The sequence below is a fragment of the Miscanthus floridulus genome, chromosome 8 (genome assembly GCF_019320115.1).
Source record: "Miscanthus floridulus cultivar M001 chromosome 8, ASM1932011v1, whole genome shotgun sequence".
NCBI classification, from domain to species: Eukaryota; Viridiplantae; Streptophyta; class Magnoliopsida; order Poales; family Poaceae; genus Miscanthus; species Miscanthus floridulus.
This window is the reverse complement of record NC_089587.1, coordinates 15101683-15158621: the sequence shown is the minus strand read 5'-3', so window position 1 is coordinate 15158621 and position 56939 is coordinate 15101683. Positions and strand designations below refer to the sequence as shown.

Here is a 56939-nt window from a genome sequence, read left to right as displayed (position 1 = left end):
GTTAGTAAATGTGAATGAATGTGCTAGTGCCTTGAGTATCCTTAGTGGTTATAAATACACACGGAGTGGTATGATGGGGAGGCGTTCATTCTAGGTCGCCTGCTCTGCTACTTCCCCATTCTTGCTCTCGTGTGTCCAGAGTTCCTTCTTCGTCGGCTGGAATGGATTATGGCAAACGGCCATTGGATGAGTCATTGGGTGCCGGCTAGGCACCGCCTCTTCATCCTTTCCTACGCGATTAGGGGTAAGTGCATTCGGATGATGTTCAAATTTGAGGGTTCAACCTGTATCAACTATGAGTGTCTATAGGGCTGCCTCCCACACCATGTCTGGAGGGGCCATCAGCGTTGCTTCCACCATGACCCCGCCCACAGGGGGGTTGAGCTCGTCATCATCCTCCTTGGATGATCGGTGTGAGTTCCACAAGCTTGTCCACAGGATGGACGAGGCCCGTCGGCGCTACTCCGCCACCACCCGTGAGGTGAGCTGGCTAGAGTGCTGTCTTGACACCATTAGGGTGGCCCACAAGGCCTCAAAGAGGGGGACTGCCGCCATGTAGGCGGCAACCGCTGACGTCTAGGCCCGCATAGTGGGTAAGGGTGTTTCTTCATCTTGTTGTCCCATTCATTGCTTGCCATTCTTGATCTTCCTATCTTCTTGTTAGCAGCATTGGAGGAGTAGCTAGAGGCCTCCCGTCATGAGACATAGGAGGCTTGCCTTTGGGAGGTTCTCCTGATGGAGGACCGCGAATGCACGGTGGTGGCCAGAATTCGGTAGGGAGCTAGCGTCGTCCTATAGCTTTGCACCACCAGGGCTTCTGTCAGGTGGCGCCCGGGTTCCCAGATCATGCCAGACAGGTGGAGCGAACAGAACTAGTTGGCGGCTTTGCCGCTGCCACGTCCGCCGTCGTGGCCAATGTAAACGTAAAGGACATCCTCCGCGGTGGTGGCCAGGGACCTTATGTTGTGCCTAGGGTCTTTTAGTAAATAACTATTCTTAGCTTGTATCTCGCGCTTCTTTTCCTTTTGTGTGCTCACCAACGATTCGATCATTTGAATGTTGTAGTCATGCAACCCTGCCTGGGGATTGATCCACGAGGCTTGGCCTAGTGTGACTCCATTTTTTGCGATTGAGGTGTCATAGGACAGATCTAGTGGCAGCGCGCCTTCCGTCGTCCTCTTTCCTTTAGGTCATGACGATCTCTCCTCCGGTGAACATCGGTATGTGGTATGTTGTGGCATAGCCCTGTGAGTGAACCGTGTTGACTGGCACATGCCGATCGACATGAGCCACTTGGGGTTGCACGTGTCGTTAGAGTGCCGCCTAGATGTGCGCTCGCTGAGGCGTGTTGTGATCTCTGGGCACAAGGATGTTTCATTGATTATTATGTACAAAATCTCAGTTGGCTAAGAGTGGCTTTGATGTGAACACTAAGTGTCTGCACCACCGGCCATGGCCTTCGTCATTCACGGTGCTTGACATGGCGAGGCCTAGAGCGCGTGGCTTGTTGAATTGAGGAATGCGCTGTGTCGCGTGCCCTCTAGTGCACATCGATTGCTGTTGGTATTTATTAACGTGTCACTTGTTTAAAGTAGTCACCCTATGTTGTTTACATTCCTTAGCAACTTTTACTAAGTTGCCATCCCTAGTGTTGGTGCCAGAAATGCTTGTTGGTACTACCTAGTATTACTACTAGAGTAGTTCTTTATTAATTTATGTGACTAGGAAGAATATACAGATATATACATATGAATGAAAGGAATCTACAAGCACACAGATAATATACCATTATAGCACTTTACCCAAGAGTATTCCAGGTACCGTTATTTATATTTTTACCACAAGGAAGGTCTGGCACGGACATGTATTGATAACTTATATTATTGATGGAGAAGTAAACCAGAACCAATATTCTACTCACAACAGGGGTAAGTCATAGGATAAATTATGTATATGATAAGTATGGATCAATAATAAAATCACTCAGAGTACTCCTTTCTATGGCATTAGCATGGTTAAGTAGAATATTAGAGGAATAATTCCTAAGTCATTCTTAATTACAAGTCTAAGCATACATTGATTAGTACAATTACACCTAGTAATCATGGCTAAGGTCATCTTTATATCCACACATAAGGGATATTACTAAGGAAGATTAAGAACAGAGCTTGTTTGTCCTTCGTAACTGGACCCTACTTGCACCTATATTCGAAGAGTGGACTACAAAAGACTCAACAGGAGTGTCACATCCGTGATCTACCACATGACCCAAAATATAGGGTGTATCCGTAGGTAAACAGCGTATAAGCACCATGCTTACACAATGTCGACCACTCACCCCATGTACACCAGAGCGAGCGCTATACGAACTTATGCATAAACATAATGATAAAACTAGCTATACTAAGTATATAATCAAAGTAGACGATGAACATCATAACTAAGAACATGAGTATTGTGAATACCAATGTTGTCATAATAATTGTAGCAAACATATAAAAGTAATGGAGATACAAAAGAGAGAGGGTACAAAGATTATACCAAACCATGCTCTTGACAAGATCAGGAATCCAAGCGAAGCCTACTTGCCTCCCTTTAGACCTAGCCTAACTAGCTATGCCCTAGAATATGGTGGAGCTCTAAGGATGATTAGGGTTTCTATCTTATCAAATGACTTATGCAATGCCTGGGGAAGGGGGTAGGACTGGTATATATAGGCCAAAGCATCAATCCTGAGCCCCCAGATCAAACCGACTTAAATAAACGGCATAGATATAATCTAGGAGGCGGTGGAGAACCAACATAGCAAAGGGGGGCTGATAGGTGGGCCCTAGGGGTCGGCCATCCTACAGGTGGGGCCGGCCGGCAACACCTAGCAGCGTCTCACCCTTTGCTTCGGCGTGGAGTCCTCTCGAGTCTTCTGAAACTTTTTGGGGTTGTTTTCGCTGTGGATAAGCGCGATTAAATCTGACATCTTGGTCCACCTTGACAGTTTTCTAGATAAACCCCATAGAAAATACAGATTCACCAAAACTCATAGAATTTGTTAGTTTAAACCCCTAGACCTTCGTTGGTGATTATATTTATGCCCTTATGCATGTTATATTGACGGTTTATAATGGTTGTTAACTACCATCAACAATCGCTTCATCCTCAAGCCGCATCCTCACCTTCCTCTTCACGATCTGCGGTCAAGGTTGCAAAACACGACCTCCACGTGCTCCCCTACTACATAGGGAAGTCATGTTCAGGTTCAGCCCTCGGGGGTTGGCACACGGTTATCACGATGTCGTAATTTTCCCATTCGCAAAGGTGGGCCTACTAGAGGTTGCCTCCTATAGTGATGATTCCATGAGGACTAGGCACCTTGAGCTTTAGGTAGGTGTAGTTGAGGACGGCCATGAACTTGGTGTGGCATGGTCAACCCAGGATGGCGTGATAGGCACTGGGGAAATTCGCTATTTCGAAGGTGACATTTCCCTATAGAAATTGGCTTGACCTCTGAACGTCATAGGTAAGTTGACCTACCCAAGGGAATGACCTGAATCCCAAGTATGACTCCATGAAATGGAGCACCGGATGGTCGTATCGCTGCTCATGACAACCCCATGGCGTCATATGTTTTGGTGTAGAGGAGGTTGAGGACGCTCCCACCATCCATGAGGACACAATATAGGTGGGTCTTGCCGATGATCAGGTCCATGACAAGGGGAAAGCATCCCGGTTGTGGAATGTGGTCGGGGTGATCCTTTCTATCAAAAGTGATCATGATTTTTGACCATTTCAGGTAAGCTGGGACAGCTTTGCCTAGGGCATCCGCATTGACCTCCCTAGCCATGAGCTTCTACCAACGTTTGGACTCGTATGCCCCTGGTCTATCAAAGATCATGAGGCACCCTTTTGGGTCGGGATACACATCCCCCTTCTCCTCATTGCCTGTGGGCTCGGATGGCGCCTCCATGCTGATAGCCTTGTAATCACCACTGAAGTAGCGCTTGATGAGGTCACACTTCTCAAGGGTGTGCTTGACTGGGTAGCCATGACTGTGGTATGACATCTTGACTATCTTGTCAAAGCTGATGTGGTTGAGCCTGCCAGTCTTCTGCTTATGGACCTTATCGACCACCGTGACAAACTCATTGTCATGGTGCCTCTAGTTGTCCTTCTTGCCCTTTACCCATCGACTATGGTCCTTAGCCTCATCCACAAGTTTAGCTTGAGCCTTACCCTTGTATTTGCATAAGATTGCATGGATGGCCTCCTTGCTGGAGACATGGTTTGTTGCGAGGTCGAGCAACTCCCACGCCGTCCGTGGTTTGCAACATCCGAGCTCATGGATGAGTGCTTCATTGGATGTGCCAGAGATGAAAGTTCCGATCATGTCCGTATCCACAATATCGGGAAGCTCATTGCACTACTTGGAAAAGCAACGGATGTACTCACGTAGAGTCTCTCCCACTTTTTGTTTGTAGGCTTTGAGATCCCAAGAATTTTTAGGACGCACATACGTGCCCTAAAAGTTCCTTACGAAGATGCATTTAAAGTCTGCCCATGAGTGGATGTTGTTCATGAGGAGATGCTCAAGCCATGCTCGAGCACTTTCCACAAGGTAAAGTGACAAGTATTGGATGATGAAGAGATCATCGTCCACCCCGCTTGCTCGACAAGCAAGGCAGAAGTCTTCCAACCATACGACGGGGTTGGTGTCTCTAGAGTACTTGATGATATTCGACGGTGCGTTGAAGCACGTCGGGAATGGTGTCTGATGGATCCTTTTTGTGAATGCCTATGGTCCGTAAGCATCTGGGCTTAGGCTATGTTGAGCTTCTCGAACCTTGGGATGTCGGCCATGGTTGTCCAGGTCACTGTCACCATAGTGTAGTCAATCTTTGCCTACCTAGTCTAGCCTAGGGCGCCTTGCGCTCTGGGCTAGTCAGGCATTGAGGTTTCCGACATAGAGGCTGTGCACTAAGGAGGGTTCCCGCCTACGCGCCATGCCACTGTCATATGGCCGGAGCTCGCTTAGTATGTGGTGCCCCTCGGGGGGCCTACATGCTAAGGAGATGTGTATGAAGCTAGCCTCGAGATGCCACCGCTCCATGGAGCTTTGAGCCTGCTGCACCGCCATAGTTTCTAGTAGGTCTCATAGCTGGCCCGTCAATGTCGGTGAACTCGAGGCTTCCAAAGTAGATGCGGCCACCGAGGGCCGCGCCATGAGCAAGTCCGATGTAAGTGCAGGGAGCCATCACTTCCTTCTTAGCAATGAGAGTGTGCGACTGTTGATGAGGACATCACTTCTTCAGAGGTACCCACTGATCCTCCAACCGGCATGCAAGGTCCAATGACCCAGGCTCAAAAGCGACAACTAAATTTAGAGGTGAGCTCGTTCTTAAGCGATACTTTTCATACTTTTGAGAATAGACTACTACCTAATGATGTTATCTTGCTTAAGAACATTGGAGAGGGTCATAAAGGACTTAGAGGAAGTGGTGGAGGTGATGATGACCAGCAATGACGTCCAACACAAGCCGGAGGTCCAGTCCAACAAGAATTCGAGTCTGCCTCAGCCTTTAGGACCAGTCTACCTTAAACTGGTCACCTAGGATGCATCTAGACTCCGTTTTCGACGATCCACATATGGATGGAAAGCTAATTTGATAAGGAAGCCAATCCAAGTGGTATCATGTCAAAAGCTCTTCGTAATCAACAGGAATCGTCAAAACAAGTCAGCGTCCAGAATCTGCCAGGGTGCTGCAACACCGTCTTTTGGTCCGTTGAACCGTGTATCGTGTTTGGGCCCATTAGGGGGTGCATCCAGGGTAGGCAACGACCCTAAGACCTTTATAATCATACGCTGCCACCGCCATTAGGTTTCAGGTTTTGCTTAGATTATTCTGTCAAGAACAGTTTCACCGTTCATCGGTTTGTGAGACCCCAACTTCATGAGATAATCATTCATCTGCAATTTGGTTGCGTTCTTTCTTGTTCTTGCTTGTGTTCTTCATTGCATAGGCAGGGATTAGCCTTCTTGGTGAGGTCAACCTGGTTCATGACTTGGTTGATAACCAGAGGAGCTATGGTGCTAAGATTGCAGGGTTCGATCTTTCGATCTAAAGCCGGATCGGTGTGTCATTCTCTGCCACAATGATAGTTACCATCACCTGACAAAAGATCGGGATCCCCATCTCCATTAACTGTCACCTACCTAGCGTGCCAACTATCGGTGTTTTGTAAACCAGACTAGTAAATTTATATGATTACTGCGCTGCTCTAGGAAGACGATGACAGTATCCAAAAGACACGAGGATTTATATTGGTTCAGGCTAGAGCCTTACGTCCAGTCTCAGAGATGATCGAGTGCGTGTTTCTCACTTGAATGCTCTAAAGTTCTTACAATAGGAGGTGCAAGAATGGTAGAAGAGGAAGAAGAGCTAGAGCTAAGAGATGGGCTACCCAAAGGGAGGCTTCAGGAGCCCTGCTATGAAAGAGAATGAGTGAAAATGGTAGAGGATCTGAATCTATCTGGAGAGGGTGCCCTAGCTACCCTTATATAGAGTTCAGGTCCAGGGCATATATAGAGAAGGAGGTTCTCCTGATAGAAGGGTCATGAGCCTAAGGAAGGTCTTAGCTAACTTGGCTTGCAAGCTATGTCGTCTTATGGTGCACGATCGGGGGTGGTTGTCGTCATGGTCCTATGGCCAGGTCGCGGCATGGTGTGGTGTGGTGATACCTTACCGATAGTGGCGGCACTATAGGCATGGTGGAGGTTCACTAGTCGTCCTATGCGACTTGGTCTCTTCCATGGTCTTCGTCATCATCTCCATGTTTCCTGGGGCATCGTATAGGAGTTGATAGCTGCCCCCAGGTCGTCGGTTGCCTTGTTGGTCGAGGGAGCTAAGGGCCATGATCTCGATCGTTGGGGTCGTGGCTCCCGCTAGTCTGGTTGGCCTCTAAGTCAAAGCCCTCATCGTGGATCTCATCCTATAGTGGGTGGAGTTGTACCTTCGTCTTATCGAACTGGATGGTGGGCTTCATACCGGTCGTCACCATCGTGTGGCGTTGTCTTATCTGTGTAGTGTGGCACAGGGATGGCGTCTGACCAGACCAAAGTGACCGGTGTCCCCTTGGTCCTTGCGGGGTCAATACGGCATGCTTATTCTTATTAGAGTAGGCACGCTTGGCTAGGCTCGGCCTCTCCCCATTCCTCCCAGGGGTCGTGATAGGGAAGAGGTCGTGCACCTCTTGAGCACCGTGTGTCTATGGTAGAAGGAAGGGGTTGTGGCTGACCTTGGCCTTAGCGTCTGGCCTGGTTCACTTGGCTTAGCAAGGCCTCGGTCGTTCGGGCTTTCGCTGGCTGGTGTATTGTGGGCCGTATGGCCTGCTAACTAATCGATGCATTGAGACACCCCGGGGTTATGACCTTGACACATTCCAACATACAAGTGGTGTCCATAAAAAATGTAAGATTCAAGTATCAACCATCTACCCCAATGCAATCCTTTATATCAATAAGAAGCACACCTTTTATGGAAATTGATGACAAAGGAGGAGAAGTTGGAACAAAGATATGCAAATGCATCATGGGGAGAAGTAGAAGTTGGACATGGACAAAGAGAGAGCAACATTGAGGAATGAAGAAGGATTAAAACTCTTGGACAAGACAAGCACACAAGTAGGGGGAGCAAGCTCATGAACTTGATTGGATGCATTTGATATGCGCATATTCATGTGCTTGCTTGCATTTGCATAAGTTTTAAATTTTGATATGCATGCTTGTGTGGTGTGTGCTAGTTATAGAACTTGAATGATGATTTGATAACTAGCATGCATAGGATGGTAGCTAGACTTGTGTTTTACAAGTGGTACTAGAACCTTGCTTATAATGTTCATCTCATGGGGTTTCTAGTGTATTTGTTGCCTAGCTACTCATGGTGCTAAGGATGGTGTTATAAGTGCAACTCTGATTAATATCATGCTTCAAAGGTTATTCTATACACCTTAGCATCACTTAGTAGTGGTAACACTCCCACAATTTTCATATTTATACATGTGTGCAAGCTTGAAACCAAACCATTTAAGCACACATGTAGCGGGAGTAATCACTACCAAATCAGGTTTTATGGTGCTTATCCAAATCTTGACATAGAGCTTAAATATTTGATAATTAGCATGAAATCCAAATCAAGTTAGCAATTTACACTTGTGTGAAGTGCTAGCTTGAAATGAGCTTAATTTCCATATCTTTATAGAATTGTCAACAATTACCAAAAAGGGAGAGATTGAAAGGTCCTTGTTTGGTTTTATTAATTGAGTGACAACCTAGGTAGACTAATGTGTTTAAATGTGAGATACACATGTGATTAGTCCATAGGTACACTTATGTGAGCAACTCATGCCATGACGGTGAAGATAGCTTGGATTTGTTGCAAAGCTCACACATGTGATGAAGGAGCTCATTACATATTAGACATGACATTGAGTCATGTGACTAAGGTAGAGAGATCAAGACAAGACTTGGCTTGATGGACTGGTTGCAAGTGTGAAGGGCAAATTGAGTGATGACTTGGCACCAATGGACTGAAGCAACTGTAAAAAGCAAGTGAAGTCAAGATTGATGAACCAATAAGGTCACGTGATGATATGAAGTGGATCATATCATTTGTGATTGGTTGGTGCATGTGTTGCATCAACATTGAAGGAAATGGAATGGAATGTGTAAGGCAAAGGTATAACCTATAGGGCACTTCATTTCACCGGTCTAAGTTGAGTAGAGAAGTGCTTGACCAGATTTAGGATAGATAGCCGTACTATAAAGAGGGGAAATCTTTTAGTTGCAATGGTTATCTAGTGCCACAAAGTGTGAGTCTCATTTGCATATGCATTGCGCTTAGTGACGTGGTGAGGTACAAGAGAAAAGCCTTTCAAAATGATTGAGAAATGCTAACTCACACAGTTGACTTGTTAGAACACTTGGTGGAGTTGAGCACATTTGAAAAGGCCTTAAAATGAAGTTTGGTGGGCTGTTTCTGTGTTCCTTGGAATTTCCAAGCTTTTCTCAGAATGTCTGAGAGGGTCAGAATATCCAAAGAAATTTCTGACCAGCCTTCTCTGTTTAGTTTACGATTTTCGACTTGGATATTCCGAACGTGCTTGGATATTCCGAACCTAGATGAACACGCCTGGATATTCCAAACCTGGCGGACGAACGCGCCTGGATATTCTGAACCTGGACTAACACGCCTAGATATTCTGAACCTGGACAAATGGGCCTAGATATTTTGAATCTGGACGAACACGCTTGGATATTCTGAGGCGGGATGAACGCGCTTGGATATTCCAAGGCGGGAGCTCCTCAACGGTCGGGAGGACCGTTGGCTGAGGGGACGCTCCAAAATATCCAAGCCAATATCCAAGTCATGCTTGGATATTCCAAGGTGGGAGTTGGCTAGGCTGCTGGTTAAAGGGGGCGCCTCCCCTTTGCCCATTCACTCTTTTGGCTCATTTGCAACATTTGGTGATCCTTTGAGCTAGGGTTCTTCTTCCTCCTCTCTCCTCTCTCTCTCCCATGGTTGGTGCCAAAATTCCTATGAGAGATTAAGTGCCATATGTGGGCAAGGTAGTGAGATTTAAGATCCACCTCCTCCCTTCTTCTCCCTCTCTAAGCTTAGTGCTAATTTGTGAGAGAGGTTGAGAGACCTAGTGTGTGCATTTTGGGATTTGCATTTTGTGGCACTAGGAAATCTCTGTGATAGGGGATTTCTTGTTACTCTTGGTGATTACCATCACCTAGACGACTTGGTGGATTGTGGTCTCCGTTGTGAAGCCCACGTGGTGAATGTGCGGTGCTCCAAAGAGGTGTTTGTGAGGGGTATTGTGCTTACCCTGTGGGAGATCACGAAGAGCAACTCTAGTAGAGCGAGACATGAAGGACGGTAAGTGGTCCGGCCAAGTCAAAGTGCTAGAGCTTGTCATAAGCACTCCACGTGGAAGAGTGTGACTTGCGGGTCACCACTAGCAAGAGGACCGACGGCAACCTTGGAGCTTGTCTCAACGGGGACTAGCTTGGTGGCAACTAAGTGAACCTTGGGATAAAAATCACCGTGTCAACCTTATTCATCCCGTTGGTTTGCCGTCCCCTTACACAAGCTTATATTTACTTATTCATATATTGTGTTTGTGTAGTTGCTCATGTAGTTAGTTAGCTTGTGTAGCTTGCTAGTTACCTTCTTACTTGTGTATCTTAGAAGTAGCTCCCTTATGTAGCTAGTTTACTTTGGTAGTAAATTAGTTGCTCTCTTGCGTGACTAATTGGCTTGAGTAGCCTTGTTAGTCACATTGTTTAGTTTGTGTAGCTAAGTAATTTGAGCTCTCTCATTTAGCTTGTGTAGCCTTGTTATTGAGTATTGCTAGTGAGCTTATGAGCATTGTGTTTTTGCTTACTAGATTATGTAGAAGCTCACCGGTTGCTTGAAGTACTAGTGGCATATGTTTGTATGACCTTGCTCCTAGAATTGTTTAGGTGTGCTCTAGCTAGTCTGGCACCTTAGTTGTATGATTAGGATATTTTTAAGGTGCTTGAGAACATAGATAGAGGGGTGTAGTCTTGGCTAGACCGATAGTTTTAATTTCGTATTTGTTTCGACAGCCGGCGCGATTAATTTTAGAAAAGACTATTCATCCCCCTCTAGTCCGCCATCTCGACTCTACAGTTGGGTGTGCTTGTGTGATCATATTGTATATGTCGTCATTTGTCACCACTTGGATGTTTCATTATTTGTTTTGCATCCTTGTTCTAAGTATATGCCAATTACTATGCATGATATTCTGCAAAGGAAACAATAATCATCCGAAGCATAACAGAGTGAGGGATTGACATAAAAAACATTACGGGAAAAAGTTCTGCTAAATTGAATTCTTTCATGCAACCTGATCAAAATATACCCTAAAAGTGTGTGATGGCTTTTATCTTTTCATGCATTCCATTGAAATTATCTAGTGTAATGTACTTATAACCTCTCCATGTATTGGGATTCTCTTGTTTAGTTCTAAACAAATTACCAAACCAACGTAAAACATTGGCCCTGCTAGTTTTGCTGAAATTTGGTTTTTTGCTGATGCTTATGTTGATTTGTTATGAGAGGAAAACACTGTCCGTTCGCTGAAAAGTACTCTACTGCTGAAGTAGTACTGCAGAACAGAACCATTGTTTCTATGAAAGGCAATGTAAAAGACGATGAGATGCAGTAGCTTTGCTCTTGGGAATTTCATTGAGAACTTGAATGAAATGTATAACAATACGGCTACAGGAAGACATGTGCAAATTATTATATTTACACGTGATTTCAAGGACATAGGAGAAAAATATGAGTCTTTGATATGGAAAGGTGCGAGCACATTCTAGATGGAAAAAAACACAATCTCATAAAAAGATTACGGCAATAATTTGCTACCATGGCATTGAAAAAGCTAGTTTGTGTGTTCTGATGGTTCCGTTACATTCACACCTCTAATTCCAACTATCTTCTTCGCTTTCTATGTCAACATTCCACAGGTATTATTCCACGTCGTGACATCTCTTTGACACCGTACACGTTGGTGCAATCCTAACTGCTGCCATCTTTATTCATCTTTTCTCGCTCTTCTCAACATTTTTTTTTGTGGTGAAATCTCTTCTCAACATCTTCTTGTGTGCATCTATCAAACATTTGTATTGCATCCCATCCTAAACTCGTCAGGGCAGTCTTCACATGATGAACAATGCACAATCATAACGGGCCCGTTCGGCTGGTAGAATTTTAGCTGAAACTGGCTGAAAACACTGTTCTGGCTGAATTATTATGAGAGAAAAACACTGTTCCGGTTGAAGGAAAAAAAAACCGAACAAGCTGAATATGAGATAAGCTGAACTGGTAAGTACTACTTTAAAAAAAAAACTCATAAATACTAGATGGATAACACAATCGTGAGTTTCGCCTATGCTATGCATGCAAGTTGCAGCTAGTCTCACAAAATTGTGAGGACAGCTAATCGCCCAACGACTCCATCCAACCCAGCAGCCGTTCCAACTTCTATTCATTCTATTCTAGATAGACGCAGTTTCTCCTTAGAAAATTTGTAATACACGAAAAAAAAAACGCACAGCACAATTCCGTTGACTAATTCGACTCCTCCCTGGCCTTGGTCAGTTGGTCATCTCCGCCGGCTCAACGCGGGGGGCACGACCACCGCCACGACGGCCACCACCCTCCTCTTGTATAGCCAAACCGCTCCCCCTCCTCATCCTCCTTCCTTGTAACCTTCGCAAGAGGAGCAGCAAGGTCCCAGCTTTTTTCCCGTGTTCTTCTACTTCTTTCCCCGCCTCGCCTTCGTTCCGCCCGTCACCAAATCTCCCGAGGCAGCGGAGTCCGGGGACGCCGTTCTTTTTCGTTGTGCTTCCTTGGGCTATTGCTGCCGGCGGCCGGCGATTTTGGCGAGGTCCGTTTGGGCGGCAGGTAGGTAGAGGCGGTTTTTTCTTGGCGGCTGGTGGGATGGATAGCCACGCCGCCGGGTCGAGCTCCGGCGGATCCGGGGATGGCGCCGCGCAGCCAAGGAGGAACTCCCGGAAGCCCAAGTGTGAGATCTTCTTCCTGAATATGATCTTGCTGATGTTGTCTCTATTTTTACTTTTTTAGGCTTCAATCAAGCATATATCTCTATGTTTCGTTTCTGTTTTCCTTGGGGTTTAAAACCTCTCCTTTTGGGTATTTTTAGGCTGGCTGTTTGTTAGTTTTGTGCTTGAATTTAAGTTTAATAACCTTGTGAGGTTTGATTTCAAATAAGTGCTGAAATCTGATGTTCTGTTTGTACTATATTTTTATCTCTTTGGGATAATAATATGGTAGAGAAACTTAGTAAATGTTTTTTGCTTTGTTCATACATGATATTCCTATGGATGCTGTGTAGTGTAGTGTTAGAACCAGAGCTGGGGTTTCAAAAGATCAACAAAATACTGCAATTTGTTTAACTGACGCTCCTGCTTTTCAGATATTCATTTTCCAAAAGACCAGATATTCATATTAGCTTTGCTGGTTTTCCTTCAAAAACACACTAGCTTTGCTGGAATTAAGGGATTTCTAACGTTGTCCTTCTGTTTGCAACCAGATTCCAAGTTTACGCAGCAGGAGCTTCCAGCTTGCAAGCCGATTCTTACTCCAAAATGGGTAAGCTCAATAGTACAAATTTCCCTTGGTGTCATCAGCTTTCCTACATCAAACCCCACAAATGGTTGTGCTTAACTTCTTATGTTACACAGGTTATTTCAGTATTTGTTCTTGTTGGTGTGATTTTTGTCCCAATTGGTATTGTTTCGCTGCGAGCTTCACAACAAGTATGCCCAATATCCTGTCTGCTTGGTTTGAAATATAAGCTCTGTCATTTTGTTTATGTTGGTTGTTTTCTCTGCTGCAGGTTGTCGAGATTGTTGATCGGTATGATGATGCATGTGTCCCTGCTGGTGTGACTGACAAGCTTGCTTACATCCGGAATGATAGTATACCAAAAGCCTGCACAAGGAATCTGACGGTAATGGAATTATCCGCATGTCTTCTTCTAACCTGAAATTTTGGGAATGGAAAAACTATAATAGAAACAGCATTGACTAGTGATGGTGTGTGAGATGTCAGTTACTTTACAAGTATGCATCTTGGCATAAGATCAAATGAATAATTGGCTGAAATATTTGATTACATGGTCTTCAGATTACAAAGGATATGAAACAGCCGATTTTCGTGTATTATCAGCTGGATAACTTTTACCAGAATCATAGGAGGTATGTAATCTTTAGCCAAAGCTCTCTCTCTCTCTCTCTCTCTCTCTTATTGTTTTAAACTTTGTCAGTGAGATGTTTTCTTGCTCTTAAGATGTATTTTTCCGTACTTAACTGAAACATTCATCACATTCAGGTATGTCAAGAGCCGTAATGATGTACAGCTAAGAGATAAAAGTAAGGCGAGTGAGACTGATAATTGTGATCCTGAGGCCAAAACGGTAGATGGAAAGCCAATTGTGCCCTGTGGGCTTATTGCATGGAGCCTGTTCAATGATACATATAACCTCATCCGCAACAATGAAACCTTGAGTGTGGATAAGAAAGACATCTCTTGGAAGAGTGACAGAGACCACAAATTTGGGAGTCATGTCTTCCCAATGAACTTTCAGAAAGGACCTCTTCAAGGTGGAAAAATACTTGATTCAAAAATCCCGGTATGTTCATGAATCTTGCTTTGTATCATCCATTTTTTTTGCATAATGGTGGCCACCTAATAGGGAAATTATGCTTTTAGCATACAGTAGTTATCAAGTTTAAAGATCAAATGACTCCCAATGAATTTTCTCTTAGATCAATGTTTTCAAGTCGTCCGATTAATCGTCCTAATCGGTCCCTGCTAACTGATTAGGGGTACCGTTGACTTGTACAAGTCGTCCGATTAATCGCGATTAATCGTCCTAGTCGGTCCCATGGCGACTAGGTTCGTCTGGACGACTTGAAAACATTGCTTAGATTGATTAAGATAAGTTGTTTTGATCATTTTGGATACCTTTGGCCTCCGAAGTCACTAACTCGTTTTTCTTCTGAGCAGTTGAGCGAACAAGAGGACCTTATTGTTTGGATGCGAACTGCAGCACTTCCAACATTCAGAAAGCTGTATGGTAGGATATATGTTGATCTGAAGGAAAACGATACAATTACAGTCCAATTGGAGAACAACTACAACACCTATAGCTTTAGTGGCAAGAAGAAGTTGGTGCTTTCTACAGCAACCTGGATTGGTGGAAAGAATGATTTTCTGGGCCTTGCATACCTCACTGTTGGTGGAATCTGCTTCTTTTTGGCATTTGCATTCACCTTGTTATACTTGATAAAACCAAGGTTAGTGATTTTCTGGTTCTCATAGATTGCAATTACATCAAGATGAACATGCTATAAGACATATCTGGTTACATCATTTCTTGCTGCGTTGAAGTACTAATATGATTTTCTTCTGGTCACCCACAGGAAAATGGGAGATAACAGCTACTTGTCATGGAACAGAGCCACTTTAGGTCGCTGATATGCTTTGGAAGCTAAATGTTACACAGGCAACACCAAACAGTTCAGATTATGGTCCAAATGTATCTTTGTACCAAACAGAAATTTTATTTGTGATCGTTGGTGTAGAATTTTATGGTCCAATTTTATTTGAGCTTACCCCAACTTGCTTGAGACTGAAAGAAAGGCTATGTTGTTGGTGGTGGTGGTGGTGTAGAATATATATACAAAGTAGGCATGCGTGTACAAGTGACAACTTTGGATCCACTTGTTCACAGATTGTACATTACATTGAAACAAATAGCTTTATTTTCTACAAAATTGTATAATCAGAAGTCAGAAGTGAATGTCAGTTACATGCTTTGTTTTTCCTCATAGAACAACTAAATCTAACCTGCATGACTAAGCTATGAGATGAACTTGGAGCTCTTCAGAAGTGATCAGTCCTCGAAGGCTTGTCAGCCTGCTAAGGTTCTGTTTAGATTCCAAAAATTTTCACTCCAAAATGTCACATTGAATCTTACGGCACATACATAGTACTAAATGTAGACGAAAAAAAAAACTAATTGCACAGTTCGATGAGAAATCACGAGACAGAACTTCCAAACCTAATTAGTCCATAATTAGACAATAATTACCAAATACAAACGAAAGTGCTACAGTAAATGCTACAGTAGCCAAAACCAAAAAAAACTTGCCATCTAAACGCGCCCTAACTACTAACTTGACTCTGCTTTTAACTCTTTCATTTTTCATGCCACGCGCAGCAAGTAATTGCTGAGATACTGGCCCTCAGGGTATGCAGGGTCGATGGGGTGATCACAGGCTGCCCCAGCTTGACGTAAGACCGTAACCTTACGGCCAGCCATTGATGCAGCACCCTAAAAGCAGTAGCAAGAGGAAGTTATGAGCATCTGTGGACAAACCAACACAAAATTGTCAATATGCGAAGAACATAAAAGAGCCATTGCTCTGATTTATTTTAGTCACCGGACACCTTGACTTAATACTTGGAGGGCTGTAACCTTTCTTTTATTTGGTAAGAGAACCTTTTTTTTTTTTTTACTTTCACAGATGCAAAATAGTTTGACACTTTGACATACTAGAAATAAGTAAACAGGTGGCAAGATGTATGTTGAGTAGTTATGCTATGAGTAAGTTCCAGAACATTGTGATACCTGAATGGTTTTGAGGAACATGCCACTTTGGGTCATAGCTCCAGAACAAGAGCATGTCATGAGTAACCCCCCTGGCTTCACCACTTGCATTGCAAGTGTGTTCAAGCTTCTATACATACCGGATGCACTTTGTAGCACCTGCAAGTACAAGAGGTGTCGATCAACAAAACCAATGAAAAGGGATATTAAGAGAATCAAGATAATTTGGCTTGGTAAGCTCTAAGAATGAAGGCACTGCCATAATTTCATCTGCAAGGGGTACAACATAACCCATTTATCCCATACAATACAACACCTGATTAGATAATATTAGTGTGAGTAAATATGTGCCAGCTGCCTGAAATTAGGACAAAGGATTGGCTGCAGCTCATGGCATACATGCCAAGGATGGGGGCTTGCTTAAGAATAAGAAAGAGGAATCTTATGGAAATAGCATGGAATAAGGTCTGATCCTATTCATGGGGGTAAATATCCCATTCCAAAAATCAAAACAATCGGGACTTTTCGGGGAAATAAAATAGGGACTTTTTTTTGGATTGGCACGACATAAATGCAGCAAAAAAAAAAAAAAAAAAAACTACGAAAGAGGCAAATTGGAGTAGATTCAGGTGTGAGTCATGAACTAATAATTCATAAACACTAAAAATATAGCATGCTTCAGCGTTCGCATGCACAGATAAAACATAGATTCATTTCAAGTCAAACTAGAAGTTAACAAGTAAATCTTCCAGGCCCAGAGGACGCAATTATGTATACCTTCTTTCGCGGCGCCAACTTTGGAGGGTCAAGGATTACCAAGTCCCACAGCTCATTTTCTGAGATAGCTCCTTTCATGAATGTAGTTGCATCTCCTTTTACAAATGAGATTTTCCCATGGTTTAGCTCATTGAGAACGATATTCTCATTGGCAAGGTCTAGTGCCAATCCTGATGAATCAATGCCTGAAAATGATTACACTGATTGAAATATTTTGTACCGGAAATCCAGCAGAGTATTATAGGAAGGAGACTACCAAAAAAATATATCATAGTGTGAAACTTTCAAACAGACGATGCTATCCCGCCAAAATTCAATTGTAAATAACTTGAAAAGCACTTGAAAGATGTTTATCAGCTTAAAGTATTTTACCAATGACATTATTAGCACCACCCTTAGCTGCGTTAAGAGCAAAGCCACCACTGTAGCAGCAAAGGTCAAGGACCCTTTGATCCTTTGAAAGTAATGATATGAAAGAGCGGTTTTCCCGTTGATCTGCATAAAACCCTGTCTTCTGACCCTCTAATGAGACTAAGTAGACAATGCCATTCTCCATGACCTGAAAACAAAACAATACCATGGGTGATACAACATCGCAGAAACAATATATTGTACAACCTAAAAAGTCAAACTAATTGCAAAAGGTAACAGCGCACACTTGTCCCCCCCCCCCCCCCCCCCCCCCCCCCCCCCATCCCAACACGTAGGAGAGCTGTGTATCATTATATTAAAGAAGGAAAAAGGGTAAAGAAACCTGGTTACACCCACACACCCATTGGATCACAAAATTACATACACGCCTTTTCCTTACAAATACCAACGACCTAGCCACTAGGAACGAGGGCCAACAAGAAGGAGATCCCTCGCGCTCCAGCCATTGCCCAAAGCTGGCCCTCCTCAGCAAGCAGCAAAGCAGTAGCCATATTGGCAGCAAAGCCATAAGAGACACATTGGTTGCTATGTTTCGCATCAGTCTCATTACCATCTTGCCAGCTCAATGAGTGTGGTAAGGTATTACAACTACAATGAGGGAACTAAACCTAAAACATGAATTATCAAGACCAATTGATACTGAATCATAAACTTGTCTAAGTCAACAGGTCCACCTTAACAGTTGAGCATGGTGAAGCAGGCTCCTTATGCTCTGATATATCCAATCCTTCTTCTTTCAAAATATCTGCCGATGGCCTCCACTTTATATGGCCGATGCCATTAACTTTGCTAACAAGAAATTGTATTTCTTGCCTGTATTTCTCAACCCAAGCAGCAGATGAAGCAATGACAGCAACATCAGCAAAGATGTCCACTATTAGACCAGACAATCTGCAACTCAAAATTAGTGAGAAGAAATTTCAGATGTGTTTCCAAGAAAACTGAGTCAAGATCAATATAAAGCCCTCGTATTCCTAAGAAAATATAGCAAAACTAATACTTTGATGCTGAACAGCATGGTCCTCAAGCAGGAGCACTCAAGGACACCAACAAGGCAGTAACAACATATTCTTTATCTAAAGATTTTAGCCTATGATAGTTATTGCGCTATTACTCTACAAAACTAAGAATACATTCTACAAATTATACTTCTTTGGTGACTTGAACAAGGTCCCAACTTCCCATTGTAACTAAATTTAACACACACCTGTCTCCTTCACTGTTGATGAGGCGATAAGCATTTGTGTCAGCAGAAGGGAGACCCAAACTGCGCCGCAAATCAACAGCAGATGAAATCCTTGCTTCAAGCAGCCTTTCCATATTTAGTGCGCATGTGGGATCTCTGGAAAGAAAGAAGGTAAGTAATAAGTCAGCTAGAACTGCTAAAATGTAGGTGATTGTAAAAACAGGTACCTATGTCACCTTCTTGCCTCTTCTTCTAGCTGCATCAACCGAACACAAAACATAGACACAGAGTTATAGAGACCCCATCCAATAGGTTTCTCTGTCCCATCAGCTACCAGAACAACATCACCAGATTTCGGAGGAGGTCGACCGATTATCCTATCAACAGCACCGCTGTACACCATTGGGCTTCCATCTCGGAATATTTGGGTCTTCCCCTTCTTTAAAACGACCTTTGCCAAACCTAAACAAGGAAGCGTGTTTAAAGATAGTCTTTACTTCAATTTAAGTAACAACAGACAGCTATTAACCCAATCAAAAAGATGTTTGGTTTTACAGTGCACCAATTTCTGAATGAGATGAGCTCTAGCCGGACGTTGGAGGAGGCTGACCTTTGTAAAATGATTTAGAATAACTTATTGCCAAGTTTTAGGCTGCTGGTATCATTGGTCCTTAATCTTGCGTCAAATAACAGTGATGTGAAATGTATATGCAGCCCAGGAGCACAGCAGTTTAGAGCTAAATGTCTAGAAAAAAAGGACGGATTTGAAGAAATCCCGGTCTCCGGTGATTAAGAGAAGCAATCTTAGCAACGGCAGTTCTCAGTTCTCACATGAGCGAACCTTTTATTGACAAATGCTCTCTATATATGCTGAAGCTACAAACAGGCGCCTCGCCCCTGCACACATAGACCTAGCACCTAGTGGCTGGCGTGACGCAATTTCGCTGCTGCGTTAACACTGCAAGCAACGCACTCTTCCCTTGGGGGCGTTTCAGCAAACAGGAAGACATCACCATGGCCGTTTCCCGTTGCGTTAGCGGGCACACCACGCAATCTTCTTCCTGGAACGCCGCCTTCAATATGGGCGGTCCAACTCCACTCGCCGCCGCGCGCCACTCAATGAGGTGAAGGGGGCAAAACGGAGGCGCCAGCTCTAAGCAACAACACGGGATGAAGATGGAGAGGGGAGCACTGTTCGACAGTATGCGGAGAGATGTGCAAAAGAAAGGGGTGACCTCTGCGCTCGGCGGCGAGCTCTTCCAGGGCGGACGAAGAGGAGGAAGCGGAGGCGACGGTGGAGGCGGCGGAGGCTGCGGAGGAGGCTCGCCTGGCGAGGCGGGCCCTGACGAGCGCAGGCACCGACGCCTGCGCCGTGCCGCCGCAAGCGCGAAGGCGCAGCATCGCCGCGTGCTTGAGGTTTTCGCTGCCCAGTGGCTGCAGTCTTGCAGATGGGATATCTGCCCGCCCGACTGGCCCCGCTGCGATTGGTGGGCCCTTTCCTTGGCCCCGCTGCGATTGGTGGGCACCGCGGTCTCTTGAGAATTTGGATGGTTTTCCAATTCGCAGCTCTCTTTTTTACCCTCTATTTCTTTGTAAAGTTGTAGTTATGAACAAACTTTAATCACAGTTTAATAAAGCTGAAAATATGATTTTTCAAAGTTTTATGTCCACCTTTTTTATTTTGTGAAACAACCATTATAACTCTCTTTTTTTCTTTGAATTCTCCAGGATGCTGCAAAATGGACTGAATAGAACTGAAGAAAGATCAACGAATTGGAACTGGAAATTTTTGGTAGATCGAGATTTTAGCGAAGCACAAAGTTTCTAGCGAAATTTTTTTGGTCCATCTGGGATATATACGATAATTTACGAAATTTGTCACAGAAACTTCGCCCGAAATTGACGGAGAATGTCATGTTTCCTCAATATATTCACACACACGTTAAATCCCTCGTTCCATTTTATATTTTGTTGATAAGGTCCCTCAGTTCCACAATTGAGGCAAGGGTAGCAGGCACAAGTAGGCAAGTTCGTAGCCCAATGTTGCATTGTTTGCTCTTTCCCATTCTAGAGCCTGAAACTCTGAATCTCTGAATGAAGTGCTCATCTCGATTACACGGCGAGTCGGCGACGTTGTGCGTTCGATCCACGGGAATGGCGATCGATCCATGTCAGGCACTTAGGGAAGTGAGGTCTGACGTCCAGATGCTCCATTTGTCTCTTCCCTGTCAGGAGTTCAGGACTCGGTCATGTCGTGTCACCTGGCCGTGACAGGCTGATCCGCGGCTTCCTCCCTGTGACTGTGACCCCCGGGGAGCCACTCCTGAGCGGCGACCAGGTCCGGGAGCACGAGCGCGCCGGACCTCCGCCAGCACTCCGCATCGGCGGTCAGGAACCGGTCCAGCAGCAGCGCGTGCATCCCGAGGCTCCGCGCGGGGGCGTAGTCCTTGCGCAGGCTGTCGCCGATGTGGAGCGCCTCCCCGGGCGCCACGCTTCCGCTCCCGGCCCCGGCGGCCGCCTGCTGCAGCGCAGCCTCGTAGATCCTCGGGTCGGGCTTCTCCACGCCGACGACGCCCGAGAACACCCCGAAGTCCCACTCTGACCCCATGGGTTCATTTGGATTGCAAAGACGCGGTCATTGTCAGTGCTCGTCGTCGGCGCGACCGTGCAAGGATGGATGGATCAATGGCGGCAGTGCTGGAGGGAGGCTGACCTGGTTGACCCCCAGTGCCGGCAGGACGACGTCCCTGTACCGGTGCTCGGCGTTGCTGACGATACCGACGACAAGGTCCTCCTTCCGCAGCCACCTGAGGAAGCGCTGCGCGTCCGGGAACACCGCGTACGGCGCGGCGGAGCCGAACGTGGAGTAGATCCGCCGGAATATCCTCTAGAACGTCTCGTCGTCGTAACCGTAGCCGGCCTGCTATGCCACGACACCCCCCGCACACCAAAGAGCAAGCTGTTAGTTTGATCTCCACAGGGCCCTTTGGATCGTCACTTGATTGGAGGCATCCAACCACTCCATAGTTGGTGGGCCTCTATCGCACAGCACTATAAAGGGAGGTGGGGATTGGGGCTCTATCTACGAGTTGACCTGAGCCGCCGTAACCCACCCACGGTGAAACGCTAACCGATTAAGAGACGGTGCTGCCAGCGACGAGAAGCTGCCACCGACCTCACTGTCGCTTCTGCATCACCACTACGCTGGACTCCACCGTGTCGAGCTGCCACGACACCGGTGTCCACGTCGCTGTAGTGCTATGGACCTAACTACGCTAGGGCAAAGTACAGGAATAAGTTTCTCCATCTAAGTAAGAGCAATTTATCCCATGTACTACGTTTTAGAGGTACTGTGATGCTTTCAATGGTACCAGAGCCAGGTTTTTTTAGTGAGTAGATCTAGATCGGGTAGTAGCAGTTTAGAACAGATGAGAGAGATCCAATTCGGATCGAAACAGAGGGTTCCTAACCCTAACCCTAGAAGGAGAAGAACAACAGAAGAAAGAGAGCCCGATTCAGATCGACCCAGACCGAACCCTAACCCTAGAAAACCAAGGACGAAAAGAGGAGGACCTACTAGGGCTTCTCCACCGCCATTGCACCGCCGCTGCGCGGAAAGAAAGTTCCGACGTCGTGTGGGTAGTCGAGCCGCCGCTCGTCGACGTGAGGGCTCGAAAGGCGGGGAAGATGAACAGTATGTCCGGCCAAACCCGAACCCTAAAACCCTAACCCTAACCAGTAAGAGGATGGCGTGAAGAGAGGGACCTACCTAGACCTCGCCGCTGTCACCACCGCCACCGCGCGGGTTGTTCACCGAGATCTCGCCGGTCCGACGCACGATCTTCACCTCGGGCTCGGGCCTAAGGGCACCACCGTGGTGCCGCTCGATGGTGCCGTGCGCCAGCAAGGGGTGCATCCCCATGTCGCGTCCACTTTGAGCTCTCGGCTGCGCTCTGTCGCTCGCGGGACTTAGAGAGAGAAAGGGCGAAGAGAGAGAGGCAAGGGACAAGAATGGGTTAGGGTTTCGGGTGCTGACCACTGCGTTGCTGTTTTGATCCGCCGAGAAGGCCGCGTGACCGTCGATCTAGATCGGACGATGCAGAACGATCGAGCCAACAATCGGCCTAGGCGGGAGCGCACGGTTGCGCAGCATTGCCAGCCCAGGGCCAGGTTGTGGCCTGGGTGCGGGCAGCGCGCGTGCAAGGAAGCTAGGCCGGGTGACTTTTGGCGTCTTGGGCCGAGAACCAATCAAGATTGAATTCGGTTTTTTCTTTTTTTCTTTTCCATTAAATGTTTATTTCTAGAAAATGAAAAATGACTCAAAGAAAATAGTAGAAAAGTGAATTTTTCTGTGGGTAAAATTCATAAATTATGTTTAAGTTTCTGATGCAAAGTTTAAAGTTAATTATCTTTTAATTAAATTCGAACTAACATGAGAATTTAATTTGAAGAGCAGTTGTATTTAATAAATTATGATTATGTTGATCCTCTAATTAAATTGGAACCAACGGAAAAATTTAATTAGAGGAGTAGTTCATTTTTTGTTTAAGTCATATTATGGTATTGTCATTTTCTGACCAACGTTGATGATGATAATATTATAATGAATTTAAGTTTTGAATTTTAAATCTCTGATAAATTTCACACCAACATGGTCAACTTTTTAGAGAGTAGATAAGGACCAAGAAATATTCCTGAACTAATAGAATGAATTTTTTTAACATGTTTCCACTGCAATAAAATAGACTATCTTCTAATTAAATTCGAACCAACGGGAGAACTTAATTTTAAAGAGTAGTTGTATGTCTTTCAAGTTAATTTATGAGTTTTATGCATTAATTCTATTTTTTTGCCCAACGGTGATGTAGAATTGATGTAGAAGCATATTGTATGTTTTATTTTTTAACCGACGAGATCACTCGGCTGCATGCCAAGGGGCTGCAATACTGGGGTATGTGAATGAAAAGGCTTGAGTCAAGCCAGTTCAGGACAGTTTTTGCTAGTTTACTAATTTTTTGATTAAATTGGAACAAACAGGAAGATTTAATTGAAAAATAAAGTTTAAGTGAATGATTTAGTTGTCATGACTAAGTTTTCATATAGATGTATCCCGCATGGGGAGAAGTTTTGGCATAGTAATTATGCCAGTCCATCCAGCATGGCGGGAGAAGTTTTGTGATGATTCACATGTTTTGTATCCCGCATAGCGAGAGAAGTTAGGGTAGCTCTTATGTTGTTCTAGTATTGACCTTGGCACAATAGAAATGCATAGTCATGGTCAATACTAACCAAAAGATAAGAAAAGATGCAAGTGTAACTTACAAAAATATCGCTAATGAAAGACCTCGTTGAGTTCTTAAAGTGAATTAAGGAAAGCGTACTCCTAAACAGATCAAGAAATAACTTTGTTTACATGACACAATCATGTGAATGAAGTAAGTTATAAGTGTCTCATCGTTTATAGGCTTTCTAAATAGTTATCGAAATTATAGCAGTAAAGTCCATGCCATGTTTCAAGGGGAAGAAAAATATAATGATCAATTAAGAAAGATACTCTTCATTAAGAGTAATATAAAGATTAATTAAGATGAATGCGACCGTTGAAGGAGTATAACTGTCACAATGTTGATACCCCTAAGCAGAGAAATATCTAAATTCGTGGACTTTTTTAAAAGTTTTGATAGAAAAATAGCGTAGTCAGTCTCAAAGATGTTAAGGTGATGCTTAAAGCGTCATATGAGATTTTAACAGATTAAACCCAAAATAAGATATTTGAAGAAACACTATCTTTAGAAAAGATGGAAAGATCTAGGAGAGCATGGTATGTAGAGGTATGTAGAGACCTAAGACTTGAAGAGAAGAGGGACTGTGTGCCCACTCCAGTGACTCAAGGTAACAAGTTTTCAATACATGTTAATGTTGTATGACCAATACAACACCTGTTGTTAGCTCTTCGAAGAAAATGAATAATATAAATAAGGATGTTGTTATATAGGAGCCTGTAGAATCAATTGTCGCTTGGCAATGAAGAACAACAATAGCATCATATGAAAGTGCCAGTAGCTAAGGCCCTAGAAGGTCTTAAGGAATTAGTAAACCTGTTTTCTGATGACTATGAAGTTTATGGAGGGTGATCCCACCTCATTTGAAGAAGCCATGAGAAGCGTTTACTCGTTTAAATGGCAAGAAGCTATGAAAGATGAAATGAATTCGATGAATACCAACGATGTTTGGGACTTAGAAGTAATTCCTAATAGAGCCAAAACAGTAGGCTGTTAATAGGCCTACAAGACAAAATGCGACTCCAAACGAAATGTAGAAAGATATAAAGCACGACTTATGGCAATATGCTTCAAGCAGAGAGAATGAATAGATTACAATGAGAGTTTTCTCTACAGTCTTATGTAAGGATTCTTTTAGAATCATAATAGTGTTAATGGCATATTACAATTTAGAGTTACATCAGATGGATGTAAAGACGACATTCTTCAACGGGGATTTATATGAAAACGATTATATGGCACAACCTAAAAGGTTTTGTCGTGGAAGAAAAGAACATATGGGATGTCGCCTGTAGAAATCCATTTATGGGTCAAAAGTAAGTCTCCAGACAGTAGTATTTGAAGTTGATGAAACAATAATAAGAAAGTTTGGGTTTTAAAGAAAATAAGAAGGACAATAGCGTTTATACGAAGTTCAAGAATGGAAAATTCATTTTCCACATCCTATGAATAGATGACATTCTACTCACTAATAGTGATGTTAATCTGTCATTAGAGAAGAAGAAGTTTTGTCCTTAAGTTTCAATGTGAATGATCTTGGTGAAGCCTCATTGGTTCTAGGACTATCGCAAAGGCATACTTAGAAGGGGCTATTGCGGTCTTGCCCCTAGTTTGAACCCCAATTGTGATTTTACCCCCATTTTTAGCCACTTTGTGTGTTTTACCTCTGCTTTTCCAAAACGAATGCTCCGTTTACCCCTACTCCGTGAACAACAGGTAACGGTGTTAAAAAAGTTAACAGATGACAAGTTTGCCCTTCCGAATATTGCGTTTTTGCCCCCTATTTCAAACCACAATTGTGATTTTACCCTCACTTTCTTCCACTTTGTGTTTTTACCTCTACTTTTTTAAAATGAAGGCTCCGTTTACCCCAATTCTTAACTCGGTTATCTACATCCGGATCAAAGCAACTAAAAATTAATAAAAGACCTGTAAAAAGACAAACTTACCCCTTATCTCTCGGTCGTCTCTCTCAGGGTCGTCCCTCTCAACGCTAGCAGGCAGCGGGCGGCTGGGTGCGGTGGCGGAAGGGCAGCGTCGGGCCGTCGGGCGGGCGCGGTGAGCGGGCACGTCGGGCCAGGCGGAGGAAGCGCCATGGGCGCGCGCGGCTTAGCCTGACATGGGTGCGCAACCAGGCACGCGGCTCTACTTGGCGCGAGCTCTACTTGGCGCAGAGCCACGTGCTTGGCTGCGCGCGCCCGCGCCAAGTAGAGCCGCATGCCTGGTTGCGCACCCATGTCAGGCTAAGCCGCGTGCGCCCATGGCGCTTCCTCCGCCTGGCCCGACGCGCCCGCTCACCGCGCCCGCCCGACGGCCCGACGCTGCCCTTCCGCCACCGCACCCAGCCGCCCGCTGCCTGCTAGCGTTGAGAGGGACGACCCTGAGAGAGACGACCGAGAGATAAGGGGTAAGTTTGTCTTTTCACAGGCCTTTTGTTAATTTTTAGTTGCTTTGATCCGGATGTAGATAACTGAGTTAAGAATTGGGATAAATGGAGCATTCGTTTTTGAAAAGTAAGGGTAAAAACACAAAGTGGAAGAAAGTGGGGGTAAAATCACAATTGTGGTTTGAAATAGGGGCAAAAATGCAATATTCGGAAGGGCAAAGTTGTCATCTGTTAACTTTTTTAACACCGTTACCTGCTGTTCACGGAGTAGGGGTAAACGAAGCCTTCGTTTTAGAAAAGCAGGAGTAAAAACACAAAGTGAAAGAAAATAGGGGTAAAATCACAATTGAGGTTCAAAATAGGGGCAAGAACACAATAGCCCCTACTTAGAAAAGATTCTAAAGAAATAAAGTATGCATACGAGTAAACCTACGTCTGCTCCTATAGTCAAGGGTAATAGATTTGTGAACTTTAAATGTTTCAGAAACCGATATAAGATCGATCAAAAGAATATGGTTCCATATGCTTCAGTTGTTGGAAGCTTGCTGAGTGTACAAGTACAAGTAAGAACTTACCCTGACGTAGTTTAAGTATCCGAGATATTTTGGTAGAAGTCCAGTTCAGATATAGATCACTGGAATTGAGTTGAGAATGTCTTACAATTTTGCAAAGTATTATAGGCCTCATGCTGAGTAAGAAAGAATAAGAACTCTCAAATAATTGAGGGTACAAAAGTTAAATCTTGGCGAGATGTGTAGTGAAATCCACAGCAGTTGCTAACACTCGCAGTTGGAGTATTATTGTGAAAAAGCTCCAAAGAAACAGTTATGGTGTTATCAGTGATGTATACCATAGTATAGCTTGTCATGAGGCTCAAGAAACAGGCAAAAGGAGGTTAGGGAAATTTGTACCTAAATTTAATAATGGTAGACAACAGTACTAACCATTTGAAGTAGGTTAACTCCTAAGACAACAAGTCAAGTGTGCTGCCAAACACATTGACACTAAGGTATATGTTATAAAGGAGAAAATCTAGAATCATGTTGAAAGCATTGAGCACATAAGTACCGAGTGAGTACTTGCGGATCTGCTTACCAAAGGCTAACCACCCAGTGCGTTTAGAGAACACACATTCGATATGGGTTTATGAAAAAGCCTATGATTTCTAGATATTAAGGGCCTAGTTGAGTATCTGTTTCAAAACAGAGAGGTACGTTGTAGCTATTTAATCTAATGGCAACAGACCGTGATGATGAGGCACGCTCTATGCACTGATCTGTGATGGAATGGAAACAAGATAAAGTAAGTAAGTTAAGTTTAAGGAATAAGGTGAGATCAATGGGTAGAATGTTAGTTTGATCTCCACCAATTGGGTCCTTGATCAGCGTCCTGATCGAGGGCGTCCAACCACTCCATGGTTGGTGGGCCTCCGTCGCACAACATTATAAAGGGAGGTGGGGGTCGGGGCTCTATCTACGAGGTTGACCTGAGCCGTTGTAACCCACCCACAGTGAAACGCTAACCGATCAAGAGACGATGCTGCCAGCGACGGGAAGCCGCCACCGACCTCACCGCCGTCTCTACATCACCACTACGTTGGACTCCACCGCACCGAGCTGCCATGACACCGGCGTCACGTCGCTGCGGCGCCATGGACCTAACTACGCTAGGGCGAAGTACATCGCTACGGCGCCATGGACCCAACTACGCTAGGGCGAAGTACAGGAATAAGTTTCTCCATCTAAGTAAGAGCAATTTATCCCCTGATCTACGTTTTAGAGATACTGTAATGCTTTCACAAGCAATTAATTTGCAGCAAGATCATATATTTCTATATATCGTCTGACATGTCAAAGAATTGCATGAAGATCGGTGGTGAGATCAGATGTTACAAGGTGCTTACCCTGACGAAGGAGTCCCTGACGCACGTCTTCCACCAGTCGGCGGTGGGCATGGCGGCGGCGTGGCCGAAGCAGGGGTGCCTCCTGCTCATGTCGGCGTAGGCGAGCTTGAAGCCCTCATGCACGCGCCCGTAGTCTGGGCACGACATCCCGGCGGACTTGGCCGCCATGCAGTAGTAGTCGCCGAGCTGGCCCCTGTAGGCGATCAGGGTGCCCGTCACGTCAACGGTCACCAGCCGCAGCCTCGACAGGAGCGACGACATGCTTGGCGATCGACTCCTCTTCCTCTCTGCTACCAGCCTACCACTGATCTTTGCTTCAGCGGCCTGCAGCTGGAATCTGCTTGTTCACCATCGACTCATCGTCAAGAAATCATAATGCCATTGCCACATGATAAATAAACGGAAGGAATGCCGTACCAGGAGCAACATTTATCTAGTGGGGAAAGTAGAGCAAAATCATATGTGGGTATATATACGTTTGTAGCTCTTGGCTCAAGCTGTCCTGGGCCACAGGGCAAAACGGGAACAAGAAAGAAGCTACTGCTACCTCTATGAACTAAACTGAAGCAACCACGTATCCTCTTCTCTGTATTGATTTCGAGCAAGTGATCTGTCTGGGGAAGGAAGAGCAAACTTGTTCAAGCAGTCCAAGCAAGGATATTTAATTAGAAGGCTAAAATCATTCCTTGCTCAAGAGAAAAAGCAAGTTAAGTCCTAAGTATCCATCAACCCTTGTTCGACAAGAAAAAGAAAAGGGAATTTTTGCCACAGGACATCACGAAAACGCATATTTTGCTGCAACACACTGCCAACGCCATCGTTTGCTGAGTACCATTATGAATTCGATTATGTTTGCCACAGCACACCGCGACCATTATTTTAATGATTTCCAGAGTTTGGGAGAGAGAAACTGCAGTGAGGAGACAATTTTGCCCCTACGCGTTGCTGGTCTGGTTGGACCAGGTAAAGTCGGCCCGGTCGTCTCCCTCCTACCGCCGCCTCCCTTTTTCTTCCTCTGCTGGCGCCGTCCCGTTCCCAGAACCCTAGATCCCCATGGCTTCAAGCTCGCAATCCACGCCGTTCGGAGCGTCGCACTCAGCCTACAGAGACGAACTTCGGATTCCAGAGCTCGAGCCCTACAGAGATGAAGCAGGATTCTTGCCATTGGTACCTTGCTCCAAGTGCGGAACCCTTCTCATCGGTCGCGTTTCACATAAGGAGGGCAGCAAGGGGAAGCGGTTCTACAAGTGTCCACTGTTGGAGCATGTAAGTTGTGGTGGAATTGCATCTCTTTTTTGGATGCGTTTTTTTGTTGATTTTTTCATCTCTAGTTTGCAGACCAATTATGCCTGTCGCACATACTACTTTGAAGAACACTATATCCCTTTGTTGGTCTCCAAAGGTGTTCTTCCTCGCCATTTCAGTCAGCTTAGAGGTCATGATGGCGTGGGGCTGGAGGTGATGAAGGATGACAAGGACATGTTGAAGGCCTGCCAAGGTGTTGATGCCTGCCAAGAACTGATGGAGAGTGCAGTCATTCATCTCAAAGATTCAGAGGCACTGCTTAAGGCATTAGTTGATAGCAATAGCAAATTGATGACAAAGATGGATAAGTTTGGAGAGAGACTGCTTGTAGTTGGTGCTGTAAAGGTGTTTATTTTAGTTTTGGTTTTGTTAGTGTTGTTGGTTAAGTGATGCATAACAACAGCTTATCATGTATCAAGCTATTAGCAGCTTATTTCAAAGACTCAATTTGTGAACCTTATCATGTATCAGTATGTAATCATGTATCCAGCATCTTATCTTGCATCTTCTTACAACAGAATTGTGTCACACTCATTTTTGAACTGGCATAACACATAATTGTATCATACTCAGGAATTAAGATAAATTGGCATAACACATAATAAAGTCAGCATGCCAATAAAGTCTAGCCTTCATAACAAGCTTACATATTAGTGTTCATAACACAGCAGCCATAAGCTGTGACTTTAAACGCAAAAGGGAAACATAGTCTGCCAACCCTAGGTTCAGTACACTGTCTTGCTTGTTTCCATACTCTTAGATCAACTTCTTCTTGTTGATCCTCTTGTTGGTCATCTCTTCTGAAACAGCCACTATCTTGCTTGTTTCCATACTCTCAGACTTCTTTTTCTTGGTTGTCTTGCTCACTTTGCTTGCCTTGGTTATCTTCTTGCTCAGGTCCTTCTTCATTCTTTTCCCTTTCTTTTTCTGCCTCATGTCAGCTGTTGGGGGGGAAGTTTCAGCAGCATACTCAAATGCCCTCTTGCGACTGTTAGACACATAAAACAATAGGAATGACAGAAAAAGGTGAGGAAACAAGTGACAATGCTGGGCTATTTCAAGACAGAGATTAAATACCTCCTAGTATTTGCTGATGGGTTGTTAGTCAGAGCTGGTGGTGCAACACTGATTTCTTGAGACAGAGCTGGTGCACCTTCAATTTGTGATTGTTGGGTGGATACAGTTGTTGCTGCAGCAGTGGTCTTCTTTGTCCTTGGTCTCTTTGCTGGTGGTGGTGCATCAAAGTCATACATAGTCTCATTGCATGTCTTCATCATGTGACCAAACTGACCACACCTCTTGCACTGTCTCTGGGAAGTTGACTTTCCACCTTCTTCAACACCTTTGATCCTCCTAGTTCTTGGACGGCCTGCAGCTCTCTTCAACAATGGGGGCCAAAGTTTGAAACCCATATCTACTTCAGGCCATTGATTCCTATCGGTCATGGGCTTGATCACATGTTCATATGCCTTCTTGAACTTATCAACTAAAAAGTAGTCATCCACATAGTCCTCAACACTTCTATTGCGCATTGAATGGATGAGACAGAGAGCATGAGTACATGGCAATCCAGAAATCTGCCACCTTTGATAGCTGCATGTTCTGCTCTCAAGATCCACAGTATGCCTCCAAGTTTTCAATTCTTTAGTAGTACCTTCAATCTCTGCAGTGTTGTTGGGCCCCCTATGTATGACATACTGCAAGTTTCTACTCATAGCATGAAGTTCTTTGGTGACTTGAGGCAAGATCTTGTCTGTCAACCTCAGTGACAATGCCCTTCTGATATCTTGCTTCTCCATGATCATTTGCCTAATCCTATCCAACAGAGGAATTAAGGCAAGGGACTTTTCATTCCTAATCCAACTGTTGAAAGTCTCTGCTATGTTGTTAGTAACATAGTCACATTTGCATGCATGGGAGAACCTCCATCTACACCACAAGTGCTTGTGGTTGTCCTCTATCCATTGCATTGCTCTTGGTGATGCAGCCTTCATGATGTTGTAATGGCGATCAAAGTGTCTTTGGTTGTAAGCCCTGCTGGCTGGCCACAAGTGCTTCTTGAACACTACACCTCTATACCTCTTATTGAAATTCTTCACTAGATGTCTCATGCACTCCCTATGTTCTACTCCATCTGAGAAGACAGAGGCAACTCCCTTATCTATACCTTTCCCTGCATCTGTGTAGATCACTAGGCCTAGAGGAGATCCAATGGCAACTTTTAGTTTCTCAAAAAACCACTGCCAGTTGTCAGCAGATTCTGACTCAAATACACCATATGCTACTGGAAAAAGCCAGTTGTGTCCATCCACAGCTGAAGCAGAAGCTAGTTGCCCTCTCCATCTCCCAGTTAGGTGGCTTGAGTCCACACCAAGGAAGGGTCTGCATCCATTCAAAAAACCTTGAACACAGCTGTTGAATGCCACAAACATCCTTGTGAACCTCATCTTCTTCCCAACCAGAGCCCACTCAATGTCCACAATGCTTCCTGGATTTGTCCTCTCCACCTCAGCCTTGAATCTGAAAACATCTTCAAAGCTGTCATCCCACTTGCCTTGAAGCTCTTCCAGAGCCATTGCCATTCCATCCCAAACAACATAGTATGAAAGTGTGATGTTGTACTTTTTCTCCAAAACCTTCTTCATTTGGGAAGCTCTAGCTGTTGGGTCATGCCTCAGGATGTTAATAACCCTGTCCCTCACCCAGTGATTGTTAGCCATGCAGTTTTTTTCTAGATTTGCTGTGGTAGCACAAGTATGTTTCTGATACATCTTCTTTATCTGCCAACAAGTAGACATCAATAAGTAAACATCATGATCATCAACAAAAGTCATCAATAAGTATACATCATTAAACATCATGAACAGACCTGCCAAGTTTTCCCATCCTGCAATTGAGAAGCATGTATCCTCCACTTGCACCTTTTCTTCTTGCTCTTGTATCCTTTGCAGTGCCCTCTATACCTTTTGGCTTCACTATAATGAGCTGTAATTTCAAATTCTTTTAGAACAGCATACTGTCTAATAGCCCTCTTAAAGGTGTCCCCATCCTCAAATGTGACACCACAAGCTATAGTTGGGTTCTCTAAGTTAGTAACATGCTCAGAAGTCTCACAACCAGCTTCATCATCAACTAACAAATCATCATGAACAAAAGAGTCAGAGTCAGCAGCTCCTTCTTCTTGGTCATCTTGTTGGTCTGCCATATATTGGTTCTCATCATTGATCCCAACATACTCCTCATCATCTTCTTCCCATGCCACATCATCATCAGCAGGCTTCTTGCCTCTTCCCTTTCTTCCTTGAGCAGGTATGGATTTCTCAGCTGATTCACTAGAGTAAGTTGAGTCAGCAGTGTCTGAATCACTCACTTCCTCGCTGAGAGACTCAACTTCCTGGGAACCTAAACTAGACATGGCTGCATCAACAGACTGGTTGTTCTGCCCACCATCATTACCAAGCAATGGGGGATCAATAGTAGCACATGCCTCATTATCCAAAGACACACTCTGACTAAATGAAACAGGAACTGTATCATAGAAACTCACAAACAAAGGTAGCCTCCTTAGCTCCCAATAGTTCTCAGTAGCATTCATCAAAGTTGAATCAGAGGTTAGACTAGTATAACTTTGCTTGTGCTTGTTAAAAAACACAAATTGAACCCCTGATTCTTCCCAGGACACACCCTTTTAGATACATCCGTAGTTAAATCCTTGAGATTAAGAGTGTCCCTATCCCGAATTAGCTGAAAATCTGTTGCACTGTGACCAACGTGCCTACCGTCATCGCAAACCTCATAGTAAGCTGGGACACGCACCGCTATCCGTATTGCAGAACTAATGTCCATCCTAAAACAAGAATTCGTGAAAACCCTAACTAAATCGTCCTCGATTTCATTGCAAGACAAGAACAACAAACAATTGGTGGAAGAGGGGAAAGTGCATACCCGTCAGGAACCCATGACAGATTCACCCCCTTCGACGGTGAATTGATGCTCGGGCGGAGCCGCTTCTGTTGCACCGGCAAAGCCATCTTCACGCATCCATGTAATGGCACGACGGCTACGATGGCGAGGGTGGAGTCGGGGGTGGCGGCGAGGGTAGCAGCTGCGGTTGGCGACGGAGAGTGGCGGTGAGGCCGTGAGGGAGAGTGTCTGCGAGGGAGAGTGGTGATGGCGGAAGGGAGAGTGGAGAAGACGAGCTGCGACGGCGTTGACCTGGTTTGGCTAGGGTTTGGCTCGACCTAGTCGGGTCTGGCTCAAACCTGGTCTGGCTCCACCAAGTCGGGTCTGGTCGACCAATGCCGGTCCACAGGGGCATCTGATGTCATTTTAGAAGGTTTCTCTCTCCCAAACTCTGAAAATCATTAAAATAATAATCGCGGTGTGCTGTGGCAAACATAATCGAATTCATAATGGTACTCAGCAAACGATGACGTTGGCGGTGTGTTACAGCAAAATATGCGTTTTCGTGATGTCCTGTGGCAAAAATTCCCAAAAGAAAATGAAGGCAACAAAGCAATTAGGATGGAGTAAGGCAACAGGCCAACAGAACAATTACACCTTAATTACCCGAAACAACTGACTTTGCAAGAACCCAAACAAGGGGCGCCGGAAATCGAAGATGCAAGCAGCCCGGCATTTCCCTTTCCGGACTGAGAGTCCAAGGCATCCGTCCCATGACCATGGAAGGTACCAAAGAATCCAAGGCGCTTTTGTTTGTCCAACACAAACAAAATTCCAAAATATTCCTCGTGTTGGAAACGACTGTGAATTCTGTTCTCGGCGACCTGGATGGTGACCTTGTGAGACGATGAATGCATTCATACATGTCAGGGGAAGGAAAAAAGACGAGATTTCAGCAATTTAACCACCTCGACTTCAACTTTATAGCCGTATATGTTCTAACCCAATGATAACAATCGAAATATGTATCCTGATGCAAGCCTTTCCACAGCTTTTACAACCACGCGTTGCCTGAACAAAACATCAAAGAAAAGCTAAAAGCATGGCAACCTGACCTACCTTTGACCGTATAAAGACCACCAACCAGAGAGGGGCGCATGACACGGCACACGGACTGACGAGACGATTTGCAACTACTAAAACCTTGAGTGTATGTACAGAGGTGCTATTCCTTGACGTCTTCAAAGACTTTGTCCTCGTCGTCTCCATTGGCTTCATCAGAATCGTAGCTGTCGTACTGTAGGAGGCTGCTAAAGTCGCTGGATTGTGCCTTGATGAGCCTCTCCTGGATCCTCTCCTTGATGGCTGTCCCCTGAGGGAGTTTTGGAAACAAGAATAGACGAATGAGCAGTGGATTCCTAAATAAAGCATACGCTCTATGCTAAGGGTGGTTAGAGGGTAACTCACCATTGAGTGGCACCCTTCCTCAAACTTCTCTAAGAAACCAGCCACCCAGCGGTCTGCATTTTCCACCCACTCTTCCTGGAGCAGCTTTGCAACCAGGTTCCACTGTAAATGAACAGGAGTATTTCAGAAGGCTAATCAACAAAAGAGCACCTTCCCAGTTAAAATCGTATGATGGCGGTAAAAACATGATGGTAGATGCAAATACCTTCTCCCCTACTTTTTCTTGGTGCTGTTTCACTTTGTCACGCAGGTTTTTAAGTCCCATGTTAACTCGCAGACGTTTTTCCTGTTAAGACATATAAGGGTCAGTTGGACAAGCACAACAAAAACGATACTACCAGACTAATATCAAACAATGCAATTATTGGATATTTGGGTATAGCTTTGGGTTTGTATCACATACCTTGACATAACTAACACCAAGATCCTTTCTAGTGTAGCCCCTGGCCAGATTCCGCATAACATACTCATTATAATCTTTCACAATCCGCATTATAATATCCGATGTTGATATCCCATCAGTGCGCTGAGTCTCCTTAAACTTACCAAGTTTTTTTACCTGATAAAGCAACGTTGTCATTAGTTATTGTCACAAAACCACAGATCAAAATATTATTTAATAATTGATACTGTTAGTATCGAGATTATAAATTTATTTCTTAATCTGGACCTTAAACAACTCACATGTTCATAAACATCTTTACCAGCTCCACTAGCATCAGCATACCTGTCTTGGTTCAAATAGGAAAAATAGGGTACAGATTAACCAAATATACTTAGATTTCAAACCCAGCATCGTGTAGACCAAAGCCTTTGAATATAATATGAACTCTAAAATGGTGAAAAATGCATTGCAATAATGATGGCCATATGTATCATCTCAGGCAGTTCCTTGGAAATATTTACTGCGTAATGAAGCCATCAAATCTTTTTTAGAAAGAGTGCTTACGGCAGAGAATCATGAGCAACAAAATCAATGTTATGCTTATCCAAGAACTCTTCTGTCACCACCCATGGAGCATCTGGAATGACTTCATCAACCCACCTGGAATGCAGAATAATATATAAGGTACAATTATGGCACTAATAAGAGTATAAGACATAAGTATAACAAAGCATGAGAGAGCGGTTACTTGCAATGACGAAGTGACTCATATCGCTCATCCTCAGTCATTACAGTTCTTCCTTTGAATTTGTGTGTCAACTCATCATTGCAGCATCCAACAAGAAGATATGTGTTTGGAAACCTGCAGATTTGAAAGTACTTATTCAGTAGGAGAGAATGTTTTAATAGTGCTTAAGCACAGATGTTAACAAAGGCCAATGGCAGTTCAAAGTTATATGCACAGCACAGATGTGAACAAGGCAAATGGCAGTTAAAAGTTATATGCACAGCACAGATGTTAACAAGGCCAATGGCAGTTCAAAGTTAGATGCACTCATTTCACTAAATAAGAACAAAAAAAGGGCTGTTTCAGTGTTACACTAGATTAAGGTAATACTGTCACTACGAAGTAACCTTTAAAGATCTAAATAACGCTTCACACTTAAGAAACTGATAAAGGCCAGTAGGCCACATGGCTGCTTATGAAAGGTACTGCAGGAACCCGAATGGATTTGTTTGTTCCTCTCCCTGCACGCCACAAGTACCTAAAGTTCTGATACATGGATAAATTTGAGGAAAAGATTGAATGTAATAAAGATAACATAATTGCAAGAGTAACTTTGCCAGATTGAATCTTTTTGCAGAAAACGGAATTAATTACCAGAATTACTTCCACTGCAGGTGACTGATTTTTCACTTGTGCATCAGTCACCCGCCCACGCACGCCAGCACGCCCCCAACTCACGTGCCCGCCCGCCCGCAAGCGTCTTCTACGTCCCTCCCTCCCTCCCTCCCTCTCTCTCTCTCTCTCCCCGGCGCCTGGCGAGATCCTCGGCGGCGAGCCACAGCGAGCTGCTTCCCGGCGAGCCCCGAAGAGCTCCTTCTCGCGCCCCACCCGTGCCATGAATGGCGGCTTCAGGCGGATCCGGCAGCGGCCATGGTGGATCCGGCGAGGTACGCCCTCCTCCTCCTCCTCCTCCTCCTCTTCCACCTCCTCCTCCCGTGTTAGGGTTCCGGCGAGCCTCTCCCTTCTTCCCAAACTCCGGCGGCCGTAGAAGGAAAGGGTGTTGGGGTAGGAAGGCCGGCCAGGCGGTGGGGAGACCGGCGGGCGGTTTAGGGACCCTGACGGTGGAGGCGGCCGAGCCAGGTAGGGGTGGTGGAGCTCCGGCGAAGCCCTAACGCGCCGCGGCGGGGCAGTGGGCGGCGGCGGGGGCGAGGACGAGGACGAGGACGAGAGCGCGGCCGACGGCGAGGAAGAAGAGGACCAGGCGGGCGAGTGCGAAGACCAGGCGGGTTGGGATGTTGAAGACGACTGCCGCACGTTGGATTAGGATCCAACGGCTCTCACCGTCGCCTGATGGATATGCAATGTTTCAGGCGACTGTGCCTGAGACACACCCATTAATTACGCATGCTACTTATAGTTACTCTTACTCAAATTCGTATGGACCCACTATGGTAGGTATAGCCAAATAGGGAATGTGGAATTCATCAGAAACCACAAATCGATTCAGACAGACTGGCAAATTTCCATAGAACAGACTCATTTCACTACATCATGAATGAGTGCTACTGATATCTCAAAGAATAAAAACCAGGAAGCGGACTCCATTCTGCTGCCCATCTCAATAATTAGAAGATGTTCAAGCATCCTAGCTACAAAACAATGCATGACAATTTTTACCCAAGCAAGACAATCATAGTAGCCTCTGAGTGAAAAAAAGTTCAATTACCCAAGCACTCTGAACTCTGAAGCAACACAACAGGCTAAAGGGAAGTGCATGAATGATTCCGAATCGGACTGCACTAAGGACTAAGGAGGAAATAGATGCTTTAAGACGAAACGATCCAGTCATATCACATCAGGTAGGAGTATAAGATACTAAGAATGGACCTGCAATTCTCACCAAACAACTCATCTAATTGCCCAAAAAGGATTACTAAAGCAATATTGCACATCAAGCAGCCAACTAAGCCGCAGACAACACTAAATCGGATTTCAATCAACTACAGCAATATTTACACAAATGGGCATCGCTCGTGGTAATTTACTATTTTACTCACAGAAAGCCATTCTGGAACTGCTAAACGCGTGGGACAATTCATCACAAAATTGCCACAAAGAGAAGAAGGGGAAGTAACGACAACTCAACGCCAATCTCGCACCGAACTGCCTAATGAAGCGCGATCCAGACGCTACCGCAAGCGCTGCTAACGCAGCGACCATTGCACGCTAGCACGCAACGGCGCCCGGCCCCATACCAGCGCGAGGGGCAGATCGAGGCAGTTCAATTCGACCGGAGACGGCAGGCCCAGTAGGCGGAGGAGGAGGAAGCAGGGGGTGGGGTCGGTGTTCTCACAGCTTCTTGGCCTGCTCGAGCGACTTGGCGTGGCCGAAGTGAAAGAGGTCGTAGATGCCGTCGGCGTAGACCCGGATCGACCTGTCCGTGGGCACGCCCCCTTCGCCGGCGCCAATGGTGGCGGCGTGGTCGACTTCGGCGACGTCCCCTTCGGCCTCCTTCCAGTCCTCCTCCTCCTCCTGCGAGGACTCCGGCCTCGCCCGCGCCGCCTCGGCCTTCGCAAAGTCGGCCATGTGAGGGAGGGGGAAGGGGAGGGGGACGGGAGGGGCGAGCTTCGGAAAGGGAAAGGGGAGCGGAGCGCATCGGACTTGAGAACCTCCACCGAGCTGAGGGAAACGGCTGGAGGGTACATGTAGGTTTCGGGCCCGATCGTCTGTGCCACTGTGAGGTGGGTCCAGAGGTGACGCTGCGGGCCCGGATGTGACCCTTTGGGCCCATGTCAGGCCCATTCGGTATTTTTTCCTTGCGAGGTCAGATCACCATGGTGCACCATGATGATGCGAGGACATCATACATGTGCATCACAAATAATCTATGAAAAATAATGGTCCTGGGGGATTGCTTTTATCAGAAATAAAAAACGGTTACCCAGCTGTTGACATAAAATGTGACGCGCTGTGCCTCACACACAGCAAGCCGAAAAGCGTAGCTTCAATCGGGTTTCCGGGTGTTTCGTGATCCGGAAGCGTGCCAGTCAGTTTGACCTGAAAACTAACAAGGGATAAAACAATTAAATGTCAAACCGGAACATGTCGGGTAATACCGGACAGTTCCACATATACGGCCCTGAAGCCACTTACAACGACATACGGCTATAGAGAGCTGTCTGCCAACAAGTTCATAAACCATTCGGCTAACCGTAAGGTGAATGCACGTAAAGACCTAATTGCCGAATGCATGTGCATGGGAAGACATGTTTGAACAAGTGAAATTAATTATGAGTTAATGCATAACCAAGCTCGGCAATCCAGCCGAATTGGGGTCCACGAAGAAGGAACGTACAAATAAAAACGATTAAACTAAACCAAAACCTGCATCTGCCGCACGACACCTAGTTTCGTTAGAGCTTAAACGTGATTAACATGCATGAACCCGCAACATGTAACAATCTAGATTAAAGCAATTCAGCCATTATGAGCATGTTATCTATTTAGCAATGATCGTTGAAGCACGAATAAAACCACGAAAGAGATAAGGCCGAACAATATCAATCTAGATTGGGCAGAAGTGTGTTACAAATATATGAAAGGTTTAAAACATGCAACACTGGATAACTTAATGAATCTATTTAGATTTGCCATATCTAATATAGAGCCGATAACTATCTCGCTTTCACTAAGCATATTGAGCAAACGCCTGCCGCACGGTATTTACTCATAAACAAAGCATAAGCGAAGACTTCTTGATTGTCAAGCAAAGATCCGCCGCACGACCATTGAAAACAAACAAGACTACTCGCATCACGTCTAAATCCACCGCATGATACTAAACATGATAACAAGGTTGTCGGAACTTACGGAGGTCGACGGATCGATGATTCCTCTCGAAGAACTCGACGACACGACAAAAGGACTCGAAAGTTGGCACGGGGCCGGTTGTATTGATTTGGTTGTGAACCCTTATTACAATGGTCGAGGGTCAATATTTATACCCTAGACAAAATGTGAGTCCTAAAGGACTACGATTTACAAAGGAACTTCTAAACAAACTTGGAAACTTACGATTCCTTACCCTAAACTTATAGATTTCTTTATTAATACAACTCTCATCTTTCCGATCGGTCTTGCCTGCCATCTTCTGTTTTCCCGAATGGAGTTACCGCCTTCCAGAGTAACCGACCGCACAAGCATTTAGCCGACCGCTTGTGTTGTTTGCCGAACACCCTTCTTCCCGCATGTGGGTCTACCTGTCATCTTCCAGAATCGACCAAAATCCAGTGTTAACACATGCCCCCTCAATTTCGGGATAAAAGTTGTTTTATTCTGAAATTGACCACAAGCTCTTTCATCCTCCTAGGTCATCACCGTTCAAAACCGCAGCCGCTGCCCAAAAATTCAAGCTTTCAGCGCAACTTCGGACCTCCTTCAAATCTTCAATGGCGACCCAAGATGAAATCCCAGAGGTAAACTTTACTTATATTCGGCAACTTTCATCTTATCCTCCTGCTCTTCTTCTGATTTACTCTCCTTTGATTTCAATCGTCTTCTAAAGGAATACAAGAGCCAGATTTTGATCCCCTATGCTGCCAACCCCGACTCCTATTTCCTCGGCCCAATGGGAAATCCTGACGCTTCTGAAATTATTGAGAAGGAAACCCAAAGAATTCCTTTCAAGTCTGGGATTACCTCGTCAAACCGATGGCCAAACACGTTCAAAAATTGGCCATTTCCCCCAATCACCGGATGGCGTAACTGGTACAGGAGAATGCTGGAGAAAAGCAGCAGCCACTGGGAAAGTCAGGACATCAGTCATTGTCTGGAATTATCTTTAGCAGAGACACCCAGGAATGACTCCCTTCTGATAGCAGCTTCTCATTTTTGGTCTGACGCCATCAATGCCTTTATCTTTGGTCATGGTATTATGACCATCACTCTAGCCGATGTATTCATGATGACTGGCTTGAATGTGTCATTGCCAGTATATCTCTACAAATACAAGAGCAAAAGTAACCAAAGAGCCGTCAGCTCTGGATGTGGATGGGTCAGACATATTCAGAACTACATGAATGCATCTGGCGCCGTCTCTGACAAAGAGTTGAAAGCCTTCATGAATATGTGGCTATGCAGATTCATCTTCTGTGGAAAATCCAATGAACCAACCCTGAATCATATGGTAATGGCTGAAGACTTAGCTGCAGGCACTCAGATCCCACTAGGCAAATATCTCTTAGGGTCTGCTTATCATATGATGCATCAGATCACCCTTCAAATGCGCCAAGGTGGAGAAATTTCTTGTGTGAATGGCCCCTGGTGGCTAATTCAAATGTGGCTCCAACTATATATGCATCAGATAACCCCTGTGAGCCTCTTCAACCTAAGTTTCCCCTCAGTTAACTATGCTGAAGGCAGCACAACAAAGGTTAAGGCTTGTCAGACTTATGGGGAAGCAGCAGCATCTATAAGCATTGATATAGACATTGATCATTTCTTCAAGCTATTTTTCAAAGGATTCGGCAATGTGCTCTGGTTTTCTTACAGAGAAAATGAAGATCTGACTTTGCCCTGCAAGTTTAGCTATGAAATTGGTTGTTCAGGCCAAGAATCCACAGAGATTTTCAACTCCTTTATCAAACCTTGCACTTTGCCAGCCGAATTTCATCATGGGAGATTAGTACAATCCACCTATGAATTCTATTATCCAAACATGATGGCCAGACAATTAGGATGTGGCCAACTGCCTCCAAAATTCCTCTTCTCAACAATCATAAAGTCAAGGGAAGTAATAACAGAAGGAATGGAAGCCAAGAAGGTCTTTGAATTAGGATGGGAATTGCCAATATACGAACCATCTCCATTTGGGCTAATAGATGTTGCTCATCCCTTCTTTGTTTCTTGGTGGCAAGAATGGCATGCTCATATCTTCAATATATCAGTTCATTCTTTATGCAAAAACTTGCAACCCGATTTTGCTTCTGACAGTGAGGTAATTTCATTATGCTCATCATTTCTTGTTCTTGAATTCACTTCTCATTTTAACATCTGGTCATGCACAGGATCTTGAGTTTACTCCCCCAACCAAAGCAATCCAGTACTATTCGGCTGGTCCCAAGCCTGCCCTGGGGTTTGATGCTCCAGACTTAAAGGAATTCATGAAAACTTCTGCAACTTTGGATTTAGCACCTCTAAAGGCACTCATGAGAACTCCTGCTACTTCAGCTGCTGCATCTTCAAGAGGGAAAAGCAAAAGGAAAACACCTAAAAGTTTTCTCTTACCCAAAAAACCAAGGACCAAGAAAGCCAGATTATCCCTTAAGGCATGAATCTTTTATTTTCTTATCAGGTCAACAATCTCACTTAGCAGTAAGCCTGACTACCTCTATATTCATTACTTCCATTGTAGCCACAAGTCGAAATTCCCACACTGGGCAATACCTCAGCGTCTGCAGAACCAACCCCTGAAGTTCCTACTGAAGATGAAGAAATTCATGATAGCGAAATTTCAGAGACTCATGAAGCTGAAGGTTCAAAGGCTCATAAACCTGATGAGACTATAGGTAACATTGTTCAACCAATTCTCCTTTTCTTTCTTTTTAATAACATCTACTCTCTTATGCTCATTATCATTTACTTCACTGAAAATAGATGAAATCTTAGATGAACTGGCAAGGAAAACCTCTCCTGATCAAGCTCCAAACCTGTCCCCTCTGAATCTTCAGCCAAGTTCCCCAGCAAGCCAGGGTATAACCCATCCTGATGATCAATCATCTCAGCAGGTAATCCTTTGTTTTACACTATATTTTAGCAAAATTACCCAATCGGATAACACCTTCTTTCTTTTCTTTTCTTTAGAAGAACATCGCTAAACCGACCACCAGTTACTCCTTCTCTATTGAGGATTACATCATTGAGAAAGGTGAAGAGATTACTTCCCATCAATCCTTATCGCTGGAAAATCAGTCCCGGCTAAAAGAGGTGATCATTCTGCTAAACAAGGATATCATCAGTCTGGTTCAGGATGTAGACCAGATAAAAGACCTCTTTGAACTTATTGATCAAGATATCCCATCTGCTCTCAAGGCTCCCCTAGAATCTGCAGTCCATCTTGACGACCATTTTGCTATGGTGAGAAGGGCAACCAAAAATATATCTTCGAGGACCGCTCTGCAGAAGGATAGATCTCTGAAAAAACTGGAGATTAAAGATCTTCACTCTCATATCCAGACTACGAGAAATTCCTTGGCAACCTTGGAGCCTGAACTGAAAGCCATGGAGGATGAAAAAAGCAGACTAGAAGCTCAACTAGCCGAACTGAATGCCAAAATTCAGTCTCACAGGGCCCATATAACTAACTTGCCGAAGAACATAGAAGCAGCTTCACTAAAGATAGCTTCGACCATCAAAGAAGATCAGCAGATCAAAACTAAGTTATCCAGCATCCAGAGTTCTGAAGATGAAGATCAAAAAGTGCTAGATAACGTTAGCCGAATCAGGACTGAGGCCATAGAGGCAATCAATCATCTTCTAAACCAATAGACATTGGATTTGTAATAAACTTAAGTGTGATATCTTCTTTCCCTTGATTAACCAGCTTTATGTTTATTTATTTTATTCATTCGAAAGCAATCGGCCCCTTTCCCTTAAATTACTCGATTAGAATGTAGCCGATTGTCTCCATTCTTCTGATAGCCAAACGAATCCAATTCAAACATTGTGAGGGTATAACCGAACAATGTTGGCTCCAACAAACCAGGGAGATATTCAAGCGACGTTCGACTTAAACCATGCCTGGCCCAGTCCAGTAACGGCCCAACCGAAAGGAAAAAAACCTACTCCGCCGTTCGGGATTCAACAAATAGTGCCGAGATTTGGTACATGAGTAATATACACATAAGCAAAGTTTTTCTGCAGCCGAATACCTTGTTTCCGGGTCTAACAGCTTTCGGCTAAGATAAGCTATGACTCTTTCTTTTTCTTCAAACTCTTGCATAAGGGCCGATCCTATTGTTAGGCTGTCGGCCGCCACATACAACTTAAAAGGCTTGTTAAGTTGTGGAGGTACCAGCACAGGTGGTGCCTTCATATATTGCTTGATCTCATCAAAAGCCTTTTGTTGCACGTCGCCCCATACAAATTTTTGATCTTTCTTGAGCTTTAATAACGGAGAAAAGGGTAAAACGCTCTCTGATAGATTGGATATGAATCTTCTTACAAAGTTGATTTTGCCTAACAATGATTGTAATTCTGTGAGATTCGTTGGCGGCACAACTTTGTCTATTGCTTCCATGCTCTTTTTCCCAACTTCAATTCCCCCTTTATGAACTAAAAATCCCAAAAACTCACCAGCCGAAACTCCAAAGGCACATTTGTTTGGATTCATCTTCAAACCATGCTTTCTTGTGCACTCTAGAGTTTTTCTTAAATCGGCTAAATGTCTTTCATGATTTCTAGACTTGACTACTACATCATCGATGTATATTTCTACAATCTTGCCGATCAGCTCATGAAAAATATAATTCATAGCTCTTTGATAAGTTGCACCGGCATTCTTTAATCCAAACGTCATGACTATCCATTTAAACAAACCAATATGACCAGGACATCTGAAAGCTATTTTTGAAATATCTTCTATTGCCATAAAAATTTGATTATAGCCAGCATTACCATCCATAAAACTAATGACTTCATATCCTGCCGATGCATCTACTAGTAAATCGGCAACTGGCATTGGGTAACCATCCACGGGAGTTGCCTTATTAAGATTTCTGAAATCTATACAAACTCTCATTTTTCCATTTTTCTTGTATACCGGTACTATATTTGAAATCCACTCTGCATACTTGCATGGCCGAATAAAGTTTGCTTCTATTAATCTTTCAACTTCCTTCTTTACATCGGCCAATACCTCCTCTTTGTATATCTTCCGTGGAGGTTGTTTGTAAGGACGAAATCTAGGTTTAATGGGTAATCGATGCTCAACAATGGAACGATCCAATCCAGGCATTTCTGTGTAATCCCAAGCAAAACAATCTTTAAACTCCTTCAACAGATTTATCAACTTTGATTTATATTCTGGGTCTAACTTTGCACTAATATACATCGGCCTTGGCTTAGAATCATCAACAACATCAATTTCTTCCAATTTATCAGCCGATATAAAACCACGTCCCAACTTTCCTTTGTTGCTATCGACAGGATTTCCCATTAAAAATTACTATGAGAGCCGACTGCTCGGATCGGCTGTTGGTCCTCGCTGAAAACATTTACAGGACCTTCTTTCCACACTTTTCCGGAGAAACAATCAACACCTTCATATTCCCAGTAGGTAGACTCTGTGGCAGCAACACTTACCGAATCATCAGCATGTACAATTTCAACATCATCTCCAATCCATTGAATGAGAATTTGATGCATGGTTGAAGGAATACAGCAATTAGCATGGATCCAATCTCTGCCCAAGAGTAGACTATATGCCCCCCTTGCCATCAATGACAAAAAAGGTGGTAATCAGAGTTTTTGACCCAATAGTCAACTCGACATGGATAGCACCTCGGGTATCAGAAGGATTGCCAGCAAAGTCCCTAAGCACCATGTCAGTTTTCAACAATTCTTCATTAGTCATCCCAAGTTTCCTGAAGGTAGTATAAGGCATGATATTGATAGTAGCCCCTCCATCAACAAACATCTTGGTCAAAGGCTTGCCATTGACATATCCTTTTAAATAGAGTGGTCTCAAGTGACGATTCTTGATTGGTTTGTCAAAAACAGCTTGCTGTGTTAATACAAGCTGGGCCATCAAATCCTAACATTCACTTTCATCAAAATCAGAGCACACCTCTTCTTGGATATCTTGGCTTTTGGGAGCTATAAACTCTGATGGGAGGAAGAAAGCCATGCAAGCATTAGCTGAAGGACCACATCCATCAGGCTTCTTTTTAGGACGCCATATCTGCTTTGTTTCGGTAACTTCCAGTTCCAACTCCCTATTCCTCAACCGTTGCACTCTTCTTTTCTGACTTTTCCTCAGGCCTGGAGGACACCACTGTCCTTTTTGCCATACGTATTTATAGAAGTCAGCTTCTTCATCATGCACTCTATCATGCATCCAACCTGAACCTACAACTCTTATCCTTTGCTGATTCTCAAAGTCATCTATTTTTAAGCGCCGATCATCTTCAGGAACCTTCGTTCCAAGTCTTTCATAGACGGGACGGCAGTTGACTCGAGATTGCCTATACTCGGAGTACTGAGCACTACACTCTGGACAATTATTTCTTGCAGGCAACCTCAAACCTTCATTCCAGCAATGTCTAAAGAACGAACAACCCCAATGAGACTGCTCCTGTTCTGTCATGTATTCTTCTTGCTCCCTTCGGTATACCTCTTCCTCATACCTCCGGCTCTCTTCCAAAAACCATTGCTTCTTACAGTATTCCTTCTCTTGTTCTCTCTGCCACTTGTTTAGCAAAATACGTGATGTAACTCTGGGTTTAGAAGTTTGACCTTTCTCGGTTCGGCTATTCTGAAACCGAACTCGTTGCTGCAGCTCTCTACTGGTGACTTGCCGATCCGGGTCAACAGCACCACTTTCCTTTGCTCTGTCAGAAGTCAACACTTTCACCTTGCCTTTACCTTTGAGATCATTGGCAGAGACCATATTCACAGAGAAAGAAATCATATTTTGTGGAAAAGGCTAATCATCAATTTTCATCTTGCCATCAAACCTCAAATGTCCCTCTTGGATAGCTTTCTGGATTCGTATCCTGAACACTCGGCAATCATTGATAGAGTGAGAATTAGTGTTATGGAAGCCACAATACTTTTTGTCTTTCACTCCTTCAGGACGTAGCATAGGATGTCCTTCTGGCAACTTGATGCGTCCTTCCTTTATCAACAATGCAAAAAGCCTATCTGCCTTAGTAACATTAAAATCATAGGTTCCCTTTTGTTGTTTCAACCAACGTTGACTAACTTGAGTGGGTTCCTTTGCCCAATTTAACTCAGCTGCAGCTATTTCATCTTCATCAATATACTCAGTCGCTTCATCCAGAAAACCTTGATACACCTCATTAGTGGCATTGTTCTTCTGAAAGCGATTATCTCTCCTGAATCCTTGGGCTTGATTACTCATAGCTGCTAAATGCTGTGCAAGTTGGCCAAGATCATCAAACTCTAAATCGAACAACTTCTCCCTGATATTCGGCAACATTCCTGCTATAGCTATTCCAGGTAGTTGATCATCTGGTAAATTTAGAGAATAACACATATTCTTGGTCTCCCTAAATCTGCGAAGATACTCCAATGGTGTCTCATTTGTTCTCATCCTCAGACTCATGAGATCAACCAACTTCTTCTCATTGGTACCCATATAGAAATATGAATGAAACTTCTGCTCTAGTTCTGCCCACGTACCAATGGAATGAGCTGGTAGAGACGTGAACCATGTGAAAGCTGGTCCTGTAAGAGACAAAGGAAAATATCGAATCCTCCAAGCTTCATCTGAAGCAGCTTCTCCAAGCTGCATTAAGTACCGACTGACGTGCTCTATGGTACTAGTATCATCTTGACTAGAAAACTTGGTCAAATCTGTTGGAGGCTTCACCCTTGGAGGCAATGCCACTCTGTTGTACCATTCTGGATAAGGAGACTTGTATGAATAGGATTGATTCTTTGGCTTCAAGCCGAACTGATTTTGCATCATATCAGCCATCCTGTGCATCAAAACATCAATGCCTGGATCCTGATTTCCTTGTACTTGCATTCCAGAAGGCAATCCTGAAACACTTCTATACCCTGGATTTGGCACAGCATTGATAGCACTGTAATCAGTAAATTCTTGATATCCATCTCCATACATATTCTTCTGCAATCTGTTTGATGCTGGAGAAACTCTATAAGCTGAAGGTGGCACTTCTCCTGTGGTACCAAATGTCACCTGACCATAGGTGGGATGTGATTGCTTTTCAGTGTGAGTCAATCCACCTATATTTGAAGGCGACGCTACTTCTTTTCCAACAGGCTTCTCTTGATGCTTTGGAACATTGAAAAGCGTCGGCCCACTGAGTAGTCCAACATTTTCTTCGAAGTATTTATCAACCATTGGACCAAAAGTACTGATCATGATTGCCCGAAAGGTATTCAGAAAAGCTGTGTGATGGTTTGTCATGGTTTCTCCCATAGCTTTATAAACTAGGGCTGCCATCTTCTGAGCATCCTCCTCTTCAGTGTAATCAGTTTGATGCGGAAGAAGAACCCTTGTCATTGACTGCTTTTGAAACACTTTATTGCTCTTGTTTTTGGAAAAAGACATCAAGCATTTCCGTTGGTATTGCTCATATACTTGTAGCACTAAATCCTTGTAATTATCTGGCAATTCTGCCATGCTTACATCCAGAACATGATCATTGTTGATCTCAGACGCCATCTTGAACTAACAGGTTGTCCCACCGAGCGTGCCAAAAAGTGTGTTGACACAAAATGTGACGCACTGTGCCTCACACACAGCAAGCCGAAAAGCATAGCTTCAATCGGGTTCCCGGGTGTTTCGTGATCCGGAAGCGTGCCAGTCAGTTTGACCTGAAAACTAACAAGGGATAAAACAATTAAATGTCAAATCGGAACATGTCGGGTAATACCGGACAGTTCCACATATACGGCCCTGAAGCCACTTACAACGACATACGGCTATAGAGAGCTGTCTGCCAACAAGTTCATAAACTATTCGGCTAACCGTAAGGTGAATGCACGTAAAGACCTAATTGCCGAATGCATGTGCATGGGAAGACATGTTTGAACAAGTGAAATTAATTATGAGTTAATGCATAACCAAGCTCGGCAATCCAGCCGAATTAGGGTCCACGAAGAAGGAACATACAAATAAAAACGATTAAACTAAACCAAAACCTGCATCTGCCGCACGACACCTAGTTTCGTTAGAGCTTAAACGTGATTAACATGCATGAACCCGCAACATGTAACAATCTAGATTAAAGCAATTCAGCCATTATGAGCATGTTATCTATTTAGCAATGATCGTTGAAGCACGAATAAAACCACGAAAGAGATAAGGCCGAACAATATCAATCTAGATTGGGCAGAAGTGTGTTACAAATATATGAAAGGTTTAAAACATGCAACACTGGATAACTTAATGAATCTATTTAGATTTGCCATATCTAATATAGAGCCGATAACTATCTCGCTTTCACTAAGCATATTGAGCAAGCGCCTGCCGCACGGTATTTACTCATAAACAAAGCATAAGCGAAGACTTCTTGATTGTCAAGCAAAGATCCGCCGCACGACCATTGAAAACAAACAAGACTACTTGCATCACATCTAAATCCACCGCATGATACTAAACATGATAACAAGGTTGTCAGAACTTACGGAGGTCGACAGATCGATGATTCCTCTCGAAGAACTCGACGACACGACAAAAGGACTCGAAAGTTGGCACGGGGCTGGTTGTATTGATTTGGTTGTGAACCCTTATTACAATGGTCGAGGGTCAATATTTATACCCTAGACAAAATGTGAGTCCTAAAGGACTACGATTTACAAAGGAACTTCTAAACAAACTTGGAAACTTACGATTCCTTACCCTAAACTTATAGATTCCTTTATTAATACAACTCTCATCTTTCCGATCGGTCTTGCCTGCCATCTTCTGTTTTCCCGAATGGAGTTACCGCCTTCCAGAGTAACCGACCGCACAAGCATTTAGCCGACCGCTTGTGTTGTTTGCCGAACACCCTTCTTCCCGCATGTGGGTCTACCTGTCATCTTCCAGAATCGACCAAAATCCAGTGTTAACACCAGCCAAGTGAACAATTTTATATAACATATGTAAACATGCAACTACTGGAATTCGATTTTTTTAGGGCTTGTTTGAATCTTTGAAATTGAATTCATTCTAATAATTAGTCATAGATTAATTAAGCTAATATAGTTTTTTATAGAATATATTTGTATATTATTGTTAGTCATACAACGGACATATTTTATATGTTGCATTTCTATTGTAGGGAAGTGAATTGAAGAGTGTGTTATAAGTTGAAGAGTATAAATATAGCATGGTGATTTATGGAATCCATTTCCATATCTCACATTATAAATTTGAGATAGTCTTATTTATGAGCTTGAGAAAGTTGTGGAATATCAAATTCCAAGCAAAATAGTCTAATCCATTAAGTAGATTTTAATTCCTAAAAAAGAAGTGATCCAAATGTCCCCTAGAAAACTCAAATAGTTAAATAGTGGATGAATAGGCAATCTTAACATCTATTGATCTGGTTTCTATAAACAGTAGTGTTGGTGCAGAAAGTGACCAACACGTAAATATTTATAGTTTTGTCGTACGTTGTGATCGGAGGTGGTATAGCACTTAATGACATAGGGTTTATACTGGTTTAGGCAACGTGCCCTATGTTCAGTTTGAGTCGGTCGGTGACTTTATTTTTGAGCCTAGGTGCTTGAAGTTTGCTGTGGGGTTACAAACGGAAGAGAAAAAGATTGGGGTACAAGAGGTCCGGTCGGACTCTGGTCTGAAGGGCCGAGAGTGATGGGAGCCCCACTATGTGCTAAGTGTTCGAGCGTATACTCGGTATAACTTTAGAGTGTCTAAAGTTACAGAGGGTGAATCAATATAGCTGAACTGATCTATCTTTTTGTTGGGATAGAGTGCATCCCCTTTTATAGATGAAGGGGATGGCCTTACAAGTGAGAGGGAGAGAGTACGTATGCTAAAGTCTTGCTACCCACGCCGACGGGTATAGGATGATGGTAGGCGTCCACAATACTGTTTGATGTCAGATGCAAATGCGAGGTTGCGTCATCTTCTTATGGTATGGCAGATGTCGGTGACTACCATACTGTTAATGTCGAGAGACATATAAGGGGTTTTACTAAGTTCGCCTGGTACGATAAATGCCGGCGCCCATAACACTGTTTGATGCCCAGAGGCATGTGGGGGGAGTCTTACCATGTTTGTCCGGTACGGGTGTTGATGGCGTCCACAATACTGTAGGAAAAATATCGACGCCTACAACACTGCTTGGGTTCTGTCATGCCAGGGAGGTCGTAGGGTACTGTCCTGCAGGTGTACAGGGTACGTTCCTCGGTATTGCGGTTTGACTTGGGTGCCCTGCCTTACTTTCTCTGTCTATTTCTTGGTCCTTACCGAGCGGGCGTCCCCGGTCAGTTGGTCCTAGTCGGCTCTAATTATGTCAGTTGGAGAAGAGCAGTGGACAGGGGTTTGGCGCATCCCCAGTCGGAGACATGGGTCGAAGTCGAAAACGGTGTTTGACTAGGCCTTCCGATCAGAGAGGTCGTCCAAAGGTGGGCCGGTGTCGGAAGCGAGTGTTGTTCCTTCTTTGTGAGGCCTTCCGGTCGGAGAGGTGGGCTAGAGTTAGAAGCGGGCATCGTTCCTCCTCCGCCAAACCTTTCGGTCGGAGATTGGATTGTCCTTCTAGCCTGTCATTTAGGTGCTTTGGGCTGGCCCATGAGTTGCACGTTGCTCGCAACATTTATTTATTGGGTCGAGCCTTTGTTGGGAAGCCGGTCTATCAGGGACCTCGGGTTTATAAACCCGATAGGAGCCCCTGAGCCCCCGAACGATTTGGGTAGAATCGTCTGGGGATTTTTGTCTTGATGGTGGGTGCGTGCGAGCGCACCCGCGGGTGTAGCCCTTGAGCCCCCGGGCAATTCGGGTAGAATTGTCTAGGGATTTTTTGTGTTGCCAGCGGAGGAAGTTTCGTTTCATTAGCGGGTGCGCGTGAGCGCATCTGTGGGTGTATCCCCTAAGCCCTCGGGCGATTTGAGCTGAATCGCTTGGGGGTTTATCAGTGGGTGTGTGTGCATGCATTTTAGCCAAGATAGAGTCATCAACCAAGGTGTCGTGCGTAGCTGAGGCAATTTTTTAGGGATCGGGCGAGATGGAGCTCGTGGTTCCTGGCATCGGGCGAAGCTGAGGGGTCGGTCAAGGTGGACTTGAGGACCCATCGTGCGCAGCCGATGCAGTTAGTTTAGGGATCGAGCAAGATGGGGCTCGTGGACCCTTGCGTCGATGCAGCCTACGCTGTCGAGGCAGTTAGTTTAGGGATCGGGCGAGACGGAGCTCATGGATCATGGTGTCGGTGCAGCCCACATAGCTGAGGCAGTTAGTTTAGGGATCGAATGAGACGGAGCTCATAGATCCTTACGTCGGTGCAGCCTGCGCAGCTGAGGCAGTTAGTTTAGGGATCGGGCAAGACGAAGCTCGTGGATCCTGGCGTCGGTGTAGCCCACGCAGCCGATTCAGTTTCAGGTGTCTTGAGCCCTTAAGCCCTTTTTAGGCTTGATAGGGGTCGGTTTGAGTTTTATGCGTTACCCCATCCTCGGTTTCTCACAACCGGAGGGGTTGAGCTAACGTCGCTTGCCTGATGGCTCAGGCTCGAGTGGTGTGCTTGGTGAGCTCACTAACGGATATGATCAAGTGAAATTTGGATCCGTCGTTCGTGACGGGGTCGATATAGCCCTCTTGTGACATTTCACTGCTCCTTAACCTATAATTCGGTAGATGCCTAGGTCGTTCCAGAGACCAACCCAAGTGGCCCACTGGCCTCCCCTTGATGGAGATTCTGTGGTTTGGCAGAGGTTTAGGATCAAACGAGAAGGTTGAGATGACCTTGTTTGCTTCAGGGCAGACTGGGCGAGAGCCGCACGGGGCTCATCTATGTTTTCTCCCTTGGTTCTATTTGATGCGAGGTGGCCTCGAACCCTTCATGGGCCTTTGAACCCCGATCGGTCGTTGCTCATGTTGAATGAGGCAACTGCCGCTTCGTGACGCCACACCGAGCGTTGTGATGCATTTGACTGCATACACAATGCTTTAGCCCCCGGGCGATTCGTGGTAGAATTGTCCGGGGGCGCGGGTGAATGGAATGAATGCGTGTATGGATGTATGAATGATTTATGTAAAGAAAGAGTGGGGTCGATAATGTTTACCTTGATGACTTGAGTGATGGGGTTCGAGGAGCTCCAATCAGAAATGTCTGACCGGGATCCATGCTCGTCGTTCATGACAGAGTCGGCATGGCCTACATGGGGCTTCCCTTTGCTCCTTACCTATCTCTCGGTATTTTTCTAAGCCGTTTGATTGACTTACGAAGCCTGATGGTCTCTCCTGGCGAAGATCCCATTGTTTGGGTTTTTCCAAGTCCCGCCTGGGAAGGCGGAGAGCTACCTGCATGTGGTGGCGCTTTATTTTTCATGGTCGGTCGTGCGGTAGTGGTGGGCCATACCCAGGCCATGTCTTATCTAATCAGGCACCATTCTATCGGTCAGTGTGCATCCCATCGGTCAGGGTGTGTCCCATCGTTTCCCATCCGCATTGAATAGGGGAAGGTAGAGGGTTTCTCGCCCTAATCCTTTCGCCTTTCCTCAACTAATCCGCCTCTTCTTTAAATAGGGGAAGGGAGAAGGAAAGGAGAACTCACAGACCCATTCATGATTCTAGGGCACAATGTTGAGTTGGAGGTCCCCCAACATAGATGAGATGGCGTTGGCCACCTTTGCCGAGAAGGGGTTGGTTCCACCGAAGGAGGTGGCGCACTAGAGGGTGTCGTACGTCGCTGGCTTTGTCACCGTCTGCGAGGCTTTTGTTAGGATGGGGCCGCTCGTGGACTCCTTCTGGCGAGTCTTCTCTGGGTGAGCCTTGTTGGAGAGGAAGATGCTCGGGACTACATCGGTGGGAGGTTTTGCCCTTGCAGCTGCTCAGGTTGGCCAGTTCATAAAGTTTGATGAGATATCTTCTAGCCATGGCGGCCATATCTTGGCGGGCAGCATCCCTGTCTAGGAACTACCTCGACTACATGAGAAGGACAGGAGCTCCATGCTCTTCTGCTTAGCATCTATGGGTGCAACACCATTGAGGTACCCGTTGTGCTCGCCGAAGTCAAGGGAGCGGAATTGGACGGGGCCCTTGAGGTACCCGTTGCGCTCGCCGATGTTGAGGGAGCGGAACCGGGCAGGGGCCTTGCGGCGGTGGTTATGTCTGGCAGTGAGTACCGTGGCCTCTCCTTTGGCGTTAGCCGATGCTGTCGAGCAGCCATAGTAGTATTTGGAGTAGAAGTAGTAAAAAAATGTAATCGTTGAGTTCATGGGTGAACCCTCATGTGAATAGTGTTTGTATCAATAAATACATCAGTTCTATTTTTTGATAGAATCACTATGTGTTCCTTGTTTTTTATCCTAGCATAGCTTTTGTTTTTATCCTTTCTTTTTTACAACTGCCCGTTCGTTCCATAGGCTGTAGCTTTTAAGAACCTAGGCATGGCCCGTGGGGCTCGACTGCTCGTAACCGTAGGTCATGGCAGGGTGCGTTCGGTTGGGAGTGAGAATATAGTCATGTAGGGTAATCAAAGGAATGGAATGCACTTTTGTTTGGTGACAAAGTTTTTACCATGTGATAGTAAAAAGAGAGGTAGTATTTAGTTTTGTACCCTCATGGAGCCCCTGAGCAACTCGGGCTGAAAGTGTTTGGGCTAGGGAGCTTTATAGGAGCATGTGTTGAATAAAAGCGGTAAGACCGAATTTAGGGGGAAAACGATGTAGTTGTTCAATGTTCCAAGTGTTGGTGAAAACATTGTCGTTGTCGTCCTTTAGTTGATAGGCTCCCGGTCGGATCACCTCGGTCACAGTATAGGATCCTTCCCATGGTGGAGAGAGTTTGTGTTTTTTCTTCATTGATTGGGTCCTCCAGAGTATGAGATCACCGACTTTGAGGATCCTCCTATGGCAGAACCGTCTGAAATAACACGTTTACGGAGATGCTCGTCTTCCACCAGACACTAAGCACCCCGAAAGCAAGCTACAACGGGCAGTACTCGTCGGCCACACCCCAAGGGAGAACCCAAAAGATCCATATTTTTCCCAAGGATCCAATAATGAGAATGAGTTACAATACTTGTCCATTTCATACATCAGAGTTTCTTAAAAGTACATTATTACAATACCAAATATCAGAGTGCGGAATGATAAACAGCGGAATTTAAAATAAACATCTAGCGATAAGAACGAGGATCCGTCTGAGCCCACTAGAAGAATCCTCCACACAAAGATACTTCTCATGCATCACCTACAATAGGGGTAAATAAACCCTGAGTACATAATGTACTCACAAGACTTATTCGACTAGTGAATAATTTCCTGACTCCAAGGAATATGAGAACCTTTATGGTTTGCTGGTTTATTTTAGTAGAAAGCAATACTAATAGTGAGTCATTATTTATGTTATTATTATCGACCATATTAAGTTATTATCTATCCAGTCTATATAAGCACATGTTCTACTTTCAAGCAAGAGTTGAGCAATTAGTTTCATTTCTTCTCCTTTCATCTCTCAGTTCTTACTACGGTGCTAGACCCAAAAATAAGCCGTACCAGATTGCCCGACGATTCGTGAATCAATGCCCCTAGCTAGGTACCCTGAAAACACACGCCCACTTGTACCCCATGCACAAGCAGGACTAACCCATCACCCTCCTGTCCTGGGTGTCTAGGTCCCCATCCAAACTTGGACTCCAAGCCCCCACTCTTGAGTCCTGGACTCAGTGCGGTGCAAGGACCTCCACCAACTTCACTTCCAATCAGTCGGTCTAGAAAGAGCTAGATCTACGACAGAAGAGCAACGAGTCTTCTCTGCGCCCATACACAAGTATGCGCTTGGGATAATAGATCTGTGACTTGCCTCGAGACTTATGTAATGACCGATCCTTAATTGATACAGACAGGGAAAAAGTATAACCGAGCTATGCCCTATTGGCCATAGGACACGACCCTTTACACCCACCAGAACCCAACCATATCCCTGCCCGATCACCATTTTTCTTTCCACCATTTTATCAAGAGTGATCATATTTATCGCATATTTGTGAGCAACGACAGGTTACCCACGCTACCAATATCCTGAGCATAGTAGCTACTCAACCTATACTAGTAGGACTCATGGGTGGATATATTTATGCACATAGTTTTCATAAAATACATGTAACATAAATGCACAACATATATATATCCAGTTATTATTCAAAATAAGGGTTATGCACCGGGGCTTGCCTTGGGTAGGCGTGGTGTCAGCAAAGTCAGTGATGGGTGGCTCTAGAATATTCTCCTGCACGAGGATCTCCTCCTCGTACTCTTCGATAACTTCATCGTACTCCTACTCGTCGAAGGTCACGATCTCCAGTGGCTCGTTCTCTATATGCATGCAACAATGATAATGCAATAATTAATATTTAGGCAACAACAACTCTTGAAATAAGGACACACATATCATGCTAACAAGCTAGCTCTACTGATCTCATACCAACTAATTTCTTAAATGATTTCATATGCTTTAAATTAGGGTATGTTAGCTACCTTAATAAATTAGCTATTCAGAGGCTACAAAAATTACAGAGAGCATCTAATATTATCATGAGTCTACTGTAAAATTTTTAGGGCTAACATTTCTACCCATGCATCACAAAAAGTCATTCGCTAAATAACCATAATAATAACAAGTAACCTAGAATTAATAAGTAACCCTAAAACATCATAGAACCATACGAACAAAATACACCAACAAATAGATCAGGAATTTAGGAATCTAATAAAATTTATTTTATAATAATTAAATAAATTTAAATGAGCTCTAGAGATGAAGAAATGATATTATTGGAGGAGGCTAATCATGCTATTGGACTTGTTGACCAGCACGTGACTGTGAGTCTAGAAATAATGGAGAAAGAGAATGAAGGGATCCTTATAGGTTAGCTACCTTGGTCGATTACAGCTCAGAGAGGGAGATCGATAGGGTGAGCTAGAGCTCGAAGAGAGAGAGAGACTGGAGAGGCGAGAGGAGCGAGCAGCAGCGTAGGACGGCGGCGAGCTCGGTGTCGCCCTTTCATAGGCAAGAGAAGCGAAGGCGCGA

At 44.5% G+C, this 56939-nt stretch overlaps 4 protein-coding genes and 1 pseudogene across 6 annotated transcripts; 1 reads left to right on the top strand and 4 right to left on the bottom strand.

The window, feature by feature from the left end:
• Positions 1-12138: 12138 nt before the first annotated feature.
• Positions 12139-15486, top strand: LOC136475813 (ALA-interacting subunit 3-like). The gene is made up of 8 exons (XM_066473438.1): positions 12139-12612; positions 13141-13199; positions 13292-13366; positions 13447-13560; positions 13737-13807; positions 13941-14241; positions 14619-14908; positions 15035-15486. Exons 1-8 carry the CDS (start codon positions 12528-12530, stop codon positions 15087-15089), a joined length of 1050 nt encoding a protein of 349 aa, XP_066329535.1. The 5' UTR covers positions 12139-12527; the 3' UTR covers positions 15090-15486.
• LOC136475812 (uncharacterized) lies at positions 15354-20348 on the bottom strand. Of its 3 annotated transcripts, none has more exons than XM_066473435.1 (8): positions 19855-20337; positions 18856-19081; positions 18641-18775; positions 18108-18324; positions 17374-17560; positions 17002-17186; positions 16246-16383; positions 15354-15948 (listed from the first exon to the last, which is right to left on the bottom strand). In XM_066473435.1, the coding sequence occupies exons 1-8, from the start codon at positions 20018-20020 to the stop codon at positions 15820-15822; spliced, it is 1383 nt and encodes a 460-aa protein (XP_066329532.1). In that variant the 5' UTR covers positions 20021-20337; the 3' UTR covers positions 15354-15819. The 3 variants fall into 3 exon arrangements, with proteins under 3 accessions (XP_066329532.1, XP_066329534.1, XP_066329533.1); XM_066473437.1 differs by lacking the exon at positions 19855-20337 and adding an exon at positions 19230-19803; XM_066473436.1 differs by having other exon boundaries at positions 15881-15981; positions 19855-20348.
• Positions 20349-20686: 338 nt separating this feature from the next.
• Positions 20687-28650, bottom strand: LOC136471193 (uncharacterized; annotated as a pseudogene).
• A 1601-nt stretch (positions 28651-30251) lies between these two features.
• Positions 30252-33526, bottom strand: LOC136468616 (uncharacterized). The gene is made up of 4 exons (XM_066467119.1): positions 33441-33526; positions 32365-33007; positions 30573-32275; positions 30252-30483 (listed from the first exon to the last, which is right to left on the bottom strand). The coding sequence occupies exons 1-4, from the start codon at positions 33524-33526 to the stop codon at positions 30252-30254; spliced, it is 2664 nt and encodes an 887-aa protein (XP_066323216.1).
• An 822-nt stretch (positions 33527-34348) lies between these two features.
• Positions 34349-38639, bottom strand: LOC136471192 (choline-phosphate cytidylyltransferase 1-like). The gene is made up of 8 exons (XM_066468935.1): positions 38331-38639; positions 35999-36112; positions 35815-35910; positions 35550-35592; positions 35269-35424; positions 35071-35151; positions 34866-34967; positions 34349-34770 (listed from the first exon to the last, which is right to left on the bottom strand). The coding sequence occupies exons 1-8, from the start codon at positions 38561-38563 to the stop codon at positions 34624-34626; spliced, it is 972 nt and encodes a 323-aa protein (XP_066325032.1). The 5' UTR covers positions 38564-38639; the 3' UTR covers positions 34349-34623.
• Positions 38640-56939: the final 18300 nt, after the last annotated feature.

Coding starts and splice junctions, on each gene's coding strand:
- LOC136475813 (XM_066473438.1), top strand. CDS start 12,528: ATGGATAGCCACGCCGCCGGGTCGAGCTCCGGCGGATCCGGGGATGGC. Junction 13,200..13,291: donor CGATTCTTACTCCAAAATGG/GTAAGCTCAATA, acceptor TATGTTACACAG/GTTATTTCAGTATTTGTTCT. Junction 14,242..14,618: donor TACTTGATTCAAAAATCCCG/GTATGTTCATGA, acceptor TCTTCTGAGCAG/TTGAGCGAACAAGAGGACCT.
- LOC136475812 (XM_066473435.1), bottom strand. CDS start 20,020: ATGCTGCGCCTTCGCGCTTGCGGCGGCACGGCGCAGGCGTCGGTGCCT. Junction 19,082..19,854: donor GCTCGCCGCCGAGCGCAGAG/GTCACCCCTTTC, acceptor TTCCTTGTTTAG/GTTTGGCAAAGGTCGTTTTA. Junction 16,384..17,001: donor AGTTGGCGCCGCGAAAGAAG/GTATACATAATT, acceptor TTGTACTTGCAG/GTGCTACAAAGTGCATCCGG.
- LOC136468616 (XM_066467119.1), bottom strand. CDS start 33,526: ATGGCTTTGCCGGTGCAACAGAAGCGGCTCCGCCCGAGCATCAATTCA. Junction 33,008..33,440: donor CTGTCATGGGTTCCTGACGG/GTATGCACTTTC, acceptor TGTTTCATTTAG/TCAGAGTGTGTCTTTGGATA. Junction 30,484..30,572: donor CCATCAGCAAATACTAGGAG/GTATTTAATCTC, acceptor TGTGTCTAACAG/TCGCAAGAGGGCATTTGAGT.
- LOC136471192 (XM_066468935.1), bottom strand. CDS start 38,563: ATGGCCGACTTTGCGAAGGCCGAGGCGGCGCGGGCGAGGCCGGAGTCC. Junction 35,911..35,998: donor GAGTCACTTCGTCATTGCAA/GTAACCGCTCTC, acceptor TCTGCATTCCAG/GTGGGTTGATGAAGTCATTC. Junction 35,152..35,268: donor TTGGTGTTAGTTATGTCAAG/GTATGTGATACA, acceptor ATGTCTTAACAG/GAAAAACGTCTGCGAGTTAA.